The sequence below is a fragment of the Glycine max genome, chromosome 1, assembly GCF_000004515.6.
Source record: "Glycine max cultivar Williams 82 chromosome 1, Glycine_max_v4.0, whole genome shotgun sequence".
NCBI lineage: Eukaryota > Viridiplantae > Streptophyta > Magnoliopsida > Fabales > Fabaceae > Glycine > Glycine max.
The window spans coordinates 52,346,704-52,418,792 of NC_016088.4; the positions used below are offsets into that span (position 1 = coordinate 52,346,704).

Genomic DNA, 72,089 nt, shown 5'->3' on the forward strand with positions numbered 1-72,089 from the left:
TGAACTTATCTGCTGCTTTTACAGGTTGTCAATTAATTGATAAAACATGGGAGAGCTTCCATGATGTCCAGGTGAAGGACCGCAGTTTAATCTGGTAATTCCTTTTTTGGGAATGATTAATGTTCCTATTATTTCATGGATTCTGCTTGTTTAGTTTTAAAGTTTATTGGTTATATATTCACAGGAACTCCGACTTGATTGAGACTATTGAATTGGAAAATCTTTTGATAAATGCATGCATCACAATGTACTCTGCTGAAGCTAGGAAAGAGAGTAGAGGAGCTCATGCCCGTGAAGACTTCAAGGTCCGTTCTCCCTATCTCATGCAAATTTCATACCATTAACATGAATAGGGTACTTGACCATATTATGTTGGATTCTGCAGGTTAGAGATGATGGGAACTGGATGAAACACACTGTGGGGTAAGTCATGTTTAAATATACAGTTATTTAGTTTGCTATTTACAAAAGCAGGCACTTGAGTAGTAGAGTTGAAGTTGAGCTTTTTATTTCTATTTTCTAGTAGGAACCTTGATCCTTTTGGGTAATTTGGTTTGATGGAAAGGAATGGGGGTGGGTATGAAATGGAAATGGAATACTTATTCCTATGCTTTGTTTGTATAGGAATGAGATGATGACTCTTTTCCAGTTTCATATCTGTTTTACATTTTTTTTAAAAAGACTAAGCAGGCATGATTCAACCAGATTTGGGCCAACCAAATTTCTGGGCCTGAGTACAACTGAGGCTGAACTTTTGGATCAGATGGGTTGTATCATATTTTCATTATTTTGCATTTTATAACGTAATATCTATTTTTAAAATTGTAAGAACTCCCTTAGAAATGCTCATTGCTTGCAACTGCAATCATGTAACTAAACATGCCAGTGGGAGTGCTCTTGCTGTATTTAAGCTTTTTGTTTCTTAAGATCTGGAGTGCTCTGGACTTTCATATAATGTTGGAGCATCTAAGTGGCTCATTAAGTTGACGAACTAGTCTCTGGAACAAGATTGCCATTATCTTGTGCTTGTATTATGATGTATGGTTAAAAACATGATGATTTAGTCCCTCCAGCTGATTCTTGGCTCCTTGCTTGAAGATTTTCAGTGGCTGTGTAGTTTTTATGAGTAGTTGTTGATCAATGCAGTTTAATAATCACCCCTAATTTTTCAAGTGGTAAGATGAATCCCAAAGTTGAGCTTGCTCATTTTTTTGTGGGAAATTACTAGTATTGTCTCTGATAGTGATCTTTTACTCAATGACGGTTAATTTAGAGATGTAAGAATCATGGTATTTTGCAACCTATTAGAGAAGTTGGAAACCTTAGAGCAACCATTTGGTGTGAGAGAGATATTTTTATTTTAGTTATATTTCTGAATTCTGAGTTCTGACCAACTACTCTAAGTTAAGAATGGAGGTGTGAGAATGATCAATACCTTATCATGTCCTTTCAAGTAAGAGCTGTGTGAGCTTGAAATACAGATGACAAGGATCAATGTTTTTACCATGATCATATAGGGTTTGATTAATCGATTCACTATCAAGTAACCAACTATTCTAAAAGATAAAGTAGGTGGAGTCGGCTAACATGGAGATGATTTTGATTAAGTTGAATTGTTCACATTTATTCAGTTGAGTAGAAAACACTTGTGTCAGTAAGTTGATTATGTTAGCTAAAGCTTGTGTGCATTGATTTGCAGATTCTGGGAGAACGAGAAGGTCCGGTTGGACTACAGGCCGGTGCATTTGAATGTATTGGATGATGAGGTTGAATCATTCCCTCCCAAGGCTCGGGTGTATTAAAATACATGCTAACGGATGGATTAGACTTGTAGTCTCAATGTTAAATGACAGGGAAAAAATGCAATAAAATGTCCTAGATGTGTGATTTTGATTTTTTATGATAATTGTTGCATTCATCATCAATGTTGATTGATATTCCTGGCATCCTCAAATAACACTCTGTATTTGCAGCAGAAAATAATAGCAACACAGTTCTATTAACTGTTTGTATTTTGACATGATTTTGCTTATTTATCATATGCTAAGTTGGGCATATGCACGTTTCTAGTTTTTATTTTCTAAATCCCTCGTTCATTTTAAGTTTGTTTATCTAAAAAAGCACGGATGGGAGAAGCAAAAATGGCTTTACAAACTCAGTGTTCTTCTCAACCATGATTGGAAATCTCCTAGTTGTTAAGTTATCATGCGCAACTGTTTTAACTAAAGTGCTTCTATACAAGTTGTTTAAAGATGAGAAAATTAAAAAGTATAGGGCTGTTAGGATAAATTTTGTTATGAGTACTTGTAAGAAAAAAATAAGAAGGAAAAATAAGTGTTTTTTATAAATTAAAATTAGTTTATGTATAAATTAATTTGCAAAAGTTTGTTTTTTTAAAGTTATATATTTTATAAAAAAAATTGTTTAGTTTTTTTCTTAAAGTATTTATAGAAAAGTTTATTAAAAAATGTCTTATGAATCAAATTATTTTTTTACTGTCATGCTTTATATTTGAATATTGTCACTAAAATCATGGATTGTGAACCAATCTGGAACCATAATCAGTAAACAGAACACTGAGATATGTCATCACATTGTCTTTAAAGATTTAACAACAGAATGCTCAAATCTTCTAAAATTTTACTGGCACCTGTTGACTATTATCGAAGTCTGGCAAGCTATTGATTAAAACCTAGGAATTGAATAACTCAGATGAAGTCGGAGGAGCGTTTGAAATGCTGGATGTCTCAATTAGGATTTTGGCTTAAATTCAGTTTTGCTTCTTATATATGATCCTGTAATTTTGATTTCTCATGAAAACTTGTAATTTTGGTACTTGGGTTTTTTTAAAAAAATTTAGTCATTTTAATTCATTATTGTCAAATATTTAATAAAAATTGATGATATATGTTAGTAATGACATGACAATTATAATTTTATAATTATGTAATTAAGCAATATAATGTAACATTGATAATCCCTATATTAATATGACTCATGACACTAAACACTATCACATTAGTTATGTGTCTTTATTATATCATCTATCATAATAGCATATTATTCATTATAGTAATATATGTTATTATTATTTCATCGTTAATATTTCACATCGATATTTCTTTGTTAAAAATTAATTATAAATTAAAAATAAACCAAAATTACTAAATTTTTTGAATTGTAAAAGAAAAAATATGATAATTTTTGAAAGACTAAATTTGTACTGAATTACCACAAAAAGAAATTGTACAGAAATATAGACACAAAAATAGATTTAAGCTCAAGAATTTTTATATCATTTAATTAAATTTGAAAGTAATTCACGGCCAAAATCCATTTTAAGATAGGCAAGGCAGAATAAAAGCAAAATGTCTGTAAAGCCCACTATTAGGGGAGCATCTTTTCTCCATTTCTTCCATTCCATAAACTTTTGAAAAAATAAATAAAATAAAAATAATAAATACATCTATTTTCTCAAATTTTTTTACAAAGCTAAAAACAAAGAATAATCTATAAAAACATGAAACATATAAAACCAAGTACATCTACGAAGCTTAAAAGAATATATAATTTGTAAAAACTTAAAAACGTATGAAACCAAACCAAGTAAAAAGAGAAATACCCAAACACTTATACAATAGAAGTTACACATTTTGCACCGGCTCAAGATTTTTTTTTAATCAGCCACTGGCTCAAGATATAGACATCAAATATGAAATATCAAACCACGAATGCACAAATTCGAATGCCTATACCTATGGACATTTAAGCTTCTTTTAGTTTGAAGACTGTACCATCGTGTGGAACAACTGAATAATCGCCACGTCCAAATCAGGTATATATAGCACCTTCATTTTTATTTTTTTAGTGCATTAGTACGTGTATCATATGACTCGTGAGTTGTCTAAGTAATTTGAATTGCTCAATTTTTACCTTCATCATCATCGACTGTGACATAGCACATGCACTTTGTCTGAGTTCTAATTTTGTTTTTTTACATCATATCATAAAGTTGATGGCACAGTTCAAATTCTTACTCCTTCAATACAATGGAAAACTCTAGTACGTGACTGAAAAATAATAAGGGAAATATGAAATACATGATGAAGAACAAGAGTACACGCGCCACACGTTTAATCTAGATTGTCAAAGTGGAAGGGGTAAAATATATATAAAGTATTGCAATCAACTTCGAGGAGCAAAAGTTACAACCACTGTCCGAGCTACATGGGACGGGGTCATAGTCCCAAAGTTTTTTAAAATTATAAACATATAAGTCTATAATAATATGATTAATAAAAAAATTAATTATTTTTAATACTTAGTTTCTTTATCTTAACTCAACTTATAATTTAGGATAAAAGTTCTTTCTTTCAACAAAAATTAAAAGTCCATCATCTCTGTCAGTCAATTACAATTTTAACATTTCCAAAAAAAAATTAATACTTTTTTCTTAACATAAACTTATAGCTTAGTTGCTTTTCTTTCTTTCTCATTTTTTATTCTTTGAAAACCTAACATGTAGCTTAGTTTCAACAATACCAATGGACTTATTTTTCATATTTGCACGATTTATCTTCATAAGTATATATGTGTTTTTATTTTTGATCTTTAGTTATTTTTTAAACATATATATTATCCCAATTGTGTTATTGACTTATTTTTCTGTTTTGATATAAATCCAGTTATCCCCTAACTTTTTACAGAATTGTTATTGCTCTCATTTTCTACCTTGATGCTATTATTGTGCAACCTATGCTTTCATAAAATAGTCACTGTCCTTCTAAAATATGTAATGTTTAGAACTTTTCCTTCAATGTGAGCTCTTGAAGAAGAAAATCAGTATGTTATCTTAGAATAACTTTTATCTAGTGTTGAGCGATCTTTCCACTTAACACAATTGGATCACTAAGGTTGATTTTTATCCTGCTCGACAAGTGAGTCTTACTGTCAAACATATAACTTTTTTTATCTTAATGCTCAGATATTTTATGCATGTTCAAGTAGATAATTATAGATTTTATCTATTTTTATTGGTAATAATTATGTAAATAATTTATCATTTTTTTATGTAATTGATTTTTTTTTTCTCAATTTTGTATATATATTGTAACTTAATATGATATTGTATATTAATGATGTGCGTTAAAATTTATTTTGTCTCCCAAAAATTTTAATTCAAACTCTATTGGGTAATTGGCATGGGTTCAATATATGATACCACCAACATCATTGGAGATTTTTGCTAAAATCCACCAAAAAAGAGGACCAAAATCTCCAAGATCTGATGGAACTAGCAACTTTGAATATTTGACCTTGTATATGACTATGAGAATGACGCATACTGCAGCCTTGACGTAATTAACTTGCATAAAATTGTTAAAATCCGCCCAAACAGGATTGAAAGTAAAATTGTTGAGATAATTAAACCAAACTGTTCCATGAAAACGAACAACAGAGAGATTGTCAGAGTTTTTAAGCCCAAAGAGTGCCACACGTGCCACTGAGGTTTAAAGACCCTACAGAGGTTGGACATAAAAAGGCATAGGTTATCGGAGACATGGAATGATGGAATAAGCCTCTTCTAAGTTCTAACAAGAAAGTCTTTGGTGGTCCACAGGCCATCATTCCAAATTTCAAACAGAGACAAATAGGAGGAACTGGAGATTGAAAGAGTCGAATGAGCAAGGAAATTAAGAAGGATTTAGAATTCTATATTGCCATATATATATAGACATACAACCCTTAACGTTCACCTCCAGCAATCATCACAGTCTTTACATCATCAGGATAAATATTTATTTTTAAGTAATTTATTTCATTTCAATTAATTTAAAAGTTATTTTTTGCATATAAATTAAAAAATAATTATTTGTAGTATGTAGTTTTATTTTGAAAATACTTAATTATTAAAATAAAACGAGAACAGAAAAGTTAACTAAAACTGAAGCTAATAACTTTTATAATCGTTAGGTTTTAAAATTTTATTTATGGAAAAAATTATTATAAAAAATATTTTGTATTGCCTTGTTCTTTTTTAAACATACTTTTTTTTTCTCAAAATAACTTTTGCACTTTTAAAAAGCTTTTCTTTCATAAAAAAGATCATACAACATTTTGAACCTTTCAGGTTTTAAGTGGAAGCGTGATTCTCTTATCTAATGATCAATGCAAACAGATTTTGGGACAAAAGAAAGCCATTGCGGCTATTTCTATGAAACATTGCATGTTACTTGTGTGGTTGGATGTTGAATGTAAAACAAAAAAAATTATTAAAGAGACTAAAAAATATCTTATAAGGATTGAACTTGGATCAGAGTTTAAAAATATGTTCATGTAACAAGCGAATGATGCCCGGATTTCTTATTTTGAACACTCACAAAAAATAATATTTATGTTTTGAGAGTTTCAAAATCGTTGGGAAGTAAAGAAAGAATATGGCCACATCAAAAGGGGAGGAAGAGAATATTCGTTATACACTTAACACTTTTTATTAAATTGGATGAAATTTATAATAGACACACTCAAAAACGTAATTTTCATTCTTTATCCAATGAATCTCGTTTGTTATTTAATAAAAATTACATTTTAAAAAATGTTACCGGCTGATAGGAACACAGATAAGAAGATAGCTTCGAGGGCAGTGCCTCCAGAAACAAAGAAAGGGAAGGTAATAGCTCAATTCTTATTCTATTTATACTAATCCCTTATTAACAGACGTACTGATTGAGGTAAGAAGGCTTTGTGATTGTTCTTTTGGATCTTCCTTCTATTTGCACCCGTCTTTGGTTCTGTGGTTGCTATTTCTTGTTCCTCTGCTGCTTCCCTATCACCGGCATTCCTAATAAAACAAAAAAGAAAAAAAAAAAGTATGGCACACCATGCTAGAAGAAGTCCAATACCAATTAAAGATTCTATTAGCCTATGGATGAAGCATAAATTTGGTGTTATTTTCAACAAAAAATATCTCTCGAGTTCTTTGAAAGCAGAGTTGATGTATTCTACAAATATCAATATGGGGTTTTCTTGAAAAATTATTGGAACTCCCTCTAGAATGGGTTAGATTCAAAGGAAGAACACTAGCCACACTAGCCTGGAAACTAGAAAGAGTGATAAGCAAACTCGAAGGTTAATTTTCTTAACTGGGTTAGGAAAGAAGTGTTAATCAAAGTAATCTTTCAAGCTATTTCCTTATATGCCATGTCTATCACTAAGTTTTCCAATATATATATTTGCAATTCTCTCTGCTGTAACGAAAGTGTATTGTAGTAGACTTAACAAATACTGAGGTATCCATTGAAAACGATGAAAATATTTGACAAAAACTAAATTTTCTAGAGGTATGCATGGGTTTTCAAGAGATTTCCATTATGAATGCATGCGCAAATCTTCAACAAAGCCAGGTGAAAGAATTGAAGTATCCTAGAGCAATAAGGGTGAGATCATGAGATTAATTTATTTTCCAAATGACAATTTCCTGGAGCATTGCGGGTGACAATTTAGTGTGTTTTTGTATAACTGTTTCGCCATCCCTGACACGCATTTCAAGACACCAACAAAAAAATAATACACTTGCTGCTTTTAAAAAAAACGCAGGTTACGTTTGGAAAAACGGTAACCCAAACACACTATTACTAAATGCCTTTTGTCTTGTTTGCTAAGTAACCAAGAAACGATAGAATATACCTTACTTATTTGTTCATGGAATAAGACGGCTAGTTTGCTTCATAGATCTAATGTACTCCATTTCCATCCATTATAATACATACATACATAAGTATTACTAATATATATACCGCATAAGTATATGTGGGAAAACCTAGGGTGTTATCAATGATGGGAGAATATTCCAAGTAGTTAGGGAGCAACGTTCTTAGCTTGCACTTTGGTCAATTTGTAAAGATAGAAATATGGTGTATATTAAGGAATTGAAAAATAAAAATTTGTGTTGGAAATCAACTGAGAGTGCATTTAAAATCTATAGGGATGTATTTTTTCATTTTCAATAAAATTATTTTCTCTATTACTTTCTTAAACTTCAGGATATTTATTAGTAATTGTCTAAGAATAATGAGTCAAACTATATAAGCTATGTTTAAAACGTTAGTCAACTCTAAAATTACTTTTGAGGAAATAACCTATACCTTACTTATTGTAGGAGGTTCATAGGAATGTGTACTATTATAATTTCAACGGATTTCCAAATAAGCACATGCTCCATGTTATACATGTTATAATAATCATCTCCATGTTTCTAGCCTGTCTCCTTTTATTTATTTTATCAAAACCCTACCTTCTTATAGCCAAAAAAAAAAAAATATGACTCGCCTTATTTCTGACCTAAATTATGTTCACAGTGAAATTTACTACTTTCGGAGTTTCAGTTTTTCTACTTGAGGAACATTGCATAATAGTAATCTTAAAAAAAAAACAATTTACACTGTAATATAACCCTATTTTAACTATTGATAATTTTTTAAGTAAATATTTGTTATCTTAAGCCATAGTTGCATATCATATCTCTATCTCAAATATTGAACATGTAATTTATTTATTTTTTCTTTTAAAATATATTCTTTAATTTAAATTTTGAACTTGATTTGATTTAACAATTAATCCAAAAATTGATTTTCAGTTACGTCAAATTATTTCAATTACCTCAAATCACTTTTCTTTTGTCTTTATTTGTCTAATTATTTTTTTAACTACTAATCTTGTCTTAAAATTAATTTTAATATTTTTTAAAAAATGATCAGTAGTTAAAATTAATTTTATATCACAATACAAATTATTTATCTAACAAAACAGATAACTAATATTCAAATACAATTATCTCTACGATTAAAAAGTATAAAAAGGGAAGCAAAATATTTATCTAAAAAAATATTATTATCTTTTTAATGAAAAAAATAAAAGGATAACAAAATATTTTGTTAAAAAGTAAAAAAAAAAGTAACACTAAAATATTATTATCTCTAAAGTCTTATTCCACCAAATAAAAAAATCACCATAACGTTAAAATATTATTTATGCTAAAAATTCTAAAAAGCCAGTGGGCCAATGCCTCCACCCCTTAAAATAGTTTCACTTCCACTCCCGAAAAGGGTTCAATTTAAAAAAAAATTAAAAAGAAGTCTAAAAACTTGATTAAATAATATCAAATAGTTTTTTTAAGGAAAATAATATCAAATAGTTTAGAAACCTACGAGGAATTTAATCTTATTTTTATTTATTTTATCTTTACTAATTACACATATATTCATCTTTCAATATATGACTATATTTAAAAGAAAAACAATAACCTACTATTGCTTATAATGGCTAAAAATACAATCTATATATAAGCTCACACATTTCTAATTTCAAATGCAGAGAGATATTGAGTACAGTTATTCCACAAGGTGGGATAATTTTATTATTCTTCTTTTATAAAGTATAAAATATTGACCAACAAAATCTCTCGACCAAGTCAGTCAACCATATATATTTGATATTTATTTTGTAACAAAAAACATTTATATTTATTTAGGACGTACAGATAACGCAATGCGACGCGACTTTGTGCGTAAGGACCACGCAACGTTTAATTGTTGGCAGCCAGCGCGTCATTGCCGCCCTTGTACCAAGCCGCCAATACGCTACTCTTATTTTACCAAAATACCCCTCTATTATTGTAAAGAAACAGATAACAAATAGTTTTTTCCCACCCATAAACGAGCCGCACCTAATGTTACACGTCACCAAATCCTCACCGTCAACACAAGCAATCTCAACCGTCCATGTTCCCAAAAACCCAATATAAAATAAAGCATAGGGTTCCCTTCTATCTCTCATTCAGCGCCTCCTCGTCTTCAATCCTTTCGTTATTCTCTTATTCATCCTTCTCTTCTGAATAATCCAGATCTCTTTCTGCCCTTTTCTCCGTCACGCTTTTCGTGACCGGATCTGTATGGATTTGATCCAGATCTACACGCCGATGGTGGTTTTGGCCGGGTACGACAAACCTTCGATCGTATTTTGCTTTATATAGGTTCGATCCATCGTTATTAGCGTTTTGATTTTGTTATTTAAATTAATCTTGTAGGTCTTTCATAGATCTGGTGCGTAGAGGCTCAGATCTACGGTACCGAGGTGTGTGATTCATGTTCGTCTTGCTTTTGGAATCTGTTTCGTAGAAAGTCGTTTGGTCTTGCATATGGCATGGCTCTTGAGGTATTTTTTTGCAGGTACAACAGAGAATCGATGACAAGAACGCAGATCCGACGGTAGATCCAGCCGATTCCGCTTGTTCGATCGCTACAGACCCCTGTATCGGATCATTAAGCAGCGTGTCTCGCGCGTTCTACACGTGTTGCCGATCTCGGATGTTGTAAAATTAGTTTATGATGTGAAGCTATGGAGTGGAAAATATGTGGATGTAGGAGATTTCGGGATGAATGGCCTCAAAACGCTTTGTCGTTTGTGGTTATTGAGTCCTGAGTGATCTTGTCATCCGACCTTTGCCATGACAGGTGCGCTTGCATGGCAGGTCAAAAAATGTTAATAAAAAAAGTTTTATTGGTTTGGGGAGAGATCGCACGGGGGTTGCCCGGGGTCTCTTCCTCTTGTGTGGTGTGGTGTTTGCTGTGCTCTCCTTTTCGTTATGCCTTTTATTATTACCTATCTGTCGCTCCACTCCGTATTACGACTCTGGATCAGAGGATACATCAGAGGATTCGCTCCAACCCCTATCGAGTAAGGTATTATCTGTCAATTTACATTCGAAAGGGTTAGGCTATTGAATTTTAAATAATTACAGATAAAATAATCGATAGCTTTGATTTTAAAAATTAATCATAATCATCGGTTAGGTTGCAACATAATACTTAATTCGCTTAATTTTTTAACTGCGCCTCAGAGTATTCATAACATATTCTATTAAATTAATAAGCTGGTGATGTAATTAATATTAATATGTAGTTTTGGCAATCTTATTGGCAGAAGATGCTAGGTGGAGTTCATCAATATTCTGGTAGGTATAATATCTTCATGAATCTAATATAACGTTATTCATAGTGAAAATAAATCGAGCCAAGGAATTTATTAATAATTGTCTTCATTTCATATTAGCTGCCTGCTGCGACTTCCTTATGCATAATTTTACTGTTTATAGAAATTGTGAAGCTATACTGTTGTAATTGTCATGTAAATTGTTCCCTTTTTCATCTTACTTGATTTGGTAAACTCCGGTTACTTGTATCCAAATAAGATGGGCCATTTGTATTGCGGGGGCTTTGTATAATTGTACAATTATCTACTTGTAAGAAGTTCAGATTCGGGCGACAACATTTGTAATGCAGAATTAGGTCATTAACATTGTAAATCTTCTGGCGATGATTGGAATATCAATGTGAAGACGCTATATGACTTCTGCTATGACAATATCATTGTGGTTGTCAAGGTATTTTTGAAGAAATATCGTGGATTTACAAAGAATCTGGTTAGGCTTCTACAATTCTTTAAGGTGAAGATAACTTCGGCTCTTTACACAAGCATAGAATGATATTTTTTCTTGGTATCAAGTTATTCAGTATGTATGTTTGTTTGTTTTAATTCCCTTGTGCTGCAATTATTTTGATATTTCTGCTGCGATTATTCAGTATAATTAAGTTATTCAGCGTATATTCAGTTATTTAGTACATTGTTATTCAGTATACATAATTATTCTTTGTATATATATAGTTATTCTGTAGTTTACATAGTAATTCTGTATAGTATAAATGGTTTTTTCTGTTTTCTATACAGTTATTTTGCTGCGATTTGTATACTGATTAAATTAATGCATGTTCTGTTTAAGTTCTTACCTGTATACTTGAAATGCTTATTGAGAACCTACAGTAAACAGAAGCCCAGAGTAGTATCTTCGATTTGGCCATCCTATTTTGAATGTTGCATTGTTTTTTAATGTATTTCAACTTCCATCTTCAATTCACTAATCATATATGTTATCTATTTGAGGTTGACTCGCCGATTTATAAATTTGTTACCTGTATGCTTTAAAAGCTTATTGAGAACCACAGAAAACAGAAGCCCAAAGTATCTTCGATTTGAAGTTCCTATTTTGATTGTTGTACTGTTTTTTAATGTATTTCAATTTCGACTACCATTTTCAACTCACTAATCATTTTTGTTGATGACTTGCCGATTTATATATTATTACATGTTCTTTTTTTACAAGTTCTTACCTGTGTAGTATTGCTTATTGAGAACCACAGAAATCTTCGATTTGAAGTTCCTATTTTTGAAGGTTCAACTGTTTTTTAATGTATGTCAACTTCCATTTTTAATTCAATAATCATTCATGTTATCTACTTGAGGCAGTTTACATGTTCTACTTTTAATCTGAAACAATGTTACTGAGTTTTAAAATAGTGTACCTGTTCCAGTAAATATAGTAGTGTTTATTTATTGTTATATTATTTTACGTATGATGTCAATAATGTGTAATGTATTTTTATTGATATAATAATTTTTATAGTGTTACGAGACACAATAAAAAGTCATTACGTTAAGGATTTATAGTGTCATAGATGTTTGGATAAAAATAATTCTCCTTCAAGTACAAGTTATTTAAGGACAGGATGATATTAATGTTTTATTTCGGTCCTCTTTATCTCCATGTCAGTGTTAATTTCATTTAATCTCAGTTTTTAAAGTTTATATGAAGTAATGGAATTTTAGATACTTTTTAATTTTTTAAATGATAAAATGTTTTGGACGACAGGACAATATGGATGTTTTATATAGATAAATCCATGTCAAAGTTAATTTCTTTTAATCACAGTTTTAAATTTTATATGAAGTAATGGAATTTTAAATATTTAAAAAAAATTATGTTTTTTGGTTGTTTTTTTGCATCTGATAAAGCTATACATATTTTAGCTCTTAAATCTGAATTTGTTAATTGACTGTTTAAGCAACACAATGTTGCTTTCTTCACGTTTTTTTTTTCATCTGATAAAGCTACATATTTTCGCTCTTAATCTGAATCTGTTAATTGACTTGTTTAAGCAACACAATGTTGCTTGCTTTCCACGTTATTTTTTAAGTACTTATCGGTGTTGGAATTTTCCTAAAGGTTCCCAGCGCCACTATCCGTGTCTTAACCTTTTTCGTTATTTTTTTTCAGTTTGTTATTGTCAATAAAACAGGTTTGTACACAATGGATATTTCGATAAGCGAGTATATTTTTGTAAGAAATTCGCCAGGATTTGTGTTTTTTTTATTATAAAAATTGGTCTTTATATATTGTACAATTTTTTCCAGAGGGTCTAAATGCATGAGTAGGTTTGTTTGAGAGAAGTTATTTTAGCTCTAAATTTGTATATCTGTTGGTGCATCTTTATTTTTAATAGCAAATTTCATGGTTTGTAATTATTGTATATTCGTTGATAGATCTGTAAGCTCAAAACGGTAGAGCGATCAGAGCATTTGTCCACTGACATGCTCTGGTAGGATGGTGGTTCGAATCCACCCAGATCTGCATGTTGAATAGTAATAAAGAAAAAAAAAATGAGGAGCGAAAATAGAATATAAGTGTGCTATTAAATTTAGATGAATAGAGTTATGTAACAGGTAATCTTTCTGGTTGTTTATATCTGAAAATTAATTAGAATACATGTAGAAAGTGTAATTTTAGTAACCATGTAAGATTAATTTTTCAGGTTAACAACATGGTATGAAAGGAAAGGTAATTTAAGATTTTTAAATAGCATATAAATGAGTTTATGGATTTGGATATTTTAAGCAATTTTACTTTTTTTGTATAATCGGACTTTTAATTTAATCATGTATTTATTATAATTTTATAATTTTTTCACATTTATTTTCATTTTTCTAATATTTTTAAATTCTCATTTTACTACTATACTAATTCTAAAAAGAGAGAAAATAGATTGATAAAATACCGTATGTTAATCTTATGGGTAAAAAATACTAAGGTGTTTTCTACAAATAGATTGATAAAATACCAAATGGGAATCTGTGTAAAAAATACTAAGGCGACATTTAATAAAAGAAATTTGGATTTACATGTTTGATTCACATGCATTCATGGGAGGTAGGAAATCCAAATTTTATACCATTTATCCTCAGTCAAGGTTTAATTTTAAAAAAAATTGTAAAAAAATATCTTTCTGTCTTTTTTCTTTAACACAGATTTACTATTTTATTAAGTTTATCTCATTATTTATTTTTTCACATCTTTATCTCGTGTATTATTTTAATATACCATCTATTTAGTTTTATAAATTCAAAATCTTTTTATGATTATATATTTATTTTAACGTAGAACATATCACTTATTATACCTGTTATATATATATATATATATATATATATATATATATATATATATGTTTTATAATATGAGGATACTATCACCTATTATTCTCTTGTATTTCTTCCTCAACCAATAAGAAGAGAGAATGTCAACAAGTATGTCTTGAAGTTTACGTTGTAGTATTTGCACGCTTGCTCCATATACAGAGATTAAACATATAGCTTTTAATTTACCAATTAATTATAACCAAATCAGTATAAAAGGAACGATAATGAAGTCATTTATTTGTAAATGCAATAATTTATTTGATTAATTTTATAAAGTAATAATAGATTATAAAAGAAATTTTTTAAAAAGAAATAAACAATACTCAAATATTTTATCTAAAAAATATAATTATTTATACAATAAAAACTATAAAAGGAAAATAATATATTTGTTTTAAAAGAAAAAAAAGAATATCATTATCTTGAAGATAAATATTATAAAAGGATAATAGAATATTTTACAAGAAAATTAATAAAGGGATAAATAATACTTAAAAATTTAATACTTTTATAACTAAACTCTTGAAATAAAAATAATTAATCAAATAATAAGATATTATATGTTAAAAGTTTAGAATTTAAAAAAAAAATCAGGGGCCTCCAGAACGTCCCTCCGTCCCTGATCATAATAATTTATTATAACAGATATATTAGTAAGTCATAACAATAATTCAATCACGTAAAATAGCGTTATAATTAAATCAAATAATTAATATTTGTAAAAATTCAGTTTGAAGTTAATTTTATTCAAAAAAACATTGCAAGTGATTTTTACATATAAATTTATTTAGTCTTGTAATTAAATTAGGTAAGTACTATATTTATAATAAAATTTGACTAAACAAAAAATTATTTTAATAAAGAGTTAATTTTATTCAAAAAAACATTGCAAGTGATTTTTACATATAAATTTATTTAGTCTTGTAATTAAATTAGGTAAGTACTATATTTATAATAAAATTTGACTAAACAAAAAATTATTTTAATAAAGAGTAAATAAATTTAATTTCAAAAAGAAAAGGTTCTAATATAAAAATCTAATGTGTAACCAAACAAGAAAATATTTAATTTCCAAGAAATATATGGTGATTAATCAAACATATTTTAACTATTTGTAGAAATCATAATTTCAAAGAGCCACAATTCTTGAGTATGAAAAGAAAATTCTCCAAACAAAGGTTCGTTTTAATGAAGATTAGCCATTGATAGGAAAATGTCAAATAAATCTTTAAATTTTATAAATTTTATTATTATATTCCTAAAAAAGTAAAGAGTTATTAAAAAATGTGATTAAATAATAAAATAATTATATAAATTAACCTTTTAAAAAAACCTCAAGCTTATATAAAATTCATAAAAATTAAAGAAAAAAAGTGTGAATAGAAATAATGGAGGTGTCAATAACCTCACTCGTGATCCGATTAACTACATCCAAGTAGAGATTTTATTTTTTTTATCTCAATGCTAGCTAAAGTATGCATAATTATGAAATCAGGGGTTCGAACCCAAGTCTCTGCATTTTAAAAAAATATTTCTTGGGATCACGAAATAATAATTTATAATTATGTTTAATGCTTTATTTTTTAAAAATTATGTTTGTTGCTTTATTAAAGCTCTTAGAATAATATTTTAATTGATTTGTATTTTTTATTACTCTTTCGGTCCTAAAATAATTGTCATCTTAGGTTGTTTTTTACCAACAAAAAAAATAATAAAATAGTAATTTTACAAAATTAATCTTACATCATCATTAATTTCTTTCTAAAATAATTTTTTTTTTATACGAAAATTATAATGGGACAAATAAAGTAATATTTTTTATTCATTAAATTTTTTATAGTTAATTAAAATACAAGTAACAACTACAAGTATGAGTAATTAGGTATCAAGTGGACAAAAATGCATGTATAAACTTATTACCTATGTGAGTATTTTTTTTTTGTGTGATACCTACGTGACTACTATTTCAAGTATTATTATTTAAATGTGAGTATGAAAACAAGTACAATATAACCTTAAGTAGGGGTGGATTCGTAAAATTTGTTAAGTGGGGAAAAAATAGTATATAATATTTTGATAGAAGAAATATATTATAAGCTTTTACGAAAATCAAAATCGCTTGAGTTTATAGAAATTTCATATACAATTATAGGTTAAGGTGTGTGTGCGCCACTGAATTACCGTATATGTTTAGTATTAGTGAAGCATAATGATAAAATTAGAAGGATAAAATGATGAAATCAGTATCAATTTGATCTCTTTTTTTATCTCTTACAATAACTTTTTTATTTTCATCTAAAAAAGTTTTTTTTTTTTTATGGGAGTAACACCTGTTTTTCATGGGGGCAAAATTATTTTGCATCAAATATGTATAAGTGAACAAAATTACCTTGTGGGGGCAATTGTCCCAACCCCTTTATCTTACATCCGCCACTGACCTTATTATTATGTCTTTATCTATTGTCATTTCTAAAACACATTGTCCGCTCCAATTTTGCAATACTATGTTATAAAGATTAGTGTAAATGCACACAGTTTGTACATATGTCAAGGACAACGAGAAACAAGAGTGCAAATCATATGCAGTAAAATGGAGCAACACTTGGTACTTGGTAGCTGGTGCAGTAACTAGTTTATTGATCAGTTTAACACTTCAAAGTATACACCTGAATACTCTGAATTTTTTTTATACACACCCACGGTTGTGGAGAGCAATTAATTTTCTCTCTCTTGTTGCTTCCCATGTGCTTGCGTTGTAAGATTTTAATTTTAATAGTTCATCTATATCACTCACATATAATAACGTGCTGTGAAAAAAAGAGAGAGAGAAAATAATAAAATAGAATCGATGTGAATGTGTGTAAAAAAAATCCAGTGTGATCAAGTGTATAATTTAAGTGTTAAACTGACCAATAAGCTAGTTACAGTAACAAATACTACATTTTACTGCAGAGGACATGCGTTCCAAAAACACAATTTTTACACCACCCATTTAGGGGTGTATGGAGTGCACGAGATAGAGAAAAAACAAAAAGTAAGAAGTGTAACAAGTCATATTACTCAAATCTTGGATGGTTAGACTAATTTGCCACAAAACAAACAGATATTTGTTCAATGAATATAGATGCTCTGCATGAAAAGAGAATAGTATTTACAGTAGTAGCTTTTTTATTGGTCAATAAAACACTTAAATTATATATATTATTACATCAGATTCATTCTCTATAAAATCCAAATACTATCTGCAATATTGTTCAATAATTTCTTTTTCAGAATCTTGAGTGTTTACAAATTACAAACCAGACATACAAAAGCAAAGATGAATTCCAAACATAAATTTGCAAAAAAAGAGAGCAGCTGATTACGAAACCTTTTTCAGTTTTGAAGTTTTAGCCTTGAAACACATAAACCAGAAAAACCCATCACACCAACTGGGGTTAAATCTAACGGAAAGAGCCTGTTCTTCCACGACCTGGTAAATCAAGGTTTGAATCTCATTGGAAAAAGATGTCTACATTTAGTATCAGATGTATCAAATAGAATTGTTTCCAAAGAAGAAAAACCCATCACCATCCCTGAATTGGCCACCGTCTATCTGGATCGGGAAGCCAAGAAGAGCGTTTCTTGTCCTTCTTTACCACCGTCTCCGCCACCTTATTAGGCTCTCCGACTCCGTGGGGAGAGGAAACTCTTCTGAAAGAGAAAACCTTACCAAGAAGCCCCACACCCCTTTTATGCTTCTTCTGCTTATCAATGAAATCATATTCCCCACTTAGCCTCAACGATTGTGAGAGTCTCTCATAGCCAGCAATTTTGGCACATTCCGAACTCACAGATTCAGATGAAAGCAGTATGTGGTGGGACCTTGACAACCTGAAGCTTCTGCTAAATTCCATCAACCTTAAACTTGAGGTTTATTATTTTTGGTTGTGTTCATGAAAATTATGGTATTTGGTGAATGATGGGGGTGTAATTAGTTGGGAGATGTTATTTAATTGCAGATTCCTTTAAAGATACAAGGAAGCGAGGGTCAACTTTGGATGGACATTATTCAATTGCTGCGTGATGGGATTGATTGAGTGTGACATTAGTGTTTGCAAAACCATAATATATTTGGATGTTTTTCGCTCTCTATCGCTCTGTCTTACCTTAGAATTGTTGTTTTTGACTTTTCTCCGCGTAGTGGAATTCAATGATCAAAATCAAACATCGTGAGGCTGAGTCAGCCAAAGCAAAAGCAAGTCCAAGGAGATTGAGAATGAATCATTGGGCTGGATCATAGAGATGGCCTTCAGTTCAGACCCTTGGTCTGAAGATTTCATAAAAATTATCTACTTACTTATTTTCTCAAATATAAAATTTTAGTCCAAAAAGATAGTGTGTATGTTTTTTATTTTATTTTATTTTGTTTCATATAAAAATTTATTTATTTTTAATCTCTAAAAATTACCAAATTATACACTTCAGTGAGAGACTAAAAATATCTCATTTTTGTTAAATGTAAGAATTGAAAATAAATAAAATTTTATAAAATTAAAAGCAAAAAAAATATCATTTTCTGAAACAAAAAAATACATTTAAGTACTTTTCTACGTGAATTCGGAAAGATGTTTTTGATAAAAAAAACTAATGAAGGAAGATTGAATGGATAATTGGTCATTGGTATTTAACAGGGAGCAATAATTTTTAATCTATCCATGTATAGTAAAGTAAATCAACATTTGCAGTCATCTTTATTTTCCTTAGCAGGAAAACCCAGAATTGGCGGGAGAACTATTCCTCGTATCAAGATGCAAAGGTGATTTTTAATGTTTTTTGCACTATCTTTTGTTTGGTAAGCTCGCCACTACTGATATTTCTCATCAAATCTTTACAAATGCCCCAATTACAAAACTCGTGATTTAGTGCATTAAGAGTATGCATGAAAATCAGGTGGAAAATAACTTTCGACGCAAAAACATTTTGCAAAATGATCAGAACCCTTGCTTTTACCTTTATTTTGCTTTTATCCGTTAAATCTGCATTGAAACACGTATTACAACAATTTCAACAATAAACCAAACATAGACTAACTCCTTTGTCCTTGACATTCCAAGGATAATGGGGGAAATGATTTCTTCTTGACTGTGTCTGTGATGTTCAAAGCATGTTCAGGAAATGATAAATTTTAGATTTCGATTTAAATGAGCAAGATGATCCACTTTATTGCAATTGGTGTGAGTTATGAGAAATGCCTTACCTGTAATAGAGCAACCTCACTCCCTCACCTTTCTGACCCCCAAGAAAGAAATTAAAAAAAAAAAAATCATCCCCTGTATCTTCATGACTAAATGCAACATCTCCCATGGTAGTGGTGCCAGAATGTTTATATATCAAACAGCTCTTGGGAGAATTAAATAGCATCAGACAACAACTGATCCGATATCTACAACACTGCCTCAGCTAAAAAAATGAGACGATGCCACATATAACTGCAAATATAATTATCATTTGTCACACACAAGAAATGATGCTTACTTTCCACCTAAACTTATTAAAAGGGATGGCATGAACTATGAGCATAAGGACCGGGTCAACCCCTAAACAGACTGATTCAGCACATTCTGTAGTGAAAGGTGCAAAAATATGACATCGTGATGTCTTACTTGATTTACATACATACCACATGCTAAACACAACGTGAAGTGGGTAAGAAGAGGGAAGATGCATCCTCTGAAAATCAAATAGCTTCAAAGAGATAAAGCTTCTCCAAAGGTAAATCCGTCCAACTAATTTCCATACACATTGACTACTTTTTATAACATCATAAGTGGTAAATGCCCTGTACAATAGTTATTATGATGGCATATCTGCTAGTTCACAGTTCATTGGAGTAGAGGCACTCGTCCACAAGCTGGCGGAGGTTAGGATTCTCCAAGGCAGCAGCGACTCTTTCTTTATCATTCAACTGCTTATTGACTGCACAAGGAAGATTTGAGGTATTATTAGAAGCTCATGTTGCAGGAAGAAACGAATTCAAAGGAAACTGTAGTTTCTCAGTGAGGTACAGGGGCAAAGTGAAAGGGTGTCATAAGTACGTGAGCATACTAGTTTTGGAGGGTATAGGATCATATAAAAATTTTAGTTTTGTTTGAGATGGTGTCTCTCCTGATGCTAAATGCTGCTGAAAACAGAAGGTAAAAAGTGGACGAAAGGAGAGGGACAAGGCTTAATCTTAGGAATGGATTCTCTTGTACAGGACTAGTCAAGTTCGAATTCTCTCTTTAAAGACATTAAATAGACCCCCCTAATTAATAAACATTCAATACACCCTGCCCCCAAAATTTAATATCTACAAATCTACAAGATTTGATCATGACCGTGCCATGTCTAATTTTAACATAAGAGGATGTGTTGTAACCATTGTTTTAAACTTCACCTGATTCTTCGTTGGCATGAGATCCAGGAGAAACCTTGATGTCCACCTGCAGAAAGAAATTTGAGTAATGGATCAGATAGTTATCAGACAGGAAACAATTATACCATCATCTAAGCAGAGTGGAAACGAATTTTCAGCATTGAGCCATCGAGAACTACAATTCACATGGAAAGAAAGAAAGCCCTGCAGGAGTAAGGGGAACTAACACACCACCAACCATAGTTGTCAATCCCAAATAGTGGGGCAGGGTGGCCAACCAAGAAAATGCTATTGCGGATAGTGGGATGACTTCTAACCAACTAGAATTTAGGATAAAAGAAATTAAGGGTAAAACTTAGAAGACAGCACAAGACAGTGAGATGAAAAACCTGTTTTAGAGAAATTAAAAAAACAAAACATGCAGGGACAGAACAAAGCAAAGCAGTAAAGATCACAGTTGGTTAGAAACAATGACAGGTTTGCCAGAAAATTGTCGTAGTCTCAGGAATTTAAATACCAAATAGCAAGGCCAGCCCCAAAAACGCTATAATGGAATAGTGAATAGCGAGATAGTTGCTATTGTGAAATTTTATAAATAGTTTATATATAATGTATATAGTACATAGATTCTCCAAAATGATAAAAATTACTCAAAATTCATGACATTCATAATTAACAATAAAAAGTTATAGATGTCTTAAACAAAACACACAAGTAAATAGCAACAAAAGAAAAATACAAGTTTCTTAGATAGGAATCATCAATCATCATCTTCTAAATCCAAATTTTCTCTATCATTTTCACTACTATTACAGCTGTAGATTTCATTTTTGGAGATTGAAATCCTAAAATTAGCTCACCCAAAAACCCTAACTTCTTTGTTTAGAGGGCTTTTTTTGGAATTACATATCGCACCACTATCTTGTCACCTATGACCGTTGTTTGGTCAGCAACAGCCACCCTTCTACAGCGGCCTCTATTGTGGCTAGGGACCGCTTCACTCCGCTATGCCATTATAGTGCATTATTTAAAACCCTGGTCTCAAGGATGATCATAAACTGGCCAGAAAATGCTGGGAGAGGCTAGAAAAGGGTGCGTGTTCCTCATAAAGAACAGTAGGTGCTACTTTATAACAGAATGCACACAAGTGACTGAGAAAGTAAAGTTCCAGCTCTGATTCAAAGGAGGGAGCAAAATCCCCGATTGACTCCCCTAAAGCAGCCCTAAATGATGTCGTTACTTGGTTAAAATAGGTTTTTTGCAACCCACTCCAGCCGTAATTTTCTCTGATTTTGTTCGCTATCGCAGCTGTCAGACCACTACTTCAAAATGCCACGCAATGATTATCTTCATTACTTTATACGTGTGGCACAAACATCACATCCCCAAGAGTCACAAATTAATCACTTTGATTCTTTTGGAGTCAAATTCTTGTCAAAACGCATAATGGAAATGGACCCTGGTCCGATGATTTATACAAATATAAATACCCTGTTTAACTTATATATTTTGATGGACTGAATATCTTACATAGGGAATAGAACTGAAGAAAAGTTTTTGAATTTTCAGGCAATGTCCTTACTAAAGGACCAGATGAGCAGCTAGATTGATTCCTATCAGATTGGAAAATAAAAAATAGATGACTTTTTCCAGGAAATCTGCATAGGAAAAATACACACTTCATTTTTTTTCTATCAAAACAATCATAATCTCTTCCCACATTCCACAACATTGAACATGGATCTGGATTCATTGCATTCACACAGTTATGAATCAGTACCATTGGATGAAAATCGAAAAGTTATTAGATGAGTATTTTATGTTTGATTTACCGAGATAAAATATGAGCCGTCTGATCTTCATCCAAGATTGACTGACAAGTTACAATGTGAACGGTTCAAATCTCGGATACTTATTTTAAGTTTGATTTACCAAAATAAAATATGAGTAGTCCAATCTTCATCCAACAATTCCGATTGACTGACTGCATGAATGCGCCAAATCCCTGCCTGGGAGGAATCTAGATCCATAATCCATTGAACACTACAAATAAGAACTAGTATAGAGACCCATGAATCCGTGAGGGGAGGAAATTTGCTGAGACTGAAATAAAAATAACAAATTCCTACCACGATAACAGGAAGTTACAGCCAACAAAGATTATGTGCTCTCTCTCTCTCTCTCTCATTATTCACACCTTTACACGTTATCGAATCCGTTATAAATTCCTAGCCAGCAACTCATAAGCTTCAAACTAAACAAACAAAAATGTGGTTTAAATACAAGCTATACAATCAGCAAACGAGAAACCTCTCTAACAAGTAAAGGGTAATACTTGAGCAAAGTCAAAACATGCAGAAAAAAAAAAAAAAGTAATAAGGGGGAACAAACTTTGTAATGAGGAGGGAAGTAGTGCTTCAGTTTAACTCTGAGACAAAGTCCAATAACCGTGGCCATGCTACAGTGCTGTACGGTCGGCGTAAAAGTTATCCTAAACAAAAATAAATGCAAATTAAGAAGTAAAACATTTTCAGTAAACGCTAACACGAGAATAGCAAGAAATTAAAAGTTGAAGCTCACAGAATTCGGCCTAATTTGTCGTCAACGGAGATAGATTCCTCGGAGAGAACACTGAGCTGTTCCAGGGAATAAGGATGTTCGGGATCCCGAATATCCCTCACGAAATTTGTCAAAGCCAAGTCAAGGATCTCAACAGTTAGTTGAGTTGGGAGTGGGAGAAGAGAAAATGAAAAAAAAAAAAGGATATCATAGATGTCGAGAGGATCAACGGCGTCATCGGCGTGAGGATCATCAGAACGAGCGATTCGCTCTTTCTTGGCGTGAACCACAGGATTCGCATTGATCAGACCCAGCGTCATCCCTTTCCTTTCTTTCCACTGTCTCTCTCGCACGCGCAAAACTCACGGGCCTTCCCTTCGCTTTCTCTATTCTCTAATCAATTAGGTACTTTGAGATGAAGTATCACCCTCAATTTTCATCGGAAACACATTTTTTTCAATAAATATTATATTATATAATTTTTTAAATTAATTTTAAAATTACTTATTTATTAAATTAAATTTTGTAATTTTGTTTTCTAATTTTTAAAGAAAATAATATTATTAAATATAATTATTTTTGTTTTATTATTTAATTTATTTAACATATTTTTTATATGAATATTTTTATTTAAATTCTGAGTTTTCTAATATAATTATTTTTAATATAATTATATTACTAAATATAATTAGTTTGTTTATGTCATTAAATTTAATTAAAAATGAAAAGATTTTTTGTTTAACAACTTATTTATAGAATAACATTATATTACATTATCAATAAACTATTTAAACAATTACACTTGATTAAGGAAAAGTTTAAGATAAAGATATGATAGGATAATTGTTTATGTTCCTCTACAAATTTCACATTTTTTTTTTTACTCTTCCATTCATTTTCTTCTTAGTCCATCTAAGTAAGAATGCGAGTTGTTATCCTCTTTCTCTGGAGTTGTCGTCATCTTTCTCTGATCCCATTGATCTGTTCATATTCTTGTTACATTGACTCGGGTGACAGTAAAAAATAATTGCTAATTAAATATTTTTAAAGATATTTTTAATATATTTTTATTATAAAAAAATAGTTCATATTTAGCTGTGTTTTTTAGTTTATTTTTTTATTGCGTTTTTAATTTATTTTAATACTACTAATTAATTTTCTTATTTTTTTAATTAACGAACATAATAAAAAAAAATATCAACACCACATAAATTTAACTACATACAACTTAACTACAAAATTATACTTTAATTTTATCCAATTTTTTTATTTTTCTTTATCTGTATATTTTTTCTTTAAAAAAAACAAAATTATAAAATTTAATTTAATAAATAATAATTTTAAAACCAATTAAAAAAAATTATATAATGTAATATTTATAGTTTATAATATTTTAAATTAAAAAAATAAAAAAGAAAAAGAATGTGTCAAATAATATATATTGAGAATTTGTACAGTAGTGGAGATGGGAAAAAAGTAGAAGAAAAAATGTATATTTACGGGAAAAAAAATCTATCACCCTCTCATCTAATTTTATCTGGTTACTAAACCAATGAAGTTGTATAATTAAATTATGGATTTTTTTTTCTTTTTACAGATAAGTAGTTTATAAAGTTAGAAATTACGTTATCTTATATGCTGTTTATCTTTTAATTTAAGATAATTTTAAGGTGGACCACCTATGCATCATAATTAACAACTCTTATATTAATTTAAGGAGCATAATCTTAGCATAAACCTTTCTCATTAAAACATCTATTCCTTCCATCATTATTGTCATCGTCAAACCCCTCATATATTTTGTTAGAGACCCGTCCAGTTAAAAAATCACATCTAATTTGATGGTGGCATCACAATGACTCTCAGACCTCTAATACTAAGCGACAAACAAGATGTCCGTGGATTGTTCTAAAAAAACCCTGCAATGTGTGTCGACATCATACCATGTGTTCATGTGTTTATAGTACTCCAACGTGCACATCTTGTTTGTGTGATTTGTGATGATGGACTCGCAATCCAAAATCCAGATCAAGAAGATGGAAGCTGTAGACAATATGTTTATGCGCACACAAATTTATCAATATCCTTACATACTGCATTGATCAACATTGAAGAATATCCCGCTAATTAAACTACAATCACACATATACTTACCAACACCATTCCAAAATGCATTAATCAATTTTAGAGAATATTTTAAAATGTTAAAATATTACTCTAATTAAACCACACACTTACAAGTATTTCTTTAATTAAACCACACACACCACCACCCTGATGCATATTGCATGTAGCAAACTATTAGAATATTTCAAATGCTTACAAAAATTTCTCTAGTTGGATTGTCTAATTTATCCTAAAAGTATTTTAACCAATCATCTAAAAGTATGTAAGAGAATTGTATCAATCAATGTATTTAAGATGATTGATTGGAGACATTAATTGTACTTTAAGATGTTACCCTTAAATTTCTTTACGCACGCATACAAACAAAAAGAGAGACAAGTAGAGAATGGAACAAATAGAAGTTACTAACCCTTGTATAGTTTACCAAAAATGAAGGAGACAAATACAAGTTACTGACCTTGTTTCGGGCTAAAGAAAATAAAGGAAGCAAGGAGTGAGGTGAGACACATACAAAGACTAAGGGAATTAAACAAATAAAAGTTACTAACCCTTTATTTGGTTTTAGAGAAATAAAAGAGATAGATGCATACACTCATGGAGAAAGAAGACAAATCAAATAAAATATACCAACACTTCGTTTAGTTTTTTATTAAGAAAATAAAATAGAATGAAAACAATAAGATTAAAAAACTCAATTACTTTATTTTTTATGTAAAAGATAGGGAGAATATTTTTTTAGGCCCACTCGCCCAAACAAAAAAATCATCCCTTAATGAGGAGAAAGTAGGGGAGGGGGGATATTTTGATTTAATTTTCTTAAAAATAAATAATAATGTTAAAATGAATAAATTTATAATAAAAAAATAGTAGAATGAAAAAAGTAATTTAATCATTTAATGGTAGCAAGCAAAGCAATCTATGAGCTGTGGTGTGGGTGTGTGGCCATTTCCAAACAAGGAGGTAGGTGCACTTGTCTAAATGATAGTTCTTTCAGTGTGTTTAGCTTTGGGAATGCGGAAATGTGAAATTTAGACTGAGGAGATTTAAGGATACAATAAATAATATATTATTTATCTTCAATTAGGTCCCGTAGCTCAGTTGGTTAGAGCGTTGGTCTTATGAGCCGAAGGTCGCGGGTTCGAGCCCCGCCGGGACCAAGTTCTTAAGGGAATTCTCTTTTATTATTGAATTAGGTGACATTTTACTCTTTTGATACACCATATCAATAAAATTAATAACTCTGAATTCAAATATTTATTTCATATTTTCTTTTAAATTATTCATATCAAATAGAATAAATACTACTTGTTAGTAATAAAAATATATTACTTTAATTTATTTATATTTATGAAATTTGCATAAATTTAAAAATATACGTACAGTTCATGAGAATCATCAATTAAATAAATTTATTTTAAATATTTTTTAATAATTATTATAAAATATTAGTGTAAAAACCAAAGGTTTAGTGTAAAATATAATTATATTTTGTGGTATAATATTACAAAACATTTTTAAAAAATCAAGAAGGAAGAGTTATACATGCGTTTAAAAATTAAACAAAGGTGTTTATGTGTAAAAGTAAAAGGTTAGGATGTATATCTTCTTGTAATTCAGTGTTTTTATTTTTAAACTTTATAAAAAAAATTATCATCTATGTTAGTTTCAAATTTTCATTTTTAATCTTTGTTATTAAACTTTATTACAAAAACGTTAATACGATTGATAAATAATGTCATTATATGTTAAATAGTAACGTGATAAATCATTCATATCACGTCATCAATATCATCTTTACAAAAGCATCATGTCATTACTTTTTAAATTAAATATTAAAAAAGTTAACTTATTACAAATACTAAAAAATGAATTTATAAGACGGAAATTAAAAAAACAAGATTTAAACTATACATTAATATAATATAAGTGTTTAAATATTAATAAGAAATAAGGATATAAAATAAAATATCAAATAACATTAAATTCTAAACTTGCGAGTTTAAATGATCTATGAATATTATTTTTTTTTATCAATTTATAATAATTCATACATGATACTTAATCAGTTAAATTATACTTTTTGATGATAAAAGAAATATCTTTACAATAAGAGATCAAAACTTAAAAGTAATATTTCCTTGTGTTTTGTAGGCATGATAGGGGTTACAAAGATTGTTGATATTTTAAGTTATAATAATTGATTATGAAGAGGTTTATGGATTGAAGGTGAGGTGCAATGGTTTATGGTTGAAAAAATAATTCACTATGTTAAACTTAATAGGATTTATCTAGAGATAATAAGTGTGTTGAACTTAACATGGTTTATCTAGAGATAATAAGTGTGTTGAGACCCAAATTCATAATAGTTACTTTTTTTTAATTAGTTTAAAAGAAAAAAATTCAAATAAATACAATAAAAAATATAATATATATATATATATATATATATATATATATATATATATAATGATTTATACTACATTATATTTTATGTATATCTCTCCATTATGTTATAATCTATTATATTTCAAATTTATTTTTTATCTCTTTTCTCTTTCTATCTATTAGTTGCATATTTTGTTTTACAAACATCATTTCTTAATAAAACATATGTTATATATATATATATATATATATATATATATATATATAATATGAGAGGAATTATCTTATATGAGAATGATAGAATTAAATTTGGACTATGTAATTAAACATAAACAATCAAGATTTAATTTCATATGATCACTTAAAAAGTCATGTGAATTTTTTTTTAAAAAGATATGTGATTTTTTTACATTAAATCTTAATCCTTAAACAATCCAAATTTAAGAAAAATGTTACATGGACACCCCTAACACCCATTGAACACCTAGAGAGAAAGAAATATATATAGGTTTGATAGGTTTGTGATGTAATAGGAAGAAAGAGAAAGAAATATATAAGAAGTGTTGGTGGGATGTTTAAAATAATAAGTTGTATATGTATCATTACTCCAAATTTAATCTTCTTACTATCATATAAGAATATAAGATGAATGTATCTTATATGAGAGTGGGAGAATTAAATTTGGATAGAACAATCAAACATGAACAATCAAAATTTAATTTTATGTAACCACTTAAAAAGTCATGTGAGTTTTTCAAAAATATGTTTGAGTTTTTGACATTAAATCTTAATCCTTAAACAATCCAGATTTAAGAAAAATATTACATGGACACCCTTAAACACCCATTGAACACCTTAAGAGAGAGAAAAATATATAGGTTTATGATGTGATAGGAATAAAGAAATATAAATAAATAAGAGGTGTTGACAGGTGTTTAAAATAATAAGTTGTATGTGTATCATTACTCCAAGTTTAATCTTCTTACTCTTATATAAAAATATAAATGTCAAATTTTATCAAAATTGAATAACAACAAGAAGGTAATCGAATGATTCATATTTTAGTATATTTTGAAATGTTTATATTACGTCGATTTTAATCTATATGAACGAGGAAACAAATGTTTTTGAATTAATATGAAATTTTGCATATGTGATCTATGTGAAAGGAACCTTATATTAGTGACCATTTTGTAGGCAATTATCTTAATATTTCAATACATTTAAGCTTGTTTGGCCTTATTTATAATTAAGTTTTGAATAAATTATAATAGTTTTAAAATAGTTAAAATCTATGATTTTTCATCTAATTTTAGTTTATTTTGGTATAGAAATAAATGAAGAAAGAAGATAGTTTTGACCAATTTTAGGCTAAAAGGGTCATAACTGAAACCTGGTGCGCGTTCAGCAAATTATTCCTATTGTCAAAGATTTGGGCTAAGCGCAAACCTCAGGCCCAATGTGCAATCACTTAGACAGGCGTTGCTTTTGTATATGCACTCAGCGCAAAAGTTAGGCTAAGAACACAAGTTGTAGCAATTGATGATAATTTAAAGGAATTAATTGATATTATCTGTACCAATTAAATACATCTACTTTTAAGTAGTCTATCACTTAAGAACTTCATAGATAAATGTGCTTAACTTGGAGCAATTGTGCGATGAGTGACCTTCTATGAAGTTTCCTCAAATACAGGCGAGCGAGGAAAAAGCATGCTAAAAAGCCATGTGTTGATTTGTATGGACAATCATTAATCCTAGAAGTAGCCAAAACAAATTATTGAGATCTCATAATGGGCTACCTATAAAGGGTTCTAATCAATGGAGAGTTCTGACCAACAAGGATGTTAAGTGAAGTGTCATAGTGTGTAAGTTGTTGAGACATTAATAATCATAGGCGTTACAAATGGTATCAAAGCAAAACTCTTTCCCAGTACGATGTGGTTCGAGAATGAATCAGGCGAAAACCAGTGAGCATGTAGCACCCTGAAAGAATTACACCGAAATGAGAGGGATCCAGAAGCTGTGCAAGAGTGGAATGGTATAGTTGAGAACAACTTAAAGGAATTAATTGGTATTACTTATACCAACAAGATGCATATACTTTTCGGTAGTTTATCATTTAAAAACTCCACAGTTAAACATGCTTAACTTGGAGCAGTTATGCGATAAGTGACCTTTTGGGAAATTCCCCAGAAAGCACGTGAATAAGGACAAAGCACGCTGAAAAGTCTTATGTTGATTTGTGGGAATAATCATTGATCCTAGAAACAATTAAAGTACATTGTTGTCGTTTAGAAAAGGGTCACCTACGGAAGGTTCTAACCGATGGAAGATTCTGACAAATAAGGATGTTGAGTGAACTGTCACCATGTGAAGTGTCATAGAGTGTCAGTCGCTGAGAAGTCAACAATCAGGGGCGTTACAAGGATTTTATGCCAAAATGATCATGCAGTGCGTTTGGCCCTATTTAAGCTCCAAGGATGTGAATTGAAGAAAAAATTGGTTTGGGGAATTGTCTAAGGTTTAGTGTGAAGGCTAGGAAGCTTTCTCCCTTGCTCTCCATGGATTTCCTATTATTTCTCATCATCTCTTTCATTTATTTTCTTCTTGTAGTTATGTAATTATGTAGTTAGATTTACTCGTTTTGGGGGTTGATGTAACTAAACTCATCCTCATGTTTACATTTTTATTATTAATATATGTTCATTGTTCATTATTGAGTTTTCTTTTTTATGCATTGATGCTTTCTTTGGCTTGACCATTTTCTTGATGTCGTGGTTTGAATTGTCATTGGAAAATGCTTTTGAACTAAGCAATGGAGAGGAACACCTAATGAATTTTGTGTCTAAAGATGAATCAAGGCTTGTTATTCATCTTTTAACTCTTGTTCTTAAAGCAAATCACTTAGTTAGACTAGTCAAGGGGCTTATATTCTTTCCATCGATGTTTAAGTATTTTTGTGAGTTGATGATAATAATTGGGCTTAGAACTAGATGAGTGATCTTTGTTTGCATGTGGAGGTGATTTAGTGAAATCAATCCCAACTCTTTTATTCTTTGTTATTTTACCTTTTTTTATCACACTCAATGTGTTCATAAAAATGCCAAAAACCAATTTTTGTTTATTTATGCTAATATTATTTATATTTTCACAATCCAATTAAAATCATTGTTGTTCTGATAGCCATAGTTAGTGAGCGTTGCTATTTTGTTGAGTATTACATGAGTCCTGTAGATACAATACTTGGACTTTCATTTTATACTTTTTGCAGTACTTGGTATGTTTGCCACGAAGATAACAAGCAAAAAGACATTTATGTTTTAAATAAATAAAAAACTTTAATTATTTTGATTTGATGTAAACAAATACAAAGGTTAAAACTTACTTTTTATGCGCTGTCAGAACATGTTTCGTAAAGTTTGGGTTTAATGTTTCAGACGATAGTAAGATGAAGTCATGACCTGATACGACATTAGAGTTGACATTTAAGACTTTATTTGATACTCTATGTTTAAAATCTATTTTGTGGATACATTTTCCTAGGATCTGTCGAATCCCGTGAAGAATAAATGAAACCAAATTTTGAAATTCCTTAATCGCTATCAAAAGAAGAACTCTGTTGCACATACTTGCTTTGACACAAAAGGAAGTGGTTTCTTGTTGTAGTGTTCAACAAGCTAGCAAAAAAAAAAAAGTGATTTCCCAACATGAAGAAGTGTGTGCATTTAATGCCCCAACGACCATATTCTTCAAACAAAAGCTTAAGAGAAGAAATATGTTCGTTTAGAGACAACAAATACTTGATTGAAGGAGGCGTATAAATACCATAAGCTTTAAAGACATGAATTATGCATTGAAGCACTCATTATTCAAATTCTTTATGTAAAAAACTCTCTATGTAAATTCATGTAAAGTTTATAAGAGCTCTCAAAACACTTTGTTCATCTTAAAAGAAAAGATTAAGTGCTAAATTTGTTTATGCGTTTGTAAAACGATAGAGTGTTGGTCATTTTGCAATCAAGCCAACAAATATTCTTATTTATGTTAAAGCCAACGATGACTTGATAAGACAAATGATACTGGTTGTAACAAACTTGGAGTAAAGCTTGAGTCAAGGAGCCAATAGTGACAGTGACAAATACTTTTAGCTTGTTGAAGTTAGTAAAACTTGGTGATTTGCCAAGAACTGAACATAGTCTTGATGGTTGAGATGAATCAAGATAAATTTTCTATGTCTTATTCTTATTATTCTCTCTTTTGCTATTTGAACTGACTTAGAGTTTGAATTTGATCTTTGCATATGAAAAACTCTTTTTTTTTTTTACAAAGATTTGAAACTATCGTTTGATTCACTTTGCAAAAGTCTGATAGTTGTTTTCTTAAGTTTTACTTCATCAGACGATACATTTGTTGTTTAAAAAAAGATTTAGATTTAGCGAAAATTACATTTCAATCCCCTTTTTATGATATTTATCTTTACAAACATTGTATAAACACTTTAAATATTTTTAGTTATATTTTATGAATTTTTCTTTTTTTTTCTTTTTAGAACTTTAGGTCAATGTAAACTAGAATATCACATTAATTTGATTGATTTTAACATTTTATTATATTTACAACAACTCATATTTGTTTATAAATTATGTTTTATTTGTTATATATATATATATATATATATATTTATTTATTTTGAATATCGTATAAACACTTTAAATATTTCTAGTTATATTTTATGAATTTTTATTTTTTTCTTTTTAGAACTTTAGGTTAATGTAAACTAGAATATCATACTAATTTGATTGATTTTAACATTTTATTATATTTACAACAACTCATACTTATTTATAAAAATGTTTTATCTTGTTATGTAGGGTCTTTATTTATACTAATTTTAAATTAAATCTATACATTATATTTAATATTCAATGCTTAAATGTTTTGGTGACGTAAACAAGTCCAATTTTCTTTTAGTCAACATTTTTTCTAACTTGTATTTTTATTTAAATTGTTGTAATGGTTTATTTTGTTTTACATTTAATTTAAAAAATAATTTTAGAAAATACAACAAGTAGGTGACATTTTTATTAATGTAATATTTTTTTTCTTACGTGACATTTTTACTTGCAAAACAAATGATATATTTTTATGATGTGACATATAATAACTTGACATTTTTACTTACAGAAATAATATAAAAATAACAAAAGATTAAAAACACCTTTTTAATGTCTTTTTTTATCATCATCATTTATATTTTGGACAACTAAACACACATCAACATTAAATAATTCTTGCATTATATATATATAAACAGTTAAATTGCAAGGAGGAATGCCAAAATAAACCAGCAAGTGATTAGTGCAATTAATGATTAATGTATGCATTGTGTCCTCCTTTCCAAAAGCCAAGCTCAAGCAAGCTTAAAGTTATGTAAAAAAATAAGGGGGTGTGAGGAAATGGTGCACAGCGCGTACGATTGTCTGGAACTGGTGCGCGAGTGCCCAGCCAAGATCGAATCCATCGAATCCTACGGTTCGAAGCTTCTCGTGGGCTGCTCCGATGGATCGCTCCGAATATTCGCGCCGGAAACGGAATCTTCCTCCGACGGCTCCAAGTCCTACGCCTTGGAGAAGAACCTCGCCGGGTTCGCGAAGAAGCCCGTGCTCTCAATGACGGTGGTGGAGTCGCGAGACTTCCTCATCTCGCTCTCTGAATCCATCGCGTTCCACAGACTCCCTTTCTTCGAGACCATCGCGGTCATCACCAAGGCCAAGGGCGCTAACCTCTTTTGCTGGGACCACCGCCGTGGATTCCTCTGCTTCGCCAGGCAGAAGCGCGTTTGCATCTTCCGACACGACGGTAACGCTGATTCATTCCTTTTTCCCTCGCGTTTCTCCATTGTTGTTGTTGTGGTCAATTCAAATTGAAATTGAGTGCGTGTTCGTATTGCCGTTAATTTATCCAAAATCATGTTGAAATACCACTTCATTTTTCTAGGTAAATGTTCTGGTGTTTAATTTCACGTTAGGAACTTAAAATAACTTGTGTGTTATTTTATAATGAATTTTACTACTAACTAACTTGATTTTGGAATAAGAATATCCAAACTTGAATCAATTTGCTTCAAAATCAATTTTAGCCGAAATTAATTTTGTAAAAAATCAATCTTGCAAATGCTCACACGAACACACGCGTGGTGCAGGTGGCAGGGGATTTGTGGAGGTGAAAGATTTTGGTGTGGCGGATACGGTGAAGTCCATGTGTTGGTGCGGTGAGAATATATGTTTAGGGATTAGAAGAGAATATGTGATTCTGAATGCTTCAAATGGAGCTTTGTCTGAGGTTTTTACTTCTGGAAGACTAGCGCCTCCTCTGGTTGTTTCTCTTCCCTCCGGAGAGCTTCTTCTTGGAAAGGTATTGTTCTTTTCTATGAATGTGTGGTGATATGATACATTGTGTATTATCTTATTGTTCGAGTCAATTCTTCGGATCTTGCTACATTAGGTTTTGTATTACTTGTTTTCTTAGGTTAGATGAGGTAATTTGTTTTGTTGGTGCATTTTTTTTTCAGGAGAATATTGGGGTTTTTGTTGACCAAAATGGGAAGCTTCTTCCTGAAGGTAGGATTTGTTGGTCAGAAGCTCCTTTGGAAGTGGTAATTCAGAAGCCGTATGCTATAGCTTTGTTGCCCAGATTTGTGGAGGTAACTGACTGTTTGAAATAATTTCCTGGTTCTTTTGTTGTTGTCAAGAGGTTGTGGATTGATTGATGTGCTATGTTTTGGTTGCATTTGGCAGATTCGGTCTCTCCGAGCTCCTTATCCCCTGATACAAACAGTTGTTCTTCGAAATGTTCGCCATCTTTGCCAGAGCAATGATTCCACGATACTTGCTTTGGATAATTCTATTCATGGCCTCTTTCCTGTTCCCCTTGGAGCCCAGGTATTGCTAATATTGTTGAATGATTGATGTCTTTTTTGCTGTGGCACCTGTTTCTGGACTCTAATGCAAATGGCAGAGCAGTGAATCACATCACTTCTTTTTGCTTTTCATTATCAAATTCTGTACTTAATTTTGTGTAGTGTTGTTAAAATTAAATCAGAAGTTAAGGATTTTTATATTTACCTTGCAGATAGTCCAATTAACTGCTTCTGGCAACTTTGAGGAGGCCTTGTCATTGTGCAAGCTTCTTCCACCTGAAGATTCAAGTCTTCGTGCTGCAAAGGAGGGTTCAATTCATATAAGGTTATATGCCATTATGAGATTCTTCCTTTTGAAAAAACAAAGGAGTAATATTGCCCCTATTAAGTTGAACACATTTGATTTTAAGTTCATCTTAATTATGAGCCGTGAGCACTGATTTGCTGGCAGTTTAATTTTGTATTGATTCCAAACTCTTACATATTAATTTCTGAATGTCTTGAAACTTGTAGGATTCAGTAGTTATGATTGAAATATATCAGCACTCACAGTGGAGGTCTGGAAATAGTGTTGAGCTGGAATTTGTATCAATATGATCATGATAGCAAATGTAACCAAATAGAAATGTCTAATGCTTGTTATATTTGTTACTAAGTGTTCCTTGTATAAGAGCTTATTAAACTTAGTAGCTGTGGCTACTAGAAGTATTACTAAGTGATTCTTGTTATCATGTTGATAAACTTATTAGTTACTGTGGCTAATTTCTTTGACTCAATATAATAACAAATATATTCTCTTCTTGGATTATGTATCATACAATTAGACTGTGATCTGTACAATGTACTGGGGATTCCTATATTTTAGAAGATATATGCCAAACTATATGTTATTCATAACCATTTTGATCATTGCACATAATTGTATCATTATGTTCATAACAATATTTGTGTCATTAAGTAATTATTATGTTCATAACAATATTATTATGTTAATTAATATACAAGACTAGGCGTGTAAAACTCATTTCAGTGACATGTTCTGTCCCCAGAATATCAGTATACATATTGATGTTGCTACTGGGCCCCTATGAGTTGCATAATGATGCCTACATCAATGATAAGGTTAATTGTTTGGGTGGAAGATTTTACCTTTCATGCATTTATATCTAGTTAGGGTAAACTATCTTTTTAGTCCCTAAACTTTTTATTTCTGTTTTTTGTCCCTTAAACTTTTTTTTTTTCATCCTTTTTAGTCCTTTAACTTTTTTTCTGTCCTTACTTTTAATCATTTTAAGGGACTAGAAGTAACAAAGTAAAAATTAAGGGACTAAAAGTTAGTACAAAAAATAAGTTAAAGGAGTAAAAACAGACAAAAAAAGTTCAAGACTAAAAATAGAAATTTTAATAAGTTTAAGGACTAAAAAGATAGTAAACCCATTTAGTAATCAGTAGTTTTTCTAAATTACATCAGCTCAACATATTAATCATTACTTCATATTTTTCCGAAGTGCTGTTAAATGTGTTTGTATCATGTTACAGATATGCTCACTATCTTTTTGACAATGGGAGCTATGAAGAGGCTATGGAACATTTTCTGGCATCTCAAATAGAAATAACCTATGTGCTTTCCCTGTATCCATCCATTATCCTTCCAAAGACTACTATTGTTCATGATCCGGAGAAGTTGGACATTTATGGGGATGCTTCATATCTCTCCAGAGCTTCTTCAGGTGTGTCAGATGATATGGAACCCCCATCAACATCTCATATGTCAGAATTTGATGAGAGTGCAGCACTTGAATCCAAAAAAATGAACCATAATATGCTTATGGCTCTCATAAAATATTTACAGAAGAAGAGATTTAGTTTTATTGAGAAGGCCACCGCAGAAGGAACTGAAGAAGTTGTTTTAGATGCAGTTGGGGATAACTTTGCATCTTACAATAGGCTTAAGAAAACAAACAAGGTAAGATAAACTAGTTTTGTTTTCTGCATATTTAATATATCTGCAATGTGTGATAACAATAATTTTGGGGGGTAAAATTTACAACTCATGCCTTTCAATGTTACAACTAGGTGATGTTATGCCATGTCTATATGAAGGTTTATTTTATGTGGGTGCATGTGTATATAAATATATACAGAGAGTGTATGAAGGGTGAGAGCATGAGAGCACAAAAAGATTAGCTCTTTGTATTCCCTTACTTTACTTGATATACCCCCCTTCCCCACAGCACACACATTCAGGATTGATGGTATAGCTGTGGGAATATTGATGTCCTTAATTTGTTTTGAAATATCAGAATGGATAATAATAATTTATCTCTGTTGTTACTGAGGTTATCATTTTGAAATAATTGTTTGGTGTCAGGGGCGTGGTAATATACCTGTCAGTTCAGGAGCTCGGGAGATGGCTTCAGTATTGGATACTGCTCTACTCCAAGCTTTGCTTCTAACTGGACAGTCTTCAGTGGCTTTAGAATTACTGAGAGGTGTTAACTACTGTGATTTGAAAATATGTGAGGAAATACTTCGGAAAGGCAATCATCATGTTGCTTTATTAGAACTTTTCAAGCACAACTCATTGCACCGGGATGCTCTTGAACTTCTTCACAAATTGGTGGATGAGTCAAAATCTGGCCAGTCTGAAATTACACAAAGATTCAAACCTGAGGATATTGTGGAGTATCTCAAGGTAATTTTTTGTTTGGTTAAAAATTAACTCATTTTTTCCTTCAAATTTCCAAAGGTTGTTATGTTTAAATTTTTTACTGCCTCAAAAACTAACTGATATATATGGTGCTTAGGATTTAGAAAGCAGTAGTGTCTGAAATATGAGATTCTATGAGGTAGTAAGTCCTCACTCCGCAGAAGTTATTGATGTATTTATTGGGGGTCTTATTAACATTAGGTTATAGCATTAATGGAGAGATTATACGAAGGTACTATTCTTTTGCATTATTTGGTAGTCTTTATCAGATGACACTTCGCCATTAAACAGATGACTTTTTGGTTCTGTGGCACTGATATGCTAACAGAAAATGTTTTAGAGGTTTTTCCTTTATTGGTTTATTGACTTAATTCTGTTCTTCTCCTCTGCATCTAGCTATACTGGAAAATGTTGTCTGTGTAGTCACAAATTAATTGGAAAAATGATTTCGATTTCCATTACATTTGGATTTTAAGTATTCTTCCAAATTGAAAAGCTTGTTTCTGGTTCTTAATTTTTAATTTGGCGGGTTTCTGATGCAGCCACTATGTGGGACAGACCCCATACTTGTTCTAGAGTTCTCAATGCTTGTTCTTGAAAGCTGTCCATCTCAAACTATAGACCTCTTTCTGTCTGGAAATATTCCAGCAGATATGGTGAGCTCATATTTGAAGAAGCATTCTCCAAACATGCAAGCTAGGTACTTGGAGCTTATGCTTGCAATGAATGAGAATGCAGTATCTGGCAATTTGCAGAATGAAATGGTGAGGACTCTTGCATTTTATTCCTAGGAATTAAGGAATTAATCAATTCTACTACCTTTTCTTTTGGCTGGGGAGGGCGCTGGTCGAGGGATTTCATGAAAATAGCTCTTAAAAAAATTGGTAAAGCATTATTCTGATGCTGTTTAATTGTCAGCATGTTTTATATATAATTAATAACTTGAGAAAATTCTATATTAATTTACAGTATTTTGCAATGTAGGTGCACATCTATCTTTCTGAAGTACTTGATTGGTATGCTGATTTAAGTGCTCAAGAAAAATGGGATGAGAAAGATCATTCCCCAACAAGGAAAAAATTATTGACTGCCTTAGAGAGTATAGCAGGATACAATCCAGAGGCTTTGCTAAAACGTCTTCCACTAGATGCATTGTATGAAGAGCATGCAATATTGTTGGGGAAAATGAACCAACATGATCTGGCATTATCTTTGTATGTTCATAAGGTATATCAAATATAAATCATTTATTTACTGTGAAGGGGAGATTCAGTGATGTCATTTTCTGATATCCCCAATGCAGTTCATTGTTTCATATTGAGTGTGTAATATAAATCATTGTTTTTAAACTATTGAATATTATGGAAATAAACGAGTGTACTTTTCATTTGTAGCTTAATGCTCCAGAACTGGCATTGTCTTATTGTGATCGGGTCTATGAGTCTATGCATCAGCCATCTTCAAAAAATTCCAGCAACATATACCTTGTACTTTTGCAAATTTATTTGAATCCTCGAAGGACCACAGCAGGTTTCGAAAAGAGAATTACAAATCTATTATCCCCACAGAGTAAAACCATTCCAAAACTTACTCCTACCCCATCCATAAAAAGTAGAGGCCGAGGGTCAAAGAAAATTGCTGCAATAGAGGGTGCAGAGGACACAAAAGTTAGTTTAAGCAGCACTGACAGTGGCAGGAGTGATGGTGATGCAGATGAGTATAATGATGAGGGTGGTTCTACTATCATGCTTGATGAGGTCCTTGATTTGTTGAGCCGCAGGTGGGATAGAATTAATGGAGCTCAGGCCCTTAAACTTTTACCAAAAGAGACGAAATTACAGGTATCCACTGCTTGTTGGGGCACCATAGCTAAAAAATGCACCAACTGTTTTTACTGGTCTAACTTTTGCTCTTAGGAGTTTTGTTCTGTTAGGAGAAAGTTATATTTTGTCAAACATTTTTTGGTTTCTTCAATTTGGTAAGAAATGTGTCTATAATCTGCAGGATCTACTTTCGTTTCTTGGACCCCTTCTGAGAAAATCTAGTGAAATGTACCGAAATTGTTCGGTGATAAAGAGTTTGAGACAAAGTGAGAACCTTCAGGTAAGCATATATCTGTTAATATTTTAGGGGGCATTTGTAGAGACTTAATAATCTCTCGCTTCCGAGTGGATTTATTATACATCATCACGACTTCGCACCATCCAGTACTTGTACTGTAGGATGCAACATGGCAGAGCCAATGAGCCACACTTTTGCGTATTCAGATACTTCTGTTTTGTTAGAATCTAGCTTGTAGAATGATTCAATTTGTTTCGAACAGGTGAAAGACAAACTCTACAGTCAGAGGAAAGCAGTTGTGAAGATAACCGGTGATAGCATGTGTTCTCTGTGCCATAAGAAAATAGGGACAAGTGTTTTTGCAGTCTATCCAAATGGTAGCACACTCGTGCACTTTGTCTGTTTCAGAGATTCTCAAAATATGAAAGCAGTGGGCAAAGGGTCTCAATTGAGGAAGCGACTATGAAGCTGAGAGGCCATACCAATTGGTGGTCTAGTTGTCATGTTTTGAGCGTGTTTTTACCCACGGTACCTGTTGGTAGGTGGATCATGATGAAAGTGGCTCTGTATTTTATCTTCAGAGGTCTCTTTTTTTTTTTTTTTCTTTGCCTAGTCAATTCGTTTGAAAAGTGAGATTTGGTATGTGAAGAGCGCGATGTGTCTATCTTTTTTTTTTTTTTTTTTGTGATGTAAATATTGGGTTAGAGGATCGGACATTTATTTATTTTGACCATTGAAAGGGGGCAGATTTCCTCCCTCCTTTTTCATGTGTTGTATAACCGCACCGAAATATAGAAGTTAAATTTCAATATTAATTAAGAAAAGCATAATGATAAATCATATATATGTTGAAAAGAATCGCTATCAGTCTATCACTACGGATTGATAATGAGAACAATCGCAAAACTTGCGACAAGCAAAATAAGAGTACACGAAATGTACATGATTCACTAGGGATTGGCAGAAATTCTTTGTTCTTTTTGTAAACATGGTACATTTTGTTTTAGGTCAGATTATAACTCGATAGAAACTTCTTGGTTTACCAATTTTAACACTCAAAGTTGGCCACTTTTAAATTTCAATTGAGTTATCTCACCTCGAAAACCAAAATTTGAGTGCATATTATTTTGGGTAATTTTTTTCTACATCTCAACATTTTAGTTGAGATTAAAATATAAGTAGTAATGTTATGACTTGAGCATATTTTGAGAGTTTAACTAAAACAAAGCATATTTAGAGATTTCATGGCTTGAGTATCACATTGAATTCCTTATTTCACTCGATGTGAGATTCAAGACATTGTTTACTACTTACTCTCTTTAATGTTTTGTTTGGATTGTAAATGAAAAAGAGAGGATAAAGAGATATAAAAGTAAAAGTAAAAGTAAAAGAAAAAAATATTTAGAATCTTATTTTTGTATATCTCTTTTTCATATTTAAGGTTAATAAAATAAAAAATTTTATTCTAGAAAAATCATGAATAAAATAGAAAATCACTTTAAATAATAATAGTTTAAAATTTAATCAAATAAAAGCAAAGGGAAAATTGGTTAATGAAAAAAAAACTTTGATTTAATTATAAATACATTTAAAATCTTTTCATATGCATCAAATGGTCCCATGGTCTAGTGGTCAGGACATTGGACTCTGAATCCAGTAACCCGAGTTCAAATCTCGGTGGGACCTTGTTTTTTTTTCATTCGCATCAAATGGTCCCATGGTCTATTGTTTGACTCCGAGAGCAGAGTTTGTAAACCGGCATTTTCAAATAATGAGTTTCTAAACATCTCTTTCTTATATATATTTGGAATTAAAAAGAATTACTCATACCATATAAAATCCATTGAACCATGATGAAAAATAGTACTATAATATCATACAAATGCCATAACTTAATTTTCTTTTTCCTGCTTTTGCTTTGAGCTAAAGATTATTATGTCTGCATAATACTCCTGCAATAAAGAGTTCAGTATTCTAAAAGCTTGGCATTAATGATAAGTTTTACATACAACAGACAAGATGGGGAACGCGGGGTGACCTGTGAAGAAACTTCAGTAGCCTCATTTTGGGACCCTGTCTGTCAGTGTTGTAGTTGGAATGTCACTGCTTAATTCGTTGTTATGGACCCAAAGGAAAAACATAACTTCTTGTTTTCCCTTTTTTTTTTTTTTGCAATTAGAAATGCCTATTTCAAACAAATAAATGAAATGTACTCTCCCATAGTTGATAAAAACACGCACCATGTAGAATTTGGATTGATGCGGACGCAGTTCAGATCAGACACTGAGAATTAAATTTTGTTGAAGCAACGTCACTTATTTAAGAATATTAATGTATACACGTGTTGTCTATCGCGTCCTATGTGTCTCTTCAATCGAGAACGAAATTGCTGGAAAAGCTAAAGCCTAGTATCTAGCATCTACGGCTTCAACATCTCACGTCCTTCTTTTTCGGTCATATCACGGCAACGCAAGTACAGTAATAAACGTCAATTTCCATAAGTCTCAGATGGAGAGAAATAGAAAATCGTAGATATAATATTTGAGAGAAGAGAAATATGTGAAAATAAAATTAAAATTAAAACAAGGTATAGTTTTATTGTAGTAATAACTCCAATGTTAGTTGCATATGCTACTTTTACAGATGAGAAACCGTTACAATCTAATTGCACTACTTGAGTGAGATGAAGTGACTGTTACATATATAATCTACGGTTAATCAAAATGTTCAGTGATGTTTGCGAGTCATTTGGAGGTAAAAAAATAAGCATTGACATTCACTTGTGAGTTACATCATTAGAGAAAAGATTATTTAAGCAATATTAGGTTAAAAAAAAATACTATCACAAAAAAATTTAAAAATATTATATTTTTTTATCAAACAAATGTTAATTTATTAGAATATTAATTTTATTAACAGAGTATTAAACTTACAATATTTTTTCTCTTTCTTTCTTCCTTGATAATCTAATTCACATTATATCTCATTAAAAAATATTTTATTTGGACTTGTATAAAAATTTCAATAGCCTATATAATCAATCTACCGTTAATTAACCAAAATGTGAGTGATTTATAGGTCTCCTATTCATTTAATAAGACAAAATAAACAATGTGGAGAAAAAGTTACTTTTTAAGTTATATAAAGTTTAAAAATATATTATAATGAGACCTTTACATTTCTTTAACATGTCCTGGGTAAAATATTTATTAATTTTATTAATAATAATTAATATTTAACGGAAAATTTAGTTGAATTTTTAGTGAAATTTATCCTTCCAATCACAATTTTTTCTTTCATAGAAGACTTTGCTTTAAAAATCCAAAATTAATTTCGATCATACTAATGTAATATTGATACAATGAGATCTATATAAAAATTATAAATAATAAATTTATTCAATTCCAATGAGTTGCACTAAGGCAGATGTTATTAATTGCTTTTGCATAAAAGTCTTAATGAAGAAATATTTATTTAATATTTTATATTAAAATATTTTTGATTAAAAATATGTATCAAATATTTTATTATAATATAATAAATGTTCTATTTTTATTTTCTTGCCCACTGGACATTTATTAGCAAACATCGATACTTCCAATTCTTTAGTTCATATTAGTTCACTAGATTCGTCTTTTTAAATTACTACGGTTTAGTGTTTGAAAGATCACATGCCACTAAACCACAGGAACAAACATTGAACATTGGGACCGTAATCCTTATCTAACATTAAGCCTTTCAGGAAAAACAATGAAGCAACTGATTAATCTTTAGAACTTAAATCCTTTCATTAATATCCCAGCTGCACAATCATCATATTATATAACAATAATATTAATAACTTGTACTTTAGTTTGACAACTCGCGAACTTTCCATATATAGTTTAATGGAGCACCAATTACTAGTTTTACAGTGTCATTTCTTGAATCCAGGGACTTATAATATTCACTTCAACAACTTCCTACTCCCTTGTGTTTCACACTAGTCTTCTACAGTTCTAACCCATTGCTTTCCCACTCATTTACTTCCCCTTATTGCAGTCAAAGATTCTTCCTAATTTAGTGACTACATGTCCACAGAATTTTCCCTTTGTTCCAATCTGAAAGCAATGACATCCTACACACTTTCTTCTCCTAACACCAGTCTAAGATGGACAACTGAGAAGAACAAACTGTTTGAGAATGCCTTGGCAATATATGACAAGGATACCCCTGAGCGTTGGAACAACATAGCCATGTTTGTTGGAGGCACAACTGAAGTTGAAGTCAAGAGACAATATGAGATACTCCTAGAGGACATCAAAAACATTGAATCGGGCAAGGTTCCACTCCCTGATTACACGAGAAATGCTGGATGTGGCAAACTAAACATCAGCAGTGCAGAACAAAGGTAACATAAATGATTCCCCTTTAGCATTGTTATGGAAACAAATTTTTATCCTCCCATAAGTAGAATTGTTCTTCTCGAAATGAAACTATTTCCAATACTTATAGCTTCACTGATTAATGTTACTTCATAAAAGTGATCAATACCACAATATGATGTCCTCACTGATTAATGTTACTTCCTAAAAGTGATCAATGGCAATTAATCCTCTAGCTGCCTAGTAGGGCCTGGTGTTCATACTCATCTCCCATGAGAATAATATTTTATGACAATTATAACAAGAAAGTCTAGGACTGTTGGTAAAAGTCGGTTGTCTACCCCACCTCTTAAACTACTTCAAAAACTGAGGCAAATTGTTACAAATATAGGTGATGTTTGGACAAATTTGGAGAAGAAAATACGAAGATAAAATAAACTTTTGAAAAAACTAAATAGAATTTTTTTTTACTAAATTAATTTTTTAACTTAACAGAATAAGCTTAATTCATTTTATCATCTTATTTTTTTCTCTCTTTAAGAGTGTTTATTAAAAAAATTGTCCAAACAAACCTTCGTTTAAATTTAGTTACTGGTTGCTGTAAAAAAAATAGTTACTACTTTGTTAATTTTCACATTATATATAAGCCAAATAGGTAGTTTGATGTAATTATCTTCCTCATTTCAATCGATTAGAATTTACTAATTTTCTTTCTTCTCTTTTGGACTCAACCATGTCTATTAACATGTATAGTGTACAAACAAAATCACAACCGGAAACTCTTTACACTTAGTTTAATTCTAATGAATATCTTATTGACTAGATTTAAGACCAATATACTTCATGATGATGTTTAATGCATACCTAAACGAAAGAGGGAGGGGGAGGGGAGGATCACCAAATAATATTTCGTGTTTTTGCTAATTGTAATTATTTTGGTTACAAATTATGTACAGGCTGAGGGATTTAAAACTCAGATGAAGAATGAGCTTCAAAGTGAAGAAGAACACCATTTTTAGAGAACTCGTTTTAGGATTGACCATCAGTTTTTTTTTTCATTGCAAATGCTAGTTTGTTAGTTTTGTTAGAAATGTAAGCATTGACCATCAATAACTTTGTTTTTCTCAGAATTCTATGTAATAAATTTCTTCGATGCTTACGATTCACCATGACATCTCTTTTTTATATAAGGATAGATAAAAAGCTAAAATAAGCTTTGCTGCAAGCCTGCAAATTCTTATTTTGACAACTTGACTCGTATAACAGAGAAATTAATGTTGACTTCAGTTTACTTTGCTAACAACGGAGCTACAAATTCATGCAACCATAAAGCAAAGTCCTACTTGACTACAATGATAGCTGGATAAGCTTCTCCACAAGTACTTGCAGGAGAAAAAGATAAGAAGAAAAAGTGAAATATGTTTCTTCTACCTAACACATTGGTAAGTATGTTTAAGTCGTAAACAATTGCAGGCAATACATACATTATGAAAGAAAATCAATCAAATGACCAAACTGCTTGGCAATGACACATAAATGTATCACAAATCTATTGTGCTGTAGTCAAGAAAAATCAAGCATTCTAAGGCCATAGGATATCTTATAAACTCTTCTATCACTCTACTGATGATGATGATTTGAGAAAGCCTTCTAGTTCTTTGTAGATGACTGAAGGGGTACAGAGTCACCTTCATTTGTGCTGTCACGGTCTTTCCCAAAAATCTTTGATGCATTCAATATCTGTTTCAATCAACATATAATTTATCACTTACAAACAGTGTGAACATCATAAACAGAGACCTTGCTAGATGCACATATCCACAGCAGAAGTTTACCTTTTGAATTGTGTTTCTCAAGCATGTCTTGTGTTCATCCGCAGAAGCATGTATAAATTCATGAAAGTGATTTCTTAAATTAGACACAAAACTCCCATTCTCAGACTTCTTTCTTTGGCAGAATGAGTCTCTTGATGCTGGTCGTTTCTCATCAGTCTGCTTGTTGTTGGAATCCATTCTAGCGAGCACCTACCACAATTAACGTATCTTGCTTAAAAGTTAAAACTGATCCTGAATGCAACTAACACATGCTCTAACTGAAGATTAACTATAGCTGGACCAATATGAGCCAATTATAACAAAATTGACTAAAAGATTAAAAGAGGCATAGTTCATAACAATGAACTGAATCGATTGATTGTTGTTAAAGTTATAATTGATTAACGTTTGTAATTTTGGGAATTAGTATAATGTATTACTCCATGTCTTCATGCACCCCTATGAATTTTATGGGTTACAATTACATTACATGCACAAAATCATGTGCAATCTTGATGAAATACAGTTACATTACAATTACATGCACTTTAGCGTCTAGCCATAAAAAACACAGGACCGTTCAGCTATAGTAGGAGCATGTAAAGAAACTGCTTAATGAAAAGTCAAAACATATACTCTTTAAACACTTCATTCTTCTACAAGATAATGTGTATTTGCGAAGAAAAATGTATACTGGAGGTAAAAGTAGAAATCAATTCTTCAAGCTTAAAAAATTATGATTAATTTTTTAAAGAAGGCATTAAGACATTTTGATGTTTTTTTAAAAAAAACACATAACTATTAAAAAAATATTAACAATACTCTTGTTATTACAATTCACAGAAAAACACTTCAACAATTGTTTACCTTACTGTTTGTATGATTACCTGAAAGAAAATAACTGGATGCGAAAAAAAAGTAAATAAATTCTTCCCGTGCAATAAAAAATCATTGTAATTATTAACGGAACTTCTACGCTAAGCCTATAAAATAGTATCTGTAAACAAGATTCTTAAGGAAAAAAACAGTGACTACCAGAAGTACGGAATTAAAGACAGAAAAAAAGTATGCATGGAAAAAGGAGAAGACGAAAGGCAACTTAACTTACTTTGAGGAAAGGGAAGATCAATGAGGGATCACTTGGCTTTGGCTGCAATGCAACTGCAACAATAGAAATCATTTGGGGCAAAGATACCAACAGCGTTCTATACCAGATTTCCGCGGCTTCTGATTTTACTACAGGCAAGCCGCACACGGCATTCAAGCTTAGGACGGCCCTTCTTAATTTACAATAGCCCATGGCCCAATTTTTATTTTTTTAAGAATATAATAAAATAAAATTATTATAATAACAGTTAAATATAAAATCAATTCTTTTAAATAAGTTAAAGTTAAAACTTAAAATAATTTATTTTAAATAATTCGCGTCAGTTACTCAAAACTGCCGCTAAGTGTGAAAATTCACTTTAACATGCAACTGCACAAACGACATTCTTTAAAAACAGACAAAAGAGCAACATTAAAAAAAATTAAATAACTAAATTGAACATATAAAAGGAGAGAAAAAAAACTAAAGGAAATCTAATAAGTCAATTCGTCAAGTAATGTGCCTATGAATCAAAACGAAAGAAAGTGAGACCATATTGAATAAATCAAATAAAAAACTGACTTAAAAAGTAATTTAACCTTAAGTTTAACATAATATTTTTTATTTTTTAACCCCCAAAAAAATTTAAAAAAATACTACCTCTACCCGTAAATAATACCAAATAAACCTAGTACCCCTTGAGGTTGATCGTGGAGCTCTTCAGTAAATTAAGCATGTATAACATTAAAACAACATTTTAAAAAAGAAATCCTCAACTACAGTTATTTTCACATTTAAAGAAAACTTAGAACTAGCAGTCCGCTGCCTACGTGCTTAAAATGTCCACAGGTGTTCCTTATGCACATATGCTTTTGTTCATGAACTTAATTTGATTACAAAATACTTGCTTCACACAGTCATTCTTCTCCAGTTGTTCATAATCAAGTCTTCCCAATTCTCATATATGATTTGATAGGTAAGTAACTCGCAAGTAATTCAATATCTTGCCACTTCAAAATCCAATATGATTTTACAGGCACCCCCCATCACCCCCACCCACCAAAAATTTAAAAAAAAAAAATCTGGAACATATCAGTGAGACAGGGAATCCATAATGTCTTCCAAAGACAGATATTGGGTTTGACTGTTTGAGAATTCTCTTGTAAGTTGGCACACATTTCATGGAAGATGGCACAAACAAGCATCAGTCAAGCATGTAGATTCTGGAGGCTATGTCCTGGACCAACCAATCAAATCCCTCAAGCAGACCCTCACCAGTGTATGCGCTACAGCCAACTATCTGCCAATGCCGAGATTTATCCATGGCTTCCAAGTTCAGCACCTGCATTGTTGGAGCACATAAGAAATCTAACAACTTAGAAACAATTGTAACTGGAGTTACTTGTGGTTTCAGGTTCTTGGGATTGGACCCGTTTAAAATTTAGTTTCTCTGATATTTAGCTCCACTGTGTTTACTGAAAATAAATAGAATTCAACTTTAGCTAATACTAATAGAGAAGTACAAAAAAAAAAAAAAAACTTGAGCACTTAAAGTAAATCAGAACTATGAATTCCAAAAATCAGTTCAAATTTGTTGAATCAACTAGGTTGCTTCTCTTAAAGGTATTCATTCAGGGTTTGCACATAAAGTCAAACGAATCCAGTTTACGGACGAAGCGCCATATAAAATTAATAAAATGATTCATGGACACCTCTCATCTATTTGACACCTAGTGAGAGAAAGAGAGTGGAAAGAGAGGAGTGTAGGTATAGTAGGTGTCTAGGTGGCATGATGTGATAAGGAGAGATAGATACAATGATAAGTGTTAATGAGATATTTATAGTGGAGAGTGGTTCATATATGATATATAATTACTCATAAAATTAAGCTCACCTTAGCTATTTCTTCAGGTGTAAGGGCACCTTTTATGTCCTGTTTATTTGCTAATATCAGTAAAGATGCTCCAGATAGCCTCTGTTAGATTTAGAATAAAAACAATGTTAACACCAAAAGTAAACAAACACCCTACATGAATAAAAAAGAAAAAAAGTAATCATGTAAGCATTCCAAATGGGTAAACAAAAAGCAACAACTACAGTTTACTTTCTTAAACTAACACAAATATTTCTTCAAATTGTCAATGGAGCAAGTGCTCATTGCTATTGCTTTGACACTACTACTACTGTAAATAATCCTTTCAAGTGGCAAAAGCAATGGATCAAGACCAAAAATCTCAAACCATTTACTCAATGCAACGTATTAAGCTTAGACAATATTAGCACAAAACATCAATAGAACCTGATGCCGATCAAATAGAAGTTATAAATTGGTTTGTCTTCCAAAAACATGACTGGCAATCTAAGGGTGCATTTCGGTAAATAACTTAATTAGCATTTGCCAAATAAATAAATGCTTAGTGCTTACATATGATTCCAATGTAAGCACTTATGTATATGTTACTTTATAATTGAAGAGGAAATAACATTAAATTATAATTTCTAAGCTGTTTTCATAAGCTATTCTAAAGAGCTCATTGAAATAAACTGAAAACTGTATATGGACATATCATGGCCTATTTTCATAAACTCTCCTAAAACACTTACTCCGAACCCACACTTAGTTATCAACACCAGCAACATTATTGTAAACAACAACCTGTTTATTAATAAGCAATAATAAACATTTGGATAGAACAAACCTCTTCCTTGAGAAGGTTATCGAGCTCGAATTTGCAATCATCCAACCTTCTCAGATCTGAACTGTCAACCACCCAAACCAAACCATCTGTTTGCTCAAAGTAGTTTCTCCAGTAAGATCTTATTGTTTTCTGCCCCCCAACATCCCATATATTTAGAGTATACCTAACAATAATAAGAAGCAAATAATTTCACACTACGCACATAATGATAGCTATTATAATGTGATTGAGTGGTGAAAAGTGAAAATTACTTTTGGTAAGTTATGGTTTTGATGTTGAAGCCGAGCGTGGGACTGATGACGCTGGTGTCCTCTCCGTTTATCTTTAAAACGATTGTGGTTTTCCCAGAATTGTCCAATCCGCTGCAGAATAACAACTGATTCAAGGTGTTAATGTATTATGAATGGAGAGAATCAAAGAGAAATTGGAATTGAAGGAACAACTTACACCATTAGAATTCGCATTTCCTTCTCTTTCCGCTTGATTTTCCTTATGATACTCAGAAGACCCATTTGGCTCCCAAAACTCTTCGACTCGACTTCGAACGTAATTCCACAGCGATAAATCGTTAATAATGTCCAACGGAAGGTGGTTACTGAGTTGTACTTTGCAAATTGCAACGAACGAGTTATTTTAAATTATTCAGGTAAATTGTCAAATTCGTTGTCTTTTGGTCCTACTATATTGTTATTAAATTAGTAATATTTAAAGATTAATTTAATAATAAGTTATATTTTTAAAAATTAGTTTGATATTAAATTATAAAATTTAGGAACTATTTTGTTGTTAAATTATTCGTAAGATTAATTTATTATATTTTTTCATATTTAAAAATTAAATTTAAATTTGTTATCTTTGAGAAATCAATTTGTTATCATTTTATGCCAATTTTTTTCCTTTCAAAGGGTATTTTTGATTTAAATATGTTTTAAAATTATGATAATTAAATATACTTTTTAAATAAGTAACAACTAAAGAAAATAATTTTAGTGTTTTTCACAAGTTGAAAAAATAGTTTGTAAAAAGATGCTTTAAAAATTCTTCCATTACTTTTTCTACTTATCATTAAAATAAATTAAGAACATAAAATAAATATAATATAAACATTATTTAAAAGGGAAAGTTTATGAATGTATAAAACTATTAAGTCACGTGAAAGTTTGTGTTAAATCTTCATTGATTTATGAATTTCAGGAATCTTAGATGAAAAAATTTCATTGATTTATGATTTTCAAAAATCATCATTCTCAGGCGCATGAAAAATTTTCTTCCTTACCAAATGTTTCCTCATTCTTGAATTCAAACATTTAATAATAGCAAACTTGTCTCCAATTCTTTAAAATCTAAAATTAAAAATTCATTTGACTTGCAACAAGCAAAGAACCAAACTGGGCTAGTAAATTTTTAGCTTGTTATCAAATTATCCTCAATAATAAATTCTATCAATGCGCAATGCAAACACACCAATCCGTTTTGGCACTCGTACCCTTTTGTTTTCAGTGACACTAACACAGCTGATTTTTATGATACGAAATATCAAACAATCCGAGACGAAATTAATAACATTCAGCATTGCGACAACCATACTGGATTGGCCAATATTAAGCTTTAGCTTCCACTAGTAGTAATCTAAGTATGCATGAATAAACCAAAGGAGAAAAAAAAACTACAGTAAGTTTCAAAATTGTTACAGCAACAAGACACTGCATTCTTGAATATGAAAATAATCGCTTCCAGAACTTAATGTACTGGCAACCTTCAGACGGACAAAAGACCTAAAGATGCAGAGTTCTAAAATTCAGTTTAAAACAGCATTACCGCAATAAAATAACTACACCACCTATGCACGGGCAAAAATCTCTGACATCTTGAATGTGTATCAAGGGCATCAAGACATTCCATTGAAATATCTCGTGTGTATAGTATGCCATATCATCAGCTTCTTCACCAATAAGAATCGGGAACTTTTTCTTCATCCTTGTTGGGCTGGTTGTGGAGTTGGAAGGGAATCATATACAAGAATATACATAAATATCAATCTACAGTAATTCTTCTTTTCCCTCAACAAAATGGTACTCTACTCTTGTGCTCTACTACATTGATCCTATATTGGACTGATTCCTCCATGCTAATAAATTTTCTAATTGATAACATTAGCTAGTTACTGGGGCAAAGTTATCTCAATATACTTATTGATAAGATGACCAAAACAATATTAATTCATGAGCTTTGGGGGCTTCAGAAAATATATACTCTTCACAAATCCTTTCCCAACTTCCCCCACCGCTTTTAACACCTTGCAAGGGTTATATTCTTCCTCAACTACTACTTCCTCGTGCTTCCGCTTCTTTTAAGAAAGAAAAAAACAGTGATCAGCAGATCCATTTGCAGAGATTTGTAAATTAAGAATTCATAATATACTTGGAAAAAAATCCACTAATATAAACACAAATTTTATACCTTGGAAGGATATGACTCCCCCCATGTTAGGCCAATAACATCACCTCCCAGATAATCATGCCATACTTGGAATGTGGTTGAGAACTCTTGCTGCAAGTGATAAGTGATAGTATCTAATTAGCAAAGAGGATACTGTGCAAAGGGAAAACAACATTATATTCAACATCAAATCATTTTCACTGTACGTGCCTTTAAATCTCTGATAAAGCACTTTGATGGATCAAAATCTACCAGCAACTTATTTCTAAGTTCCTCTGGCCTGCCCTTCAAATCTTTAGGCAACAAAAAGGGTTGGAAACACTTGCTGGCCTGTCCTTCAGCAACATGTGTTCCTGCCAACAATGCAAATGAGAATATGATTTGATTAATTAAGCATAACTCATTAAAGGGAAGCAAATAAAGTAAAATATTAAAAGATCAAACCATCAATAATTACTGTTCTTTAACATTAATTAATTTAATTCCTTAGTCAAATGAGGTCTGAACCAATGCCATCCTGCATATGTATATTTCATAGTCATGGGTCTAGAACATTTTGTATGATGGCATCGCACTTGACCACACACAGAAAAACCAGTTATGACTATGAAATAATGCATCTGGCTTGCTACAAATATAACTACCAACTGATTATATACCCCTTACCCTTGAATCATTTAAGGGTGGTTTAATTAAGTAAACTACCAGCTACTAATTATACCGTGATTAACTTCTGATGGAAAGAGAAGCCTTTGGGGATACGGGAGTTTGTCCTTGTGGAGAAAAATTACTGCATCATAATTGTTTAAAGGAGTTCTAAAAAGGCACTGCAGCAAGAATAGAAAAATTCATTATGTCTCTCAAAAGATATCTCTTCTACAGTTAAAAGTTGAAATGAGTAAATATCTGAAAAATGTGCTCCACTCACCTCCCATCTAAATGGACCAATCTCTTCCAGAAATGTGAGTTTTGCCAACAAATTGGCACTGCTTCGGGCATATGCAACTAACCTTTTAAGTTCCTGGTAAAAATTATAAATATATTGATAAATAATCACAAGGCAATTAACAAGTCATTATAAAATTATAAATTAGCAAACACTTAAAAGATATGCATTGGAGAAACAGGGCTAAAATTTGGACATGAAGGTTAAAACACATCAGCAGATCAGAATACTTATGTATGAAAAACTTAAGGCTATACTTACTGGGAATTTCCTGTATATTATCAGCCCACACAACTGTTACTAAACCCCAACTACTGAGGCCATTCTTGCAGGAAATTTATTTTTACCTAACCCAAGCCTTATATTATTCTAAAAAATATTCCTTGAATTATGTGACACCAAAGTGGAGTAAGGAATGCAATGAAGGAACATTAGGCCTCAGGCATTATGTATCTAAGAAGACTAAAAATTATTACAAATTTAAAGGGCAACTAACCATTCCACTAGGTGATAATCCAGTCCAAGCCTCGGATTCTTTATCATAAACTGTAGCTAAGAACATTGCTGATCCTACACTTTGTCCATTTTCTCCCTGACCTTTTCTTCTTAGCAAAAAGTTGTCCTGAAAATCAAACAAAATATAATTCCGAAGACATCCAAACCAACATTATCAAATTTATCTAATCATGTACTCAGACACACAACTTACATTTATTTCTTTCCCATCACTTTGGCTCAAGTCATGATTTATGTCAACGATCAGCGGAGAGAAAGTCCAATCATAGTGCGAGAGTAACCGCAGGAACCTGTCAATGAAATCAATAAGCATAAGATGGTATTGTAATATTTTTAAGAAGACTTCTGAATAGATATTAAGCATAACAAGCATTTTGTTCTTTAAGAAAAAAAAACTTCGTACCCCATTGCCCAGAGGCTCTTCGCTATGCGAAGGTATGGGGGAGGGATATTGTACGCAGCCTTACCCTTGCATATGCAAAGAGGCTGTTTCCTTGTTCTTTAAGAAAATAAAAATTATTTTTGTTTTTAATTAGAATATTCATTTTTATTGTATTATATATATATATATAATACAATAAAAATGAAAATAAATTAATATTAATTTATGAATAAAGGCCTAAGCCCTTTGCAAATATGAGAAGGGGTAGAAAGGGGCTTAATGTAGAGGATTATGACTAAAGAGAGGGAAAATGTAACTGCTGAGGTGGTAGAAATGTGAGATAATGATGTGTATGATCTGTTTGTTGAGTTATGTGAGGGCAAAATGGAATTGGCCCGTGACTTTTGCAAGAGACTAGGCTAGAAATGTGAGAGAATGTTGCATTATCTTAATACAGGTCTGATTTAAGCAATAATATAGTGATTTTACACAGAGTTGACAGTATGTGATGCAATTTTGAAGCAGTCACTGCTTAAGTAGTCATTTCATCTTGTCAAAATTACGATTGCTTGATTAAATGAGTAACAATGATTAGGAAACTCACCTCAAAAACCCAGTGATCCGTGAGCAGGGAACATCATATGGCAAAGGATTAAGAAAAAGATATGCAACCAATAGCTCAACAGCCTCCTCTACCAAGCAGGATGAAAATAGATGTGAAGCAGCCCATCGTTTTGCAAGTCTAGACATATAAAAGGTCCACATAATTTACAAATTGCAAATGGAATATAGCTGAGCATAGAAATCTTCAAATATTTACCTAACTACTGGTCCAAATATTGCATAACGACTTTGTAACCCATTGATCATGTTAGCATGCTGACTTCGGATAAAAAGTTTCTTGTCAGCAGAAGGAATCCGCTTAGCTTGATCATTCCCAACTGCATGTTAAAATGGTTTGATGAGTGAAATTGAGAAGCAAGATTTCCAATTAAATCATCAGAATCATAATCTTATATGAAGTGGAAGTACATACTTTCCTTGTTGAGCAAACTAAGACCCCTCTCATGCAAAATTTTTAGACGAAATGCATATCCAGACACCAACACATCCACATTATCCTCAGTGGCAGTACATGTCATCCCCCACATCTTTTGAAGACTGCCATGATAACATTATCATATCACATTAAATATTGAAAAAGAATAAGATCCTGAAATGAATAAAGGATTCATACCCCTACCTCACTCCAATTTGGACAAGGAAACTAGATTTTGTTTTTTCAATTGCGATTTCATCCATTGGCCAGTTCCCAGAACCTTCCAGCTGTAAAGGGAAAAGAAGTTAGCTCTTCATAAATTATCTGTAAAAACACCACTGGTGCATGAAGCCATACCTGAATCATAACTTCCAGTGGTTGAATGCATGATGGAACTAACTTATTCAGTCTGAGAGATTCATGTTTTTCATTTGCTAGATGATGAGGTTCAGGAGGGAAGACTGATGTAAACCTGAAAGCTGTAAATGACAATAAGCAGAGAACTTTGATTGAGCTCAAGCTTAAATGAGATTCAAAATGTACAACTTAAACACCCTTATACTTGATTAATTAATTTTTTCTTCTTTGCAAAAAAAATTCAGTTATTAATAAACTATAAAAACACACCAGTCAGCATTGACACGGATCACTTGAAAAATGGTACAAGAAAATCTATAAGGAGATTATATTTGAATAAATAAAATATTTGTCCAGAAAGGTAAAATACCAGAGTCTAAAGGCTGTACACTAGACACCTTCAAAGGGAGGTCTTCAATAAGACGCAAACGCTTTGATAAAACATCAAATGCCCCAAGCAAATTTCCAGAGTATGATATAGGATCTGTAGATTAATCATTTCAAAAGCACCACGGCAGTTAATAAGATAAGCATATACCATACGAGACCAAAAAAGGAAGAATTCACAAAGATTGTTACCTCCAGAACCATGAAGCAAAGAGAAATCAAGTTGATCCACGACAACCACAATATTTTCCTTGGACAGAGAAAGATGCCTACTAAGTACATGCTCAACTATTCTTTTTAAAATAAGATGCTTCGCCCATTGCTCAATTTCCCATACTGGAATTATTTTTAGGGAAAAAACCAGCACCATTTCAGTAGTCATCAAGATACTTTATCTCAGCCAATAAGAAAAGACAGTTATGATAGACAAACTAGATAAAAAATGAATTGTAACAACATATGCCTTACCTGTGCTTTCTGCAATTCTACCATCTTTAAATCTTCTAAGCTCTGCTTTTTCTCCCCAAAACTTTCGAAATTCAAGAGCCTGCTTCAAATCATCAGTGAAAATCATGGGTAACAGCAACCCAAATTTGAAATCAAAAATGAAAAAGTGGGTATGCGCATTAGAATATACCTCTTCTTTACTTTCAGCATTTGGGCCAATATCAACCATCCTAAATGCTTTCTCCAAAGTACTCACCGAAATTCCTATGAACAAGGGCACTTTATCAAGTACCGACAAGCCCTGAAGTTGTGAATTCAATTAGAAACAGAACAGAAGACCCAAAGCATGAATCACATTTTAAAGGAGATACTGAAATTTATGCTTAAAATCATACATCATCGACACTCCACTGGCAATGTGTATTTCTCCATGTAACTTGAATGAATTTGGCTCTATCATTCAACCCTTTAGACAAAATACCATGTATTTTATCCTCATATGATCTCCAGCACTCATCGTCCAAACAAAATCCAGATGCAAATACCTCCTTCTTTCCCTTCAAATTTATTCTATAAGAGCAAAACATCAGATAATATAAACTTACAGCTTTTATAACAGGAAGCAAGTCATCGTGAAAATTATTCAAGGACAGAATAGCCCATCATAAAATAAAGTATCTGGATAGAATAGTATCTATCATCAAGAAGAAAACTGAAGGCAGAGGAGAAAAAGTTAAAATGTCTCCCACATGTTATCAGGTAGCACAGATAAGCACATGCATCATAGAAAGTGCCACAGGGCTGTTTATTTACATCATTATAATTATTATGCTATCAAATTCAATATCCATGTTATTCTCCACATTCACCAATATTAGCATTTTCAAACACCTTGCTGTTCAAATATCCCTCCATGTCACCAGTGGAAATTAAGATGCCACAAAACCATATAAATAGAAGACCTTTATATTTGGTTTAAATTACCAACATATCTCACCGCAACCTTTTATATATTCTCTTTAAAATTCTGCCCAAGCAACCATCGTTCCAATTTAAAACCCATTTATAACTCTCAATCCTTAATCTCTAGTCTATCCACTTGTAATTAGTTGATCCTTTCACTAACACTATGCTCAGTTGCCCTTCATTAAATTTTACTTTGTCTACCAGGAACTTGATGGAGTGCCGAACTGCCAAAGTACACAATTACACACAAATTTTATATCCCAACTGCCTTAAAGTTGTCAAGTAAGGGATAAAAGAAATTGATATTATAAATATATAAATGATGCAAATGATAATCACCCATCAGAATGATATAAAACAAAGGAAATGATAGCCAACTGATCTATCTGCAACATAGACCAAAACTCTGGAAATTACACATCCTAGTCTCTAAAAGAAGACCTGTCAGCACCAACTGATGTAAATATATATGCTGGAACAATATCACTAAGGTTTTATAAGTCATGTAAAATAAAAATAATAACTTATTTTGTTATTTACCTGCTTTTGAAGAGCTACTCAAAATCGAACTGTGATGCCTAATATTGACTTAATTTTAATCATCTATATATTTAATTTATTTCCAAGATTGCAGCTTGCTCTAACATCTTACACTAGTGAGATTATAACTAACGAATGTAATTTATATATATGTGTGTGTGTGTGTTTGTATATATATATATATATGTATGTATATGTATATATCTGTGTGTGTGTGTGTGTATATATGACAGAATAAACAACAGTGCAAAGCACACTGAAAGGCTGAAAGTCTTAATAGGGAAGAAAGTAATACTATACAAGAGGCAAAGGCTCTCAGACATTGTCAATGACAAGCAAACATTAAATGAAGCATTACCTCATACAATAGTCATATTTACCAGCATAGTCAATCTTGGTCATAAAAACTTCCTCAAATCCACCATCTCTACACTTTTCCATGCACCTAAGTGTCAAAGTAGCCTCATTTTGAAGCTGAATATAGAAGATCCAAAAATAAATATATAATCAAAATGAGTACTGCAATATTTATAATACTAAAAAAAACAGGTTGATGTGCTGGCCATGAGTACCTGAGTAAAACCAATCCTAGACATTCGAAAAGCCAAATTGAATCCTCCAAACGGATGAGATATGACAACTGGAAATGACTCTTTAAGTTGCATCCTTTGCTGCAAATTGGAATAGTGGAAACAACATATTGCATGAATAAAAAATAAACAGCAAACAATTAATGATCATAGCATGTTGTTTGATTTATTTAAAAATTTGCACCAATCTAGTGTGAGTTAAGTTCAGCTTATTTTGAAAAAATAATTGCTTTCTTTAGAGTTTTTTGAAAGTGCTTTCAAAAAATAAGCAATTATTGTTTCAAACAACCACCAAATCAACAAAACAAAAGAACAAAGAATAAATGAAAGATGAATGCAAATGATACACAAAATAGAATTACAAAACTAAAAAATAATTAAACAAAAAAAAAAGTAGAGATCAGGACCTCTTTTGTAATATTGCTATGGCCTTCCTTTGGAAAGTAGAGACCTCGACTCCACAACTCTGAGGTGGCTGCAAAACCAATAGCATTAATAAATACTTATCTATTGTGGGAATACCTATCAGATCCCCATTCTCAGTCTATGCTAAATTTTACATAAAAATTCATTAAGAAATTGAAATTGACAATGGAAGCAAAGTTTTTTTTTCCTTTTTGTAATTCCTTTGGATGGAAAAGAAAAGGTAATTGGTTTTGACTACAGAACTTGTTAACCAAATACATTGCAGAAGAGACAATGATAATGCATTGAGTGCAAAAAATAAAAGTCAAAGACAGTAGTTTTCCATAGCATTTTTTGTTAAAAGAAAAAGATTTTAAACTCTTATAAGAGAGCTAAAAAATGTTTTCTACAGCATTTTATAGAAAAATGGATGTGTATCACACGCACAACATATTACACAACACTTAGTGCTGCCATAATTCACCAACATGAGCAACTTCATTCTCACAACAGACCAAGCTTAGTACACTGACATGATCAGAAGAGCTTAACAAAATGAACTGAACTGCAAAGGAAAGTCTATACACATACCAATGAAGTTCAACGTGATACGAATTATTTCAGTTGATTTCATTGAATTTGTAATATGTTGCTTAGAAGCAAGATATGCCAAAATGACGGAAATCAAAAACCCATTCAGGCAGTCGTGAACATGTATCGAACTTCTCTGTCGAGCCCAAACCTAAATCAATGAAGACAAGCAATGGTTTCAGTGTTCCATTGTACAATTATTATTCATTGAATCTCACACATAAATACTCCCGAAAAAATCATATATCAAACCTTAAGCAGGATTAAAGCCTCTCTTAGTTCCTTCCATCCAAGAAAATAGTTGTTGATAAATTCCACATCTTCTATAAACATGTCTTCCAAAATACTAGAATTGTACTTCGGTGTAGCCAGAAGAGCAGTCCCTTCATAATATCAACAATCAATCATCAATACTCTGTATCAAAAGAAGGAGCAACAATCTCAGTGAAACAGAAAAAAAGGTGTTGTAGGCACAGACCATCACTCAAATTATGAATGTTGCTGCGCTTCAAGTTTAACTTCGCTATGCTAAATATAGCCTTAGCTGACGGAATAATTCTTACAAAAAAACCAGGAACTTCAACAAGCTTAGCAGCTGCAAATATTTTCGTTGTTAGCATCACCAACATTATTTCAAAGGCATTACAATTAAATTGCGAAGCTAACACAGAGTAAAAACCTGGATACACAACGAGCAAGGGTTTTCTGGCTTCATTCTGTAGAGTGGACCATTCAACCCTATCAATAGATGGAGACTTCTCCAAATAATTTTTCATCAAACAGAGATAGAGACACCTCTTAGCATAATATCTGTAATTCAAATAGTCCTTCTCATGGAAGCATTCCTAACAAAGCATGAAAACAGGTAACTAAAGACCGTTAAAAGATCGAAACACAGCCTCACATTGATAAATTAAATTAAATTAAACATTAACTGATATGTAAGTTTGGTGATCGTTCTTCTTTTTTTTTTTCTGATGATAGTACCTTTGGCAACCTGATAATAAGATCCACATTAACTTCAGGTTTCGCAATACTTTGTATGGAGTAACTTCCACCAATCTTAACAGACGCTGGTTTCTTAAACTTGAACTCGACCTTATCAGCACCAATGTCCGTAACAAAGCGCGAAGCTAAATCAGCAGTTACCTGCGAATTCACGCGAATTGAGAAGGATCAGTGTTGAATGCACCGAAGATCAAAGCATAGGGAAAAACGGATAGAAGAATGACCTTGAAATCGTTGGGGATTTTGTCAATGGAGGTTTTAATGGCGGAAACGGTGTCGTCGACGAGCTTAGAGAACTGATGTGAGTGGTCTACGTTGACCTCCTTCAATAGCTCCGTCAACTTTAACTCCGTTGAGTCCACAGCAATAGCGTCGGCCTCCATGGTCGTGAGTGTGGTGGAGACGCGGCAGAATGAACTAACGGCTTGTTTGGGTTTAGGGTTTATGGGAGAACGATGGCGGTTGACGTGTTAAATAGTACTAAGTGACTAGGCAAATCTTTTGAATATATGGATAAATTTACTTTATAATAATCAAGTTTTTATTTTTTCAATTTTTGAGAAAAAATAAAATTTTTAAATGATAATATTTTTATTTGTAAATTGTTTAAATAATATTTATTTGAAAACAACGACGGCTTTTTTTAAAAAATTTACATGTCAATCCAATCAGAGTTGAGATTGGATTTTTTTATTTGTTTTATTTGAGATATAAATTTATTGTTTTATCTCTTTTATTTTATTTACTTTATAGAGTCAAATTTCTTTGTTTATTTCAACGAAAAATGAAATTAACAAAACAAATGAAAAAACATATATTATTTAGTAACAAAAAATATATAGAGAAAGGAGAAAAATATATTAATCAGTATAAAAAAATTATCCTTAGATGAATAACTTAAATTTTGGAGAAAAATCACTCTTTTTAATTTGAAAAATATTAGAAACATTAGCTTATATTATCTTGAAAATCACTCTTTTTAATTTGAAAAATGTTAGAAACATTAGCTTATATTATCTTTTTAACACTTTTTTGTGATTGGTTTAAATTTACCAGTGATCACCATTTTTTTTAATCAGACATCTAAAGCGAGAGATAGAAACGTTAAATGATAAGTGAGTCTCATCAAAATTAATGATTTTTAACAAATTTTAGTTAATCAAAAAAATAATATAGGATAAAGACTATTGAAAGCATAGTTGTGGAAGCTAGACTGATCACACCGATTCAACCAAGAATCGATGGTCTGGCTGGTTCGATAAATCATCAGACTGAAAATGTAGTCCACCTGGATCAACCTAGTTTGATCATATCGAATTTGACCAAAATTGATGACCCGGACTAGATTGCCCTGATTTCACCCAATCGATCATTATTTAATTTTTTTTAGAGATTTTTTTACAATTCTAAAAACATGTTAAATTGTTAATAGTTAATTATTTAATACTAGCATGTGATATGCTCCTATAATATAATTTTGATCTTGATAAAAATATATAATAACTAATAATTATTATCTTTATCTTGATGTGATTTAATATATATGTATTTATACATTTTCACCATATTTGCTCATGACCATTTGACTACTTTTGTACATAACTGTAGAAAATAACAAGAATTTCCTTAGTAATTTAATGATAATATCCAATAAAATAATTTATATTAATAAATAATTATGTAATATTAAAATATAAACTATAGATTTATCACATTTTGTTAACTATATTGTATAAATTTTAATTTTTATATATACCAGACTAATAAGTGATCCACCAGTTCGACTTTTGACCCATTGACCAGGTGTCTTAACTAGGTCGATGACCATAAATTGGTTCAAAGAGTGTCACTAGCATTTCTTTCAATGATATATATTTGAATGTTGGAAACACATTGGTGATGGTATATTGGTGGTCACAGCAACAATAACCTTCACATTAGGGTCTGGTTTTGAAATACACATGTAAAACAAGTAATTTTATTTTTAGATTGTTTAAATTATAAAAAATATGGTAGAGGAATTTTTGGAGGAGGGGATGGTGTCAGATGTAATGTCATGTTTTTAGGTATTCTTATTTCTTTCATGTGTTTAAGTGCTTAATTTATTTTATGTTGCAACAGAGATTTCGAGTGTGTTATCATGTTTTTTGGTGTAGTAGTTGTTTTTGTATTTATATGATTATTTTAGTGGTATATAAGTTTTAGTGGACTAAGGTAATTTTGGGACTAGATCCATTTATAAAAATGAATAAATAAGGGGTGCGAATAGAAGAAAAAGGTAATTAAATAGAAAAAAGGAGATCAACCCTTAAACATTATAGGAGAGTCTCATTTCTCTCCATCTCCTTCCTTTTTATCTCCATTCCTAATTGTGCTATGAACCTTACCCTTTAAGAGCTAACTATGGTTGGATTCACTCCATGGAAGTTTTGTTGTTCTAAATCCTAGAGCCCTTGGTTGATTTCAGTTGGTAAGTTACAAACCCCTTCTCCTTTTAGTATTTCCTTGAGCTCCATTTCCTTTTTTGCATGAGCTCTCAAGTGGGTTTCTGTTAGAATCTAGTTTGAAGTTGCTCTGATGTTTGATTTAGGTTCCATTAGTTACTCTTGAATCATAACCTGTGAAAGATCACAAAGATTCAACAAGCTCCTCCTTGCCTTTTCCTTCTTAGAGAATTTGGAAACCTAGGAGACTATTTTAGGCAAGAGAAGCTTTAATGTGTAAATTGTTGTTGACCCTAAGTGTTGATGTTTATTTCGTGACTTTTGGCTATTGAATGATGAAAGTATATGTTGAATTGATCAAAATTGGTTTGATATGGATTTGGGTTTGGATTGCCCTGTTTTGAGGGCAAATTGTGAATTGCATAATTATGCAATCTCATTGGGGGACCAAACCCCACTGCCTCAAGAAAATTCTTTAAAAAAAAAAGTTTTACTCACTGGGTGAGCAGAACTCACTGAGTGAGTCGAGTGATCTTGTTGGTGAGTCAAATGATCGAATTAGGAAAAGTGATCTTCATAAAAGTTGTATCCCTGGATGATAACTAACTAATGGCTTGGTCTCACTTAAAAATATTATGTATAACTCTAGAAATTATCAAATTAGTAAACAAAGGTCAAGTTGTCGGTAATAAGTAAAAGTCTCATGTAAATTGTAATTTTAGGTGAAGTATAATTCCAAACTAGGTCTTGGGGTAAATATAAAAGTTGGAGATAATCTTCTTAGATTTTAAATGAGACAAGAATAAACTTAATGGTGCTAGCATAGCTTTGATTTTCATGTTTATAAGTCATTAAGGCCATATACGCATAATAGGAAATGAAGAGTGATGTACATTTATAATGCGTGGTTTGGCTTATGATTTTATTGTTGATAATTATTACGGTGCTACTAGGCTTATGGGGTTGCTAGATGGATTCCTAAGTATGTGTTATGAATGAGAATGGACTTGTAGTACCATATTTGTCTGATGAATAGTGCATACATGGTATTGCATGTGGATAGACACGTGAATTGAGAATACTTTGTGGGCTCTCAACCTAGTGCTGGGAACTTTCATGATGGCTAACGAGAATGGACCTATAGATTAGATGAGTGAACGAACTCCTATATATGTAAGTCATTCAAACCTTACAGAGGCAAGTCATTATCCACACTTGTCTAATTTCAATAAAATCACACCGCCTCTACAGGGTCAGCTAAAAACAGTCCCTAAATAGTCAAAGAGTTGGACCATGATAGGGAATAGGGCCTATGGAGACCACCTAAGAGTTTTAAGAATCTGCATGGACTCGTGTCCGCATAACTTTCCGTGATGCATATGCATATGCGATTAAAATGTGAATTGAGATCATCATATCACAAGTGTTGATTTGATTTGGGAATGGATGATTTATTTAGGCTTCTACTTTAAGCTATCTCTTTATGCTTTTACCTTTTATGGTATAATTTTTTTTATTTAAACTTACCCTTGCTTTTGTGTTTGTGTTATGTTGTATGACTGTGATGATCGTGCATGGCACGAGAGTTGATGGTACTGATGCTGCATGAGATCGCACATTTTTTAGAAGACTTGGAACTGAAGGATAAACTATGAATCAAGTTCCTTCTTTTTTCCAGTTATGTAGATGATGTCAGAGGGGACTAGCTTAGGGCCTTAGCATAGCGTTTTGGATTATGTAAATATTTCCCTTGAAGGGGGACTTTTGTTTGAAACTTGTAGTTATGTGTACGGATGATATATAGCTCTTTTCTAAGGGCATGTTGATCTAGTGATGAAGTTTGGATGATACTTAAATAGTGTAATTATATGTATAGTATATGGAAAAGAAAAGGAATACTATATATATACCATGTATCATATGAGAATGACTAATCTCAACTGTTAGATTGAAATAAAAGGTTAAGATTAAAATATTTTAAATTCAAATTAAAACATTATTTAACTAGAAAATCTCTATAAGATTTGCCAAATAGAAAATCAAATATTTTAAAGATTAATTTATGACATCCTAAAATATCTCAAACCTATCATCAACATCATTGTCATGATTGTTTCCACCATATCTGTAATGACTATCACTGCAACAACCACCATGATCGTCAACCACGCTACCACCAACATGAATGTTGTCGTTGTTACTGTTGCCACCATCACCACAACCACCAACATCGTGATCATCGTCGTCGCGACCAGTGGTGGCAACAACATCAGTCATGTTGGTAACGACAACGGTGGTCATGAAGGTGTTGGTGGTGGTTACGATGATAGTCTTGATGTAAATTAAAATTTTAAGATATTTAATTTTTTATTTGATAAATCTTATAGATAATTTAATAATTAAATGAGTTTTTAATTTAAATTTAAAATGCTTTAATTTTAGTCTTTTATGTTAATCAACATTTTCATTGTCACGTAAGATGATCATTCTCATATGATATATCAGCTCTCTCTACATGCTAGTTTAAGCATGTTAGGATTATAATAGTATCATGTATGCTATCATATGTTATAATAGTTTAGAACAATATTGTAGGTGGCTTGTTACATCAGAGTCTAAGATAGGAAAAGTTTTTGTGCTCATAGAGCGTTTACAAATATACTTATATTTATTTCACCGGAAGGAGATCAATTAGAGTTCAAACATGCAACTTGACATGAGTGAAATCCTGTCTCACTCCACTTTACCAAACCCCTTTGAGTTAAGTGGGAAAAAGTTGAATGGTCTAACAAAAAAAAAGTGATATAATGTTTTTTTTCTCTTGATAAAATTAAAATGAGTCACTTAAGGCGTATATTAAATAAAAGAGATAATTTAGTTGATTGAATGAAATGCTTAAATTATTATAAATTTCTAATGTTTATCTTTAATTTATATGGATAAAAATAATGAAAAAGAAAATATCATGTAGTTTTGCTAACATTTATCTATTATTGGACTCAAGGTATAAATTCATTTATCATACTTTGTTTAGTGATATTGTTATTTATACAACCTTTCCTACTATTAAAAAAAACCCCTAATTGTTCTTACTTTTTGAAATATCCAAACTATTTCCACCGTCATCCTCCCTTTCCTCTTCTCATTGCACCCTCCCTTTTTTTCTCTAGCCTTCAACCCTCCCCTTCCTACCCTCCGCCCACCACTACTTTCCCCCTTCTCCCCTCCTCCACCAATCTTCCCTTCTTGCACCCTCCCCCTACAATATCCCAGACATTTATCTCATTTTCTCTTTGGATTCATTTTAGGCCATGTTTGATGTTTCATTTTTTCACTTTTTTCATATTTTATTGAAACTATTTTTTTAACTTAAAATTTACATCATGGAAACTAGTTTATGTAATGCAATCTTTCTTGTACTTTGTCAGTTTCCGCTAAAAGGGCGTTCTGAAAAAAAAACATAAAAAGGTTGGTGGTGCAAAGAGTAAAAATGGTGATGTAATTAGCTTTTCCTTAAGATGAGAGACTTTAAGCCCAACCCATTAATATCAACCTTGGAGAGAATTGAGAGAACACAAACAATGTCAGATCATGTGTCATTCTCAAAGGAAAATTTACATCATAATTTTTTTTTTCAAACTAAAAAATAGAGAAAAATAAATAAATTTTGGTGGTTGTTTTGAAAAAAATTTAAAACTCACGATTAATAGTCATCCCAAATAAGATCTCAGTGCATCACCCTTTGTCTGTCATGGAGTCCTACAAATGAAGGAAAAACTTATTTCATGCAAAGACATGCTAATTTAGATGGATCCTTGAAAATACAAACATAATAACTTTATCATGTAAACCAAATTCAAGTAATCATAATATTTTCAATGAATACATCGAAGCAAAAATAAAAATAAGGACAGTGATGAGTGGCTTTCTTACAATACAAACCTTATTTGTCTATGTATGAAGAAGAAGAAAAAATCCATGACAATGAATCATTCAAGTCAAGTTGGCTGGTAAAATAAAATAAGATCATTGTATCGGCGACCATATATTTGAAACTATTGAGAAAGAAAATAAATTACGAGAGAAATCAGGTTGGTTAAATAGTTCAACCGCACCATGATCACTTTTGATGTTTGTCCATCCAACTATGGTAGTAATACCACTTTGAGGTTAAGTATTTCTCCGTACCATTCAAAACTCCAATGCGTGTTTGGTTTGCCGTTTACACGACTTTAAACATTTGTTTACGCATTCTAAAGTGGTAAACAAAAAAAGTAACTATATTATTGGATATATTTGAAAAAACGTGGATTATGTTGCACCTAACATTTTTTTCAACGCACACCCCTAGTCATTGTTAAAAAGGGATCAATGGTATGATATCAAACATTAAAACTTTAATTTTCAAAATAAATCATTAATAATATGAGGTACTTTGTTAAATAAAGAACCAATTTACTGAAATGGACAACCAAGGAGAAATTTAAACATGTTGCAATTGAGTTTCATGAAACATGCAACAATCAACATAATAAGATTCTCATGAAAGAGGAAGATTTTTAAGATGTAAAAATACATTCATATTTTTTGGTTTCTGATAATATTACAAATATACTCTTGACATTATCAACGAACATGAATCTTAAAAAAAACGAGTTCCCATGACGGAAAAAAAAATATCCTACACTAAATGGTTTGCAGTAAGATAATTTCACTTTGTTAAAAAGATCAATAGATTGGTAAATACTATGGGGTGAGTATTTTGATAAATAAAAAAATTATGATTAAATTTTCCGGAAGATGAAAGTAAGAAATTATTAAATTAATCCTGCACCAACAATGCAGCAGCTGCTTATTTATTTCATGCTTTTGATCGTTTGATACCTTCATAAGCTCGTGTTTGTATAAAATAAAATTTCTTCACTCCAGCTAGCTAGTTAACAATAATCTGACACACTGACAAAGTGATTTTTATAATTGTAAAACGCTCATCCTGGTCGTCCAACAAATTGTTATATATATATATATATATATATATATATATATATATATATATATATATATATATATATATATATATATATATATCCCGTATGTTTTGTGGATATATTTCTGCAAAAATCTAAAAGTAAATTAAATTAATTGGTGAAAAAATATTCTAATACCAGAAAAAATAAATTAAAATACAGAAAGGATTTTTTTTATTCCTAACTTAAAAAATCTCAAAATTTTATATAATTGTATTTTAACTCAACAAAATTAGGATGGATCCAATGATAGTATCATGATAGTGTAAAATAATTTTATATTAATGTTTAATTATAAATTATGTTGATATGATTTTAAGATAATTATTATAAAAATTAATAAATGGTTATACATAATAATTTATAATTAAATGTTTATCTAAAATTATATTTTATTATCAATGCATAATTTTTTTATTTACGAATATATTGTTATATTTAATGTTAATGAATAAATGTAAGTATTGATAAAAGAAATTAAGAAAAACAAATAATTCATTGAATTAAATAATTGGTTAAAAGTACTAATTTGATTTAATTTTAGTAACATAAGTATACACGTCCTAACATAAGAAAAGACATAATTTCATGAAAATAAAAGTATAACGTCACTTCATGAAAATATAAAAAATTACAAATTTAAGGTTGGATTTGTCGATTCTGTTAACATTGGTGATTTTAATTCTCGTTGCATGACTAAAAAGATGTACCTGCAATCATGTTAGGTTTTATGATGAAAAGCTCAGTTCCAGCTACTGCAAGATAAACTTCATTGGACGATTAGATTCAATGTGGTATTCGAAGAAGATAAAGATTACTAGTATCTCACTGTACTGCTATGCGCAAGAGATACAATAAAAAACTAGGGAAAAACAAAAGGTAAACGCTAATAATTGCGGCACTGGTTACTAATAAATAAAAAAATCATTTTTCATTAAAAATAGTAACCCTGAAGTACATTAATACTAACTTATTTATCTTTTTAATAAAAAAAAAACAGTTTTTACAAACTTCTTTAATACAAAATCTGCACTTTTAATTTTTAATCGAAGCATTGATTAACCTGTGTCATCATTATATATATATATATATATATATATATATATATATATATATATATATATATATATATATATATATATATATATATATATATATCTCCCCAATAATTTTTCAGCACTCTCTTAGCGAGAGTTTTGAATAAAAACTTTTTTTATTACACCACCATTAAAAACTCATGGAAAAAAGTATGAACTCCTTAAATATAAATATATCAGGGATTAACAATTAATATAAGGGTCTTCTTAAATGTCTTAAAAAATCGATAAAATACTTATTTTTTATAAAAAAAACATGTTGATTTTTTTTTTGGGCATTGGGGAAAGGGGAAGCAAAAAGGCCCCCCGGGCCCGGGGGAACCATTTTCCCAGGGTTCCCCTTTTCCGGTTCGGGGGTTTTTGGTTTTTAAACCCCAATTTCGTTTTTTTGCCTTTTCCCCTCCCCCCCCCCCAAGGAAAAAGGAAATGTTTCCCCCCCCCCCCCCCCCCCCCCCCCTCTTATTCTCACGCTCCTTTCCCTTCCCTCCTGAACCACGCTCTAATCCCAATATTACTCTATACCTGCATCCTTGGACTTGCTAGTCCAATTACTATATTCCTGTGAACTCCCAAAACTTTCAACTTTCATATTCCATTCATAATTATTTTTCTCTCTTTAATTACTTTTCTCCTAAATCATTCAATTGTATACCAGTAATGTATTCTGCTGTGTCAAAGATCATCAACAATTTAACTCAATACCGGTGTTGATAATGTCCTAAAAACTTATCCATTTTTTGGTGAAATAAAAGACTTATCCATGTTATATGCACAAGTGTTTCAAAATATAACAGGTTCTTTTTGGCAAAAAATCAAGTATCGGACTAGGCAAGAAGATATTTCAACTATGGTAATCCAACAGAGAATGGAGAAGAGAGTGGTTTCAAAATTAGGTCAAATTAAAACATTTTCATAGATAATGATTTGAGAAAATATATTATTCGGATAATTAAAACCCTAACTTAGTGATGTCAGGAATAAAATGTGAATGTTATGAACAACTCTGTTGATTCACATTTTTTTTTTAATGAAGATCAAGCCAAATTACATTCGTATTAAAACATGAACGTTATGGACAATTCCACTAACTCACAGGAAGATGAAGTCAAAAAAATATTAAGGATTAAAATGCGAACATTGTGGATAACTCTACCAACTCACAATTTTTTAATAAATACCAAACCAAATTACATTTGTATTAAAAACTTGTTGTGAGCAACTCTATTAATCCACAAGAAAATCAAGCCAAAAATCATTAGAATTAGAACATGAACATTGTGGCCAACACCACTAACCCCCCAAAATATTGTTGTGGTTAATTACATTTGTATTAAAACGTGTCGTGGGTGACTCCACTATTTCACAAGAAGGCCAAGCCGAAAACCTTTGGGATTAAAACATGAATGTTGTGGCTAATTCTACTAACCCACAAAACCAAGCAAAAAAAAACATTGTTGTGTTTGGCTCTACTAACTCACAAGTGTGAATGTGTGACCATCTTTGTTGATCCACAAGACCGAGCAAAGAATTATTAGGATTAGAACATGAACATTGTGGTCAGTTCTACTAACGCACAAGACTAAACCAAAAAAACGTTGGGATTAAAATGTGTACATTATATTGTGGCCAACTCATAACTCTTGAGATCAAGGAGGTAATTTAATTAGTCAAATAATGTGCATTAATTGTTATAAATCCTTGATAATTGTATACAATTTCTATAAATAAAAAAAGTAACTCGAGATCAAACCAAAAGACCGTTGGGATTAAAACATGAACTTTGTCACTAGTTCTACTAGTCCACATTTTGCTAATGAAGACCAAGCAAAGAAAGAAACCAAATTTTTGGATAAAGCTCAAACCAAAATTTAAATTACATTACTATCCAAAAATAGTTTATTAAATCGTAAAACAGGTTTCTTTAAAATTCATTTCCGGAACATACTGCATTAGACACTTAGCCCAATCTCATGGACACACTAGCTAGTCCATACCTTTTACTTGTTTGTTTGAAACCTCATAAAATACATTAGTAATATATAAACACTTGTATACTAGCTAAACCAAGCCAATAATCGGGTAATGTTACTCTATATATAAGCTCACTAACATATATTGAATTTAAATTCGTGTTATTGCAAGCTTTTAATTTTTATGCACTCCAATATGTTTATGTTGAACAATTTATTTTTTATTTTTTAAGGGGGGTGGGGTTGTCACGCACATTAACGAGGGTGGGATATGTGAAAATTATGGTTGGTGTCTAATGTCCATGGGAAGATACATTTTCAACAGATCAATGACCACTCTTCCAATGACCCCCACTCCGTTAGTTGTTATATAGGGGCGTCCGATCCATCAAATCTGCAGCCAGCAGCAAGCAACATCAACAACAACCAGTTTTTGGCTGCCGTACCGTGCGAATCACGTGAATCCGAAACAAAAGCCAAGCTCGTCATCATAGTAACCTCATGCCCCGAATCCACACCCATTGTTTTTGCTTATGCGACAACAGTAGAAGTTGTAGTGGTTGAAGAGAAGATCCCTCAGATTTTGATTCATTTTTGGATCACACCACGAAAGGGAGAGAGAGAGAAAGCTATTCAAATGGATATACCTACTCGGTAATCATCAATCAAAGCAAAGCCACCTTGCTAAGCTAACCATACTGTGTGCAGTGTGTGTGAGAGAGATAAGAGATAGAGATTTCTTTGCTTTATGGTCTTATATTACGCTGGGTATTTATAATTATAGTTCTAACGTCAAGATATTTATAATTATAGTCACAATTTTTTACAATTATTTATAATGCAAAGATTTTTTAGCTCCCACGATCCAATTGCAATTTAAAACCATGGGTCAAAGCTAGATAGAACAGAAGCCATTGCAAAAAGAAAAGAAAAGAAAAAGAAAAGGATCAGAAAAAAATAAAACAAAATCCAAAACTAGAGTTTTGTTATAAAAAGAAAAGAAAAAAAACAGAGAGGTGCCCCACATCATCATACCGAAACAAACAAACTCCTCTGGAACATGGATGAAAAGATTAAAAAACATTCACTGAGAGTGAGAATCAGATCGCATAGAGATTGATGAAGCCACAGTTCGACAAACGGGACGACCATGTACCACCGCTTTCCAAAAGATGCTCTCTCTATATATTGCTTTGTAAACTACGAGCAAAACCTACTTATTGGATTAGAAAATTTTTTAGAACCCAGATCTGTCAAATAGAATATATTCGCCAGGGGAGTATCAACTCTCGAATCCAAGTTTCAAATCATGTGAAAGGCTAAATAAAATAAGAGAGAGAGAGAGAGAGAGAGAGAGAGAGAGGGAGAGAGAGAGAGAGAGAGAGAGCTTTGTCCAATTTTGAAATGATTGGAATAAGGGTACTCCAAAGACCAAACGCAGCAGCAA

General features: G+C 31.3%; 6 protein-coding genes, 1 long non-coding RNA gene and 2 other non-coding genes across 10 annotated transcripts in view; 6 read left to right on the forward strand and 3 right to left on the reverse strand.

The window, feature by feature from the left end:
• The window catches only part of LOC100803020 (succinate dehydrogenase [ubiquinone] flavoprotein subunit 1, mitochondrial), a 6,676-nt gene extending 4,673 nt beyond the window's left edge, over positions 1-2,003 (forward strand). Inside the window, exons 13-16 of the mRNA XM_003517186.5 lie at positions 25-94; positions 185-305; positions 386-423; positions 1,700-2,003. Of these exons, the coding sequence (XP_003517234.1) occupies positions 25-94; positions 185-305; positions 386-423; positions 1,700-1,802 (332 nt within the window). The 3' untranslated portion in view covers positions 1,803-2,003. The remainder of the gene's footprint in view (positions 1-24; positions 95-184; positions 306-385; positions 424-1,699) is intronic.
• Positions 2,004-9,819: 7,816 nt separating this feature from the next.
• LOC100803913 (uncharacterized) lies at positions 9,820-12,346 on the forward strand. Its single transcript, XR_412919.4, has 3 exons — positions 9,820-9,993; positions 10,085-10,131; positions 10,227-12,346. It is a non-coding gene; the product is annotated as an uncharacterized lncRNA (long non-coding RNA).
• Positions 12,347-19,782: 7,436 nt separating this feature from the next.
• On the reverse strand, positions 19,783-23,743 carry LOC100500284 (uncharacterized). 2 transcript variants are annotated; one of them, NM_001248885.2, is made up of 5 exons: positions 23,532-23,730; positions 23,345-23,450; positions 23,156-23,255; positions 20,786-20,831; positions 19,783-20,325 (listed from the first exon to the last, which is right to left on the reverse strand). In NM_001248885.2, the coding sequence occupies exons 1-5, from the start codon at positions 23,641-23,643 to the stop codon at positions 20,225-20,227; spliced, it is 465 nt and encodes a 154-aa protein (NP_001235814.2). In that variant the 5' UTR covers positions 23,644-23,730; the 3' UTR covers positions 19,783-20,224. The 2 variants fall into 2 exon arrangements, with proteins under 2 accessions (NP_001235814.2, XP_025983745.1); XM_026127960.2 differs by having other exon boundaries at positions 19,811-20,325; positions 23,345-23,743.
• A 2,790-nt stretch (positions 23,744-26,533) lies between these two features.
• Positions 26,534-26,607, forward strand: TRNAI-UAU (transfer RNA isoleucine (anticodon UAU)). The gene has a single exon. It is a non-coding gene; the product is annotated as a tRNA-Ile (tRNA).
• Positions 26,608-33,184: 6,577 nt separating this feature from the next.
• Positions 33,185-40,342, forward strand: LOC100805342 (vacuolar sorting protein 39). Its single transcript, XM_003517189.5, has 12 exons — positions 33,185-33,696; positions 34,040-34,251; positions 34,409-34,540; positions 34,635-34,778; positions 34,969-35,081; positions 36,296-36,722; positions 37,128-37,451; positions 38,009-38,230; positions 38,451-38,693; positions 38,861-39,307; positions 39,471-39,569; positions 39,790-40,342. Exons 1-12 carry the CDS (start codon positions 33,216-33,218, stop codon positions 39,991-39,993), a joined length of 3,048 nt encoding a protein of 1,015 aa, XP_003517237.2. The 5' UTR covers positions 33,185-33,215; the 3' UTR covers positions 39,994-40,342.
• A 799-nt stretch (positions 40,343-41,141) lies between these two features.
• TRNAQ-CUG (transfer RNA glutamine (anticodon CUG)) lies at positions 41,142-41,213 on the forward strand. The gene has a single exon. It is a non-coding gene; the product is annotated as a tRNA-Gln (tRNA).
• Positions 41,214-43,455: 2,242 nt separating this feature from the next.
• Positions 43,456-45,052, forward strand: LOC100778220 (transcription factor RADIALIS). The gene is made up of 2 exons (XM_006573522.3): positions 43,456-43,917; positions 44,848-45,052. Exons 1-2 carry the CDS (start codon positions 43,598-43,600, stop codon positions 44,870-44,872), a joined length of 345 nt encoding a protein of 114 aa, XP_006573585.1. The 5' UTR covers positions 43,456-43,597; the 3' UTR covers positions 44,873-45,052.
• A 104-nt stretch (positions 45,053-45,156) lies between these two features.
• LOC100805880 (ADP-ribosylation factor-like protein 2) lies at positions 45,157-50,103 on the reverse strand. Its single transcript, XM_003517190.5, has 7 exons — positions 49,939-50,103; positions 49,743-49,853; positions 49,492-49,654; positions 48,687-48,767; positions 46,814-48,134; positions 45,727-45,915; positions 45,157-45,631 (listed from the first exon to the last, which is right to left on the reverse strand). Exons 1-5 carry the CDS (start codon positions 50,001-50,003, stop codon positions 47,997-47,999), a joined length of 558 nt encoding a protein of 185 aa, XP_003517238.1. The 5' UTR covers positions 50,004-50,103; the 3' UTR covers positions 45,157-45,631; positions 45,727-45,915; positions 46,814-47,996.
• A 1,075-nt stretch (positions 50,104-51,178) lies between these two features.
• LOC100779287 (nucleolar protein 6) lies at positions 51,179-60,566 on the reverse strand. The gene is made up of 26 exons (XM_003516526.5): positions 60,329-60,566; positions 60,084-60,245; positions 59,776-59,941; positions 59,575-59,691; positions 59,349-59,479; positions 59,097-59,247; positions 58,508-58,575; positions 58,083-58,181; positions 57,869-57,984; positions 56,400-56,574; positions 56,195-56,305; positions 56,026-56,104; positions 55,750-55,893; positions 55,541-55,654; positions 55,171-55,292; positions 55,018-55,100; positions 54,811-54,935; positions 54,595-54,715; positions 54,379-54,516; positions 53,586-53,682; positions 53,373-53,498; positions 52,859-52,951; positions 52,652-52,757; positions 52,141-52,283; positions 51,952-52,041; positions 51,179-51,838 (listed from the first exon to the last, which is right to left on the reverse strand). The coding sequence occupies exons 1-26, from the start codon at positions 60,485-60,487 to the stop codon at positions 51,707-51,709; spliced, it is 3,168 nt and encodes a 1,055-aa protein (XP_003516574.1). The 5' UTR covers positions 60,488-60,566; the 3' UTR covers positions 51,179-51,706.
• Positions 60,567-72,089: the final 11,523 nt, after the last annotated feature.

Coding starts and splice junctions, on each gene's coding strand:
- LOC100500284 (XM_026127960.2), bottom strand. CDS start 23,643: ATGACGCTGGGTCTGATCAATGCGAATCCTGTGGTTCACGCCAAGAAA. Junction 23,256..23,344: donor GACAAATTAGGCCGAATTCT/GTGAGCTTCAAC, acceptor ATTTTTGTTTAG/GATAACTTTTACGCCGACCG. Junction 20,832..23,155: donor ACTTCCCTCCTCATTACAAA/GTTTGTTCCCCC, acceptor TTCTTTCTGCAG/GTGGACATCAAGGTTTCTCC.
- LOC100805342 (XM_003517189.5), top strand. CDS start 33,216: ATGCATTGTGTCCTCCTTTCCAAAAGCCAAGCTCAAGCAAGCTTAAAG. Junction 34,541..34,634: donor TGTTGCCCAGATTTGTGGAG/GTAACTGACTGT, acceptor TGCATTTGGCAG/ATTCGGTCTCTCCGAGCTCC. Junction 38,231..38,450: donor GCAATTTGCAGAATGAAATG/GTGAGGACTCTT, acceptor TTTGCAATGTAG/GTGCACATCTATCTTTCTGA.
- LOC100778220 (XM_006573522.3), top strand. CDS start 43,598: ATGTCCACAGAATTTTCCCTTTGTTCCAATCTGAAAGCAATGACATCC. Junction 43,918..44,847: donor ATCAGCAGTGCAGAACAAAG/GTAACATAAATG, acceptor AATTATGTACAG/GCTGAGGGATTTAAAACTCA.
- LOC100805880 (XM_003517190.5), bottom strand. CDS start 50,003: ATGGGTCTTCTGAGTATCATAAGGAAAATCAAGCGGAAAGAGAAGGAA. Junction 49,655..49,742: donor AAAACCATAACTTACCAAAA/GTAATTTTCACT, acceptor TATTATTGTTAG/GTATACTCTAAATATATGGG. Junction 48,135..48,686: donor CACCTGAAGAAATAGCTAAG/GTGAGCTTAATT, acceptor CCAACAATGCAG/GTGCTGAACTTGGAAGCCAT.
- LOC100779287 (XM_003516526.5), bottom strand. CDS start 60,487: ATGGAGGCCGACGCTATTGCTGTGGACTCAACGGAGTTAAAGTTGACG. Junction 59,480..59,574: donor CATTCATAATTTGAGTGATG/GTCTGTGCCTAC, acceptor GATATTATGAAG/GGACTGCTCTTCTGGCTACA. Junction 55,894..56,025: donor TAGAATTGCAGAAAGCACAG/GTAAGGCATATG, acceptor AAATAATTCCAG/TATGGGAAATTGAGCAATGG.